Here is a 72,089-nt window from a genome sequence, read left to right on the forward strand (position 1 = left end):
TGAATGTTGCACTAAGCAGAGATAACGCAGAGATGTTTTCGCGCTGAAATTCTGCTCTGTAGCTTGCACACAAGCTCCTCCCAGAGGAGCTGAGAATTACTACAGCATGAGCAAAGCACCTTGTTTTAGATCTGCATTAGAGTTATCACATTTTGCCTATGACAACAGACAGCTCAGAATTCTCTCATCTGAGCTACTCCCACTATTCCTGAACCTTTGTATGGGCACAAAATGTCAAAATATTTGGTGTGATTTTTCACTAATAGCATCATTCATGGAATTATAGAATCATAGAACATTAAGGCTGGAAAAGACCTCCAGGATGATCAGGTTTGACCTTTGACCATTACAAGGAATCTAGCTTTTCATTACTTAAATAATTATTTTACTATTTTAAAATTATTCCTGATTTATAGGAACAAAAAAGGGAAAATCAGACAAATTTCAGTCCCTTAACAAAATTCCAGCTTACTTTATACTTTCCTGTTGGTTCAGTGTGCTCTTACCAGGCTGTGAAGATGCTGCCAAGCACATAAAATTTACAGAACAAAATGAGGGCAACTGTTTTCTGGAAGTCACCCAGAGCCACACCCTTCTACCCAACAGAAACTGAATTTCATGGTACAAAGGGGAGGCTTTTCTTTAGCAACACTGTTTGAGGTATTGATGTCTGGGGGCAGTAGATCTGGAGCATGTCTGACAGCCAGATAAAAATGGATTTTTCTGAGCCTTGGGAATCTTATGGAAAAAAAACTCTTTCAGCTGCAACCCCCTTTATGATATCAAGGGGAGTCTAAAATCAATGTTTCTGCTAATTTATCCACACAGCACACTGCCATGTATGAAAAACAAAATAGATAAAACTGACAGTGTGTGAGAGAATCTGGCATGGGGATGAGTGGGATGGGAGGTATGAGAAGTCCCCAGACTCAGAGAGGAGTGAAGACAGTGCTGGACTGATTTATAAAATTAAATTAAAACCAGAATGTGTGTGTGTGGTGGGGGTTGGGGCATAAGGGAAATTCTGTTCAGTTTTGTAAAATGACCCTGTTAAAATTCATGTGTTTGAGTGCACAAATGCAAGGTCAGGGTGTGACAGGAAGATATTTAATCCATCTGGAATTTTAAATACTGTTACTGTAAGATATATGTTTATTTAAAAAGAACCAATGACATGGAAATCATAATCTATCAAATTTAAATTGAATTTCTAGGATTTTTCCAAGGGAATGATGTTAATTTGTGTTTCCACAGCTATCTACAGAAAGAGAAGTTATGATTAATTTTTTACATACATACTTCTTTCTCTTTGAATTTTAAAATCTGAAATATTTCATAATTGCGCAAGGTGGATTGATTATACTGTAAATTCAAGTCACAATTAACATTTTAGAAAAATTTTTCATTGTTTATTATTGCATGTTGTTGATTAGTCTGAAAACTTTTTTCTGACAAAAATAGTGAAAATGCACATATTAAGAAGATCCTAAAGAAAAAAAATGCTGATTTTACATTTGTCATACTTCTAGAAGGACTATACTGCTTATCTGTTCAGAATAAACAGTACCACATGGCCTGTTACAACACACATGCATAATAAATATTTAAAATACCCAGAAAAAAATAGATAAGAATTCACTGTTAATACTGATGAATGTTAATACTGATAACAGTCATTAGTTTGTAATATATCCCCACACTGCTTTATGCAAGAGGATGAAAGGATGGAAATGCAACATCCAAGAGAGAAAATAATAAACAGAAGAAAATCCCCCACAGCACTTATAATGACACTCAAAGCAGAACTCTGAGTGAAAGTTGCCATGACAGCTGCAACTCAATTTCACTGCAGCTGGTATTGACTTCTCTAAACAGGGATGTAAAGTGTGGGTCTCAGTGCAATGACAATACCACAGTATTCAGGCAAGCCAGAATTTGTTACAGAATTTCATAATATTAGTATTCTCCATTTCTCACTTTCCAAAGCTTTCCCTGCCTTTTACTCAAGAAGGACTGAAAAAGAGAGTTTGTACCTCAAATGTCAGCCTATCATTATCTGTGAGAGAACTTAATGCCAAACATTTTCCTTTGAGTGCAAGTCAGCAGAGGCAGCACTTGGCCATCCTTCTCTTCTGCTTTGAATTTGCAAGTGCCCAAACAGGCAGCCCCTTCGAGGGAGCAGCACTGTGGCTGAATTCATACCACACTGTGCAGATTGCACTGGCAAACACTGTACAGTGCAGATGCACAGTAACAGTTCCCTTGTCATTTCAGGTCTTACCAGCACATTGGTGGGATTTCAAAACTGCCTTCCAGAGGACCAAAAATACCACTTGCTATACAGTAGTTTTATAAATCTATCAATAGGATCACACAGCTGGACTAATTCATATTACAACCCAAGAAGCCAAGTTTTACCCTGTGGTCTATCTCAGCACATACAGGATTGTATGTTTGATAGCTGTCAGATGGCTGTTTGCCTGACTGCTAGACTCCAAAGTCACTTTGGAAACTATTATTCCCAAAGGGAAGCAAACAGACAGCACCATTAAGGGCTGAAGATAAAGATATCACTTCAGTCCCCGTGGAAAGTAAAGCTGTCAAGGGAAAATGGACTTAAACTCCATACCTGCAAGTTCTTGGTCTTAATAAAGAAAGAAGAGTATAAGCATCAGTGCAGTGGGAAAACAAATCCATCTCAAACAGAATGATTGTGAAAAATTTCAGCTCCATAATCCATACTGAAGACAAATTACTCTCTTCCACCTTAGTTATTTTGTATCCTGAAGATAATTTGAGAATGGGAAAGCTGCCAAAGAGTGACAACTGACCTAATAAATGGAATAAATCTGTCACTGCTGTTGTCAGGCTCCTATCTTGTCTGACAATGCATTTAGCTTCCAGATCAGGGGCAAAAGGAAGCTTGCAGAGCATCAATTCCATTTAAATGAGCCCAGGAAACTGCATCTGCAGAAACTCCTCTTGCTGCCAGGAATGTAGCTGTGGTATTTTCAGGAAAGTTGTCTCCATTTTTCAGGAAGTTGTCTCCTTTTATTTATTCAGCCTTATCAATGCTGGAGTGGCCTTTTTTCAGAGTCCCTCCCAAGCCACTTCTCTACCAGCAGACACCCTGAAATACTGGATATATATCAAAATCCAGAAAATTTCTCCCTCTCCATTGATTTTGATTAAGCAAGTACTGACTCTGTACATAAGTAGAACTGTGTTGCCTCCTGCTCTTGTTTTAGAAAGGTGCAATAAAGGACTGAAAGGCTGAGATCTGAATAATTGCATACGAACTAGATTAAAAATATTAAGGGATGAGAACTGAATTATACTTCCTACAGAGCTGGGGAAGAACTTTCTTATCACTGCCAGTATATGTGCAGACTTGTGTAGACCCAAGGGCCAAATGGCTCTCATTTTTTTTTTAAGTAAAAAAGAAAAAAAACCAAGCCTAAAGGGGTTTCTATACTTGTAGAAGCATGAACAACCATCAAAAAATGCAAAAATGCTATGCGTAACAGTGGGCAATGCTTCACAAGAGTAAACATGGCAAGGGTAAATTTTTTGCAAAAATTAGAAGAGTTCTGAATATTAGATTTTTTTATTATTATGATCCAATTTTTAACTAAGTTCCATTACATATTACAGGAGAAAAAGAATATTTAAGTTTTTTTTTAAGGTAACTAAGGTCAATTTGGGAAATCTTCATTACATGGTTATTTGAAAAAAACAGTGGATTTGGTGACATGACTTAGAGCCTTTAAGCCCCGTTTTCTTTTCCTTATAACACAAAAGAGTGAATGTTATTTTCTTCAATACTGTTTCTATATTTTGCCAATTTATACGGCTTTGACCTTCCAAGCTACAATACCTTTGGTGTCATAAATTACCCATGTACTTCTCAACTTGTCTGAATCCTGACATATTACCTGTGAAAGCCACCTGGAACAGAAGAATAAATAATTCCTTTGAGGAGAAATATTCCCTTCTGATACTTACACTGCAGACATTCATTTGTTGTGGGCTTCCAGGATTGCTTGGCTTCACAGTGTTTCCTGCAGAGCACCATTTCCTCAGACATATTGAGAAATTGTGAGCTAGAGCAGCAGTGTCAGCAAATATAGCTTCTTTCCCTCAAGATTGATATGCATAGTGTAGCTTTCCTTCCAAAAATGCAGTATCTTTATATTAAAGAATCAATGTGAATCACATCAGAGCCCACTTTTGCCCTCTTATTTATAAGTAGCAACATATGATATTTTATGTGAAGCTAAGACCATTACTATTGTATTTGATATATTCATATCAAGAATAAGGACACATTTGTAGGGTTCCATGCAAAAACACTGCATTATTTCTGGATATTCCAAACCCAAGTTAAATGAAATACTGCCAATGTTGCTTCAAACTTTTTTTTTTTTTAGAAGCCATATAGGACCAATATTAAAAGCTAGGCTAAACACCTCTGCTTTCAAAAAATAAACTGACAGCTTTCTCCTTTGAAGTGTGAAAAACTGTGATCGAAAAATACATTTTAGTGGGTAAATTATCACAGTTCTGTTGATCTCAGCTGACAGTGTCATATTCTCTCAGCTGAAGGATTATCCCACCTTCCTCCACAACAAAATACATATTTCTTGTCTGAGGCAGTTGAAAGCCTGATGGATGTGAGGTTGCTGTGGCTGTGTCCCAAAGCAGCAAGGCTGAGTGTGCAACCACTGACACACACATGCACAGACACACAAATGCACAGCTGCCTCTCAGAGCAGCACAAACAGCAAGACATTGCCAACATCCACAGAAATGCACTCAGCACTCACACAAACAGGAGCAGTGTGGATGGCCTGATCCTGGTCTTGATTTCTGGCTATTGGGATGGAAATTCAGTGGTGAGGAAAAAAAAATGTACAAAATAATCACTCTAATGGTGAGCCTTGGATACTCAGCCTACCCTGTAGGTGCTTCCCAGCTGTCCTGGTCCCCCCAGCTGCTGGGACCCAGACATACAAGCCTCAGAGATCAGAGTTGTGCTCAGGTAGCTGGTCTCTCTCATCCTGTAACTGGCAATTTCTATCCAACTTGCAGTCCAATTCAGTTTGAATTACACCAGTTTTCACACATATTCAGAATAGAGAGCACACCCATACAGAACTAGAAAGAGGATTTCATGAGAAGACAGTGCAAACTGCAATTATGAAAGGCAGTTTGACAAGTGCAACAACAACAGACAATTAAGACAATTATACCTGATCAGCTTGTTTTATTGCCTTTTCTCTCTATTCTTTCCGGCTGGTTCCCTATAATCCACCTTGACAGCTCCCTTTCTCACTTCCATTCCTTCCCTAAGCATCCTCTAATGTCTCACACATTTCCTTTAAAATACCCCATAATACGTTTTATGTAATCCTCAAGTGTTGCTTCTCCTGGTACCCCATAATGAGAGCTCTACCTGTGCAGGCAGTGACTCCATCAGTCTCAAGATTCTGAGAGGGAGAGGTGAAGAGCTCTGCAAGGTGCTCTGAAGTCCTTGGTTCTTGGTAGGCTTCCCTGGGGAACATTGCTCCCACTGTGCTCCCAGAACAGTCTCAAGCAGCTCATTCAGGGTTCCTCAGTTTGGTAATTGCTATGCTGATCTTCACTGGGCCTTTGTGTTCTTGCTGATTAGTTTTTAATCACATAACATTAATTGGCAGTTAATGATTCCCATGAGATCTCCAGAGTGCCAAGGCAGTGGCTCTGTATCCATGTGCTTCAGTCTTCATCCACTTGTTTTTTGCTTACTCTTGTTACTGATGTGCATGAACAAGACATGAAAGCATGAACTATCACCAGCTGGATGCTCAGTATGGTCTTCCCAGAGGGTCCTGGGGAAATATCTGCCACAGTTCCTTTCCCTGTCTTCTTCCCCTTTCTCATCTCCTCAATTAGTGGTAGCAGCTTTTCTGTCTTTTTTCCCAGTCCTTTCCCCACAGCTCATAACCAACGTTTTCTTCACTGTTTTATCTTTAGAAAGTAGTTGTAAAACATAATGCTCTTTTTTAAACAGTGCTGTAGCAACTTTATTTGCTTCCCTCTGTTTTCTGGATTTGTACACTGAGATATACAATGAAAATTATGGAAAGTGTGAGTTACTCTCTTCAAATGTTTCTTTCCATTTCCACAGCCACCATATTTTAATCACGTTGAGAGACACTCTATTAAAAAAAAAAAAGTGATTTTACTTAATGAATTATGAAGTGTTATTCTAGCTTTTCATAGAAATCATACATGACATATGATGACAAACTTGTCATTTACCAATGACTGATTTGTCACTTTGTGTGGGATTCATTTCAAGACGAAGACACCTACATTTAGATGTCTATATAAACTACATATCTAAGATCTCATAGATCATGGCATTCTAGACAATACAGTCAACAGAACCTGCCAGAGCAAATATATTTGGGATATCAGCACATGGCTGGTAAACACATCACTGGACCTACAGGGGTCAGTTCAGTTGCAAAAACCTAATAACATTTCGGCTACTTTTGGATTTCCTAAACTTTCTTGTGGGTGACAGATATCATGAAGAACCTAGAAAAGGTCACATTTTCTAAATATTAAACAAACAAACAAACAAAAGAAGCACTTTATTGCTAGCAAAAACAGCATAAAATGAGATCCCAACAAGAAATTCTTAGAGCACTATAATTTCTCTGCCCTGGAGGTAAAATGAAACCCTTAGGAAGACAAATTAGGGTGTTTAGGTAACTGAATTAAATCCCAGACACACAGTGATTATCATGGGACTTTGACTCTAGGTGGAGTCTTAAATTCAGGCAAAACTACTTTGAGGTTTGAGATTTTTCTTAAGTAAGAACTTCTACCATTATAACCCATAAAAAGCTGTAAGACCATAACAATACTGGTTTGTCCCCAAAACTACCACAATTGAATTAACTCAAAGGGTTATTCACTTATTGAATGATCCACGATCAAGTACATATCTTCAAAATAAGTACCATTAAACTAGAAGTGAATGTCTTTTAACATCTGAGGATGACAGACACAATGTGATCTGACCTGTGGAAACATTAGAAACATTTTTTTTAAAGTTTCCAAAGCTTTCAGAAGAAAGCCTGAACTGTTTTCTCAGTCTACAGTCTTGCTTCCAATCAGGTGATGGAAATTGAAAATGTTCCGGTAGATTAAAGGACTCTAGGAATGAAATGTTTCTTACTGATTGCTTATTGTTAGCAACACTTTGGTGTTAAAGTAACTCCATACTTTCTATCTCTTTTCCTCTTTGAGAAAGAAAACCATCTTATCCTTTATTTTTATGCAAGATTTTCTTTTTTAATCTGCTGTTAAAAACAGAGATGGAAAAGAAACATTTAGCTTAAGGAAATGGCTTGGAATCAGATCTTCACATCAACACAATCACTGTAAACACTGAATTACTCTGAAGTACATCTCAAAAAGCCACAGCTTAACTAGGGTTGTCAGGTCTCACTCCAGCATCTAGGTGTAGCTATTCCAGAATTATGAAATTAATATCATTTGGAACTTCGTTTTACTTTGGACGAGTCAGTTGCTCTGTCTCATCTCTGTAGCTGCAAATGGTACTTTTTTAGCATGGCAGCTGTGAGATTAGTATTGAAAATATGAAAGAAGAAAAAAGAAGGATGGGTAGTTATTCTAGGAAAAAATATTTATTTTACTGCATCTGTAACCTTTGTTGGAAGAATCCTGCCGTACTTGCAAAAACTTACTCTAAGACAGAGAAGTCATGCTGCAGATATTCACCTGGGATTTAACCTCCAAGCATAATGGGAGCAAAAATCTTTTAATATTGACTTTGGGATCTGGTATTACTGCAGCTATCTTCTAAAAGTCATAAGATAAAATATGCTCTTTCTCTTGAGTACAAAATCACAAACTTCTTAAACACAAATCTCTAAATGAGAAAGCAGATTCAGATACATTTTTTCAGGTTTTTTCCTGTAATCACTTAGGATTTCAGATGAGAAAATAAAAAAATATGTTCAATGCAGACAAGGAAAACAAAACATAAACCCCACCAAAAAAAACCCAAACCCCCATACCAATAAAAACCAACCAAACAAACAAACAAAAAAACCCCAACAAACCAAAAAACAACCAAACCCAAAAAACCCAACAAAAAAGTCACCCCCAAACTTCAACAACAACAACAACAAAAAATCCAAAAACTAAACATAGTTTTAGTGAGTGAGCAGTGAGCAAGGCAGAACCACACAGACATAACTAAAGCAATGCAAATGCACAGAATTTGTTATTTTCCTTTTACTGGATGCCAGTTTGGCACAGTGTGGCTCTTGACAGTGAAAAAGCATCTCCTCACCTAATCTAGAATGGAGTAACTCCAGTAGCTTTAATGGCTCACACCTTCTTCTTCTGCTTTATGACCTTTCCTTCCGCTTCTAATTGTAGCTGTCTGTATCAGAAAGCTGTCTCTCCAAAAGTTCTATTTTGTTTCTCAGCTTATTTATTTATTTTCTATTTCCCAGTGTTTATCTCTGTCTGGAATGTGATAAAATTAAACATCCAGTTTTCACAAGGGTGATATAAATGCAATGGCACAGGGCTCAAAGCAGTGTGAGAGGCTGAACTGGTAAGGGATAAAACTCCAAATATTCCTCCGTGTGTGGAGATGCCAGGGTACTTTGCTGAGATGGAGGAACTGAGCTTTTATCGTGAGATGATCTTGTAAGACAGAGGGGGAATGGTGGGCCTTGAGAGAGAGGGGAGATGAATCCTGTGCAGGTTTTGCCTCTTGTAATGGTGAATTCCCTTCTCTTCGTACAAACTACTGGACTGTGGGCTCCCCTGGCACACTGGCTGTGTCCTGAGGGAGTTCATCTCCAATGGGCCACAATGAGCCATAATTATTTCAGCTGTGGGCTGTAAAGAGCAGCCATGTTGGCTTACATCAAAGGCTGCTGAAGCGGCCTACGATCCACCTCACCCAGCGTGAAACTCCCACCCCAAGGAGGTCCCTGGGCGTTCCCATGAACCTGAGGCACTATAAACTCAATAGATGTTGGCTCCTGAGGATTTTTCAAAGGATTTTGCCTCACGGCTTCTTCAGGGTTTCTCTCACCACCCGACGAGTCCAGTCTGTGACGCCAACTTTGACCAAGGCTGCACAGCGACCAAGTCCCATCGTGGGGCCTGTGGGTGGTGAGAGTCTCACACTCTTGTCCTTTCTCTCTGTCTCTCTCTTTTTTTGGTGTTTCACTCTTGTCTCCTCCCTCCCTTCCTTCCTCCATCCCTTCCTTTTCCTTTCTGCTTGTCCTTGGGTGGTGTTTTTGTGCTTTCGCGTTGCAATGCTTTCATGTTGTTATGTTACCAATAGATAATAATACTCAAAAAGCCTACATATCTGTTTTCTATTGCAACCAAATTGTAGTGCAATCAACCCTGCATGTGTTAGGCAAACACCACACTAAGATTCTCTGATTAAGCAATTTTAAATTTTCCCAGACTGTTGTTCTAGCTGTTTACTCTATTAATCCTTCTACATTTTGCTCATCTGTCCAGGGATTTGTTGATCTCCATTACCTAAACAGATAATCTCCATGAATTAATTAAGGCTGTTAGGATTCCAGATGCCTCATTTTGAAAAGATATCACCAGCTTTTAAGGTCCTCTTCTTTGATGCAAATTATTTTAATGTCTTTATCACATACGACTTTTTGTTTCAGCATGAGATATTCTTTATTTGCTTGCTTTTAATCTATCTGTCTTTATATTATGTATAATCTTTCATGATTAGAACACTTTTGAACACAGGTCGTCTTATTCTAATTATTGAAAATGCACAAAAGCCAAATATTATGTATAATTTTGTGTCAATATAAATTCTTCCATCATCTCTCTCCCATCTGCTAATCAAAGATAGACAAATGGTCTGGTATCTTCGCTTTTACACTCTTGGCGTAAAATCTTGGTGTCTCTTGGTATAATCTCACTTTAAATTGCAGAGATGCATGACAGGTGAATATATTATAGCTGGAAAAATCTTTGCTAAAGAGCATTGTGCTCTCCTTGAATAAATGTTAACTTGGAATCACGAGAGTTTAATCCGGTTGCTTTTGCCAGCTTAATTCCATCAGTTGCTTCTCTGAAAGAATAATTATCATAGTAATTACAAACTAAAGAAAACTAAATATTTGCCTACTATAAATGATCCTGGAACTTCATGAATTTTAAGAGAAAAATTATGAGGAGGAGTAATCTTTCTGGGTAGACCTGATGTTTTTTTTTCAACTGACCAGACTTGTATAAAAAATATTTAAGGGCTTAGACTTCATCAATTTTGGTTTCAGTTTTATGCCTAAGTACGTTTCACATGTTCCCCCTGATCTTACTTCTTTATGCTCTTGACAATAGAAAAACACCATTACTCCTTAGAAATGCTTGAGGCTAAATAAAGACAAATGGATGCTTAAGAATTTTACCCTAGTTTCTGACTATGTGCTTGGAGATGGTAAATCTATGCATCTTACATTCCTTACTTGACAGAATTTGAAGGGTTCAACAGATATGTGTGGATGTTTTGTATCTGAAAAATGTTAGCAAGAACTGGAAATCTTGAATTTTTCTACAACCTGTAATCATCATATTATTCTAGTGATGCTACTCTCATATTATTTGGAGGGAGAAAGTCTCTTTTGTTTTCTTCTCCACCCTGATAATTCAGGTACGAGTCTAAAATAATATCTCTGCCAATGTAAGAGGCAAGCTGTCAGGTGCAGACAGCTTTACCACTTTGGTAACCCTTGCTGGTTGCAGCTTTTTGTGGTTGATGAAGTTTCTGCCATCAGAGTTGTTCTCAGAGCTGAGTTCAGGGCTAAATTCTACAATTCAGGCTTGTATAGCACTTCAGGACTTCTGTAGTGCAGCTTGCTGCAGGAAGCACTGAGTCCAGACCAACTTGCTGAGATGATGGGTTTGTCTACAGGGTGTTTTAGGAGGGGTTTTGTATTTGAACATGGAAATCACACCTGGAACTCACTGCACAGCCAGATCAAAACTGTATCAGTCTTGGAGCTGACGTAGGCCTTCCAAACCCCTACAACCTGGGCTCAAAAAATAATCATTGTCTTGGAAGCCCAAATTAAACACAGGAAATTGGAAAGTGGGATAAATGCAGACTCTGTGAAATTACAGACATGAGTTAAACTAATTCAGGTTTTACAAGCTGAGGTGTAAAGTCCTAATAAGAGGGGGTTTCCATACGTAAAGGAAAAATATTATGTACATGTTCGCTCAAGTTTATATTAGAAATTATAAACTTCCCATAGTTAATATACAGACATATCTATCTATCTTTGTAACATTTAAGTGACCATGCTATGGGTTCACGGGTAAAGATCATCTAATTCCAGTCCCCCTGCCATTGGCAAAGATACCTCTCACTTGACCAGGTCGCTCAAAGTGTGCAATAGTGCACACTTCAAACATTAGCAGAGCTGAAGCTCTCCATGTTTCAGATAGTCCTGTGAGTTTATCAGCTTCTAGATAAGCTGATGTTGCTCTTCCTTGTCTGGTTAGAGACTGGTTGTTGTCAGTTAATAGAAGCAGTGTGGTACCTGTTGGGGATATAGGGCAGGAGGAGCACTGAGCCTGCAAGCTTTGGTGTGGACTTTCTAGCTCAAAACCATTATTCTCTGAACTGTGCTGTGGGATACAATTCCTGGCACAATGAAGCCCCACAATGTCTCTAGTTTTATGATTTCATACGCTGGACATTGCCTCAGGTACTGGCTCAGCAGCAGAGCAGGCAACAGGGAGGCTGAACATGTGCAGGTTGTGCATCTTGGCCTGCCAAGAGTTACAGATGTGATTGATCTTACTTGCATGTTTCCATTTTAATCATTATTTCTAGCCCGTTTTGTCACTCTGAGCCGAAAGCAGTATTCACATAATGTCAAATTTTTAAAACTGTGGAAGAAAAATACTTTAATTCCCACATATTTCTGGAGTATTACTCATTCTGTTTATTAATTGGCTAGGAGTTGTTTCTCCTTCATCCATTCTGGTGGAATTTCTTAATGCACCATTTCTTTTATTTACAATATTTACTTCAGCTCACCTTACCTTTAGGCTAGACTTTTCTCTGAGGTTAGAGCAAGAAGCAAACTCTTCAAGGTCTGGAACACATAAGAAAATAAACACTAACATTTATAATTGTCAGGGATCCCAAAAGACAGTATAAAGTTTTAAATATTTTGGCATCTAGATCACATTGAACATTTAGGATTTACTCTAAAATGAAGAAATCACTTTTGAAACTAGCTGTAGAGTAGTACCATGTGAGATCATGGTGAAGGCAAGGTTGTGGAAATTGCTAATATTGTGCTCCTTGTTGGGCTGAGTCAGAGAATTTCTGTAAAATATTATGTGCCTTGATTTCTCTGATGGAAACCTAGAAATAACTTTAAGTATTTCCAAACGTTGCTCTGGCTTGCTTAGAGAACTTGCTTAAAATTGTTCCTAATCCTTCACTAAGGAAAGCTCCAGTGGGGCTTTAATTATGAGCATCACCTTGAGATACTGCAAAACCACTATTTTGACTTGCCTGGAAAACCTGAGTGAATAAAATTTTCCACACTGCAGATCCTTCTCAAAAATAATACTATTTCCAATATAACTAAGTACTCCCAATGTTCAATTTTAAATGTGGAAATATTAATTCAGAAGACCGAATGGAAAGATTCTATAGTAACTTGAGTTTCTTCCTAGAGTTAACAGAAGCTCCAAGCCTCTCACTAGTCCCGAATTCAACTTTTATTATTTATTTGTATGACTGTCGCTAGATGGCAGTGTCAGTATCAGTAAAAATCAGCAAGTAAAGCTTCTCCCCAGCATGGGATAAAAAATGTATTTGTCCAGGCAAGGGACAATGAGACTGACCATGCAAAAACTAGAAGACTGAAAAGAGATTTTATCAGTGATTAAATAGTTTATTTGTTACATTTTGTTGCTGTCCACTTCAATAACCATATCAGAGTAATTTGCCATGTGTGTCTTTCAAGACCAAGTGAGATCTGCTGGGCTAGTACTTGATTGTCAGTAAAAGCCAACATCAAATGCTTCCCGGTCGTCTCTTTTGACATCAGTAGAGGCCTAAATTTCAATAAAATTATGCAATGTATCTGCATTGTAAAGAAGTCATAGCTTTCTACTCATTGGGGAAAAAAAATACTCACAAAACTCACCATTTTGGTCTTCATTCTTGGCATCAGTTTCTAATTTTCTCACCTGTCATGTTTTTGCTGATGCATATAAGATCTCCAAAAAATTTTCAGGGCAGATACAGTGCTGTAGTGCCCGAATCCCTGTATGGAAAGAAATTAGTGTAAAGATTTATTTAACCACTAGATGGCAGCAAGACTGCATGCTTGGAGGAAAGCAGCCTAAATTTCTGTTCGAGTTTGTACCAAAAATTAGCAGAACTAGTTGGGTGGCAGGTGATCAACAACAGGCAATTCAGCCTTCAGGTGAGTTTTAGTAGCTTTAGTGTTTCACCTCTACATAAAATCACTTTTCATCTCCCGAACCTGCGTGAGCAATCTCTGAAATTCAGACTTTTAGTTCAGATATGTTTATATTATTTTGGATTTGTGCTTTGTTTGTTGTTGAAAAGTAAAAGGAAGGAGAGAGATCAAACTGCTGGATATTAGATGAATCTGAAAGGTTATTAATAAACATGAAAACTAGGACCTTGGAAATACTCACTGTTCTTTTTCCACTGGTTGCCTCCTTCAAATGCATAGATTTCAGACATATAGTGATAAAAGAATAATTGCAAGACAATATGGATTTTCAAGTTATAAACTTTATTATCTTTGAGAGACATAGGTTTTCTCTGGCTAAAGCAAATATCCATGAGCATTATTAAGCCCCTCAGATAGCTTGTTAGGATGTTATCATATGTGTGGCTATTGATAAAGTCTGCTCGTGTTTACGGGACACAAGACTGACTGTTCATGGTGAAGGGAAACATTCTGTATCTTAAGCAGCTAAAAGACTTGCTGTGGTCTGGGTCTCTCATGCAGCTCAGAGCTTGTGTTTAGGGCTGGCTCAGGTATCTGAAACTTCTGCAGTGCATTCTGTGGAAAAAATGAGCCATCCTTGGCTGTGATGATGCAAGGAGCCAGTGATACTATATGAGCTGCAGAAATATTTCACCACTTTTCAGGGACAGGCCTCAAGTGTATCAAGAAGTAGCTGCCATAATTTTCAGGGACCATTTATAAAGTGCTTCAACATCTGTCACATTTTAAGAATTGGCTTGTGAAGACAGGCATGATGTTTCGAGCGGAAGGGAAGGCTGAGGTAAAACTGCGTGCAAATATTTTGGCTTGAAAGAGCACAGCAGAGTGTTGATTGTGCCAGTATCTCTAGATTAAAGTCTTTGGCTGTTCTCTAAATCAATGTTACTATAGCTGAACTCCCAGAAAGCACGGCTTCAGGGTACTAAAATTGTCATTAACTTATCCCCCTCCCAATCTTCTGTCATTAGGACCGTATTTTAAAAATGTGTTTACAGTATAAAGTATTTCAGGAGTTTGTATGTATCTGGATGATATAAAAATAACCACAGCTCTGGATCAAATGAGGGGTTTATCAGTATTCTTGGCACTCCTTAGCTCTATTAGTACACCTCTGAATGGAAGAGATCAGGAGTCCCTTGGTAATGTTTGTGAAAAATATTACCTGATAAACCCAAAACTGAATATATTATGAACAAAACCGGTTAAAATGGCAAAGTATTTTAAGACTGTAAAATAATAGATCTGTCTTGTCCTCCTAAACTTTATTCTGTTCAAAACTTTGCTTGCTAATCTTTTATGCTGTCCCAAAGTTCAGAAGCAAAACAAAGAAAACACACATATAAGAGACTTAAATAAAAGAAAAATTAAGTTTCAGTTTTTAAAGCCTTACACCATCCACAGGAGGATTTTTCAGGGGTAGAGGTGTGGAAACTGAGCAACTATAGGAGTACATTTGCTGAAGGACAAGTTGGCTGACTCTGGAGCAGACAGCCCAGGTCTGATAAGAAAACAGAGTCCCCCGGACTAGCAACAAGCTTGCCAAGCCTTCTATTTAGAGACTGAAGCCAGCCTCAGATCAGAAGTGAACATGTGGAACCCACATGTGTTTACAAGTTAGCTGGGGCCTAGGAGAGCCTCTGGCTATTTATCCATGTGTCTGTCAGTACCCTGCCTTCCTGCATGCTGGATGTCAGGGTGCAGTCCTTCCCTTGTGCTTCTGAGTGCTCAGATTTTTCTTTTGGTGTGTGTTTTCACAGAGAGAAAGTTAAAAAAAAACCTAACCAAACCAACTACCTCTCAACACTATCTTACTGCAGTTAATGTATGTGCTATGGTTGTTGGTATCACTTCATTTTTATCACTCTTAGTGCTTTTGCTGTCACATGGAGTCACATAAGCAAGAACACTCCTGTCACATAGAGCTACTTTCTTCTAAACTTTAGCTATTATCATACCAGGAGTCACAGACAGGGCCAGTAGCCTCTGCTGATGAAAGGAAATCAAAGATGTTGATGTTGATAAGCTATTCTTCATTTGGGGTTGAAAATTCTCCCCTCTTGGCACTGTAACATGCTGTGAAGACATTTTCAGGCAATTTCACCTTTTTATAAATGCAGTGATAACTGTGCTCTGAGTGACTGAACAGTCCTCGGTTCTGTAGAGACAGACAACCCATGCCAGGGAGAGCTCTGTGTAGGAGAGGTGTCAGTGGGGCACAGGCAAAGGCTTGGGCTCAGGAATATGGCTGTGATTGGAATGGATCATCAAGGTAATCCTCACATATTCAGTGCACTGATTTGAAAGTGATGATATCAGCTGATATCTGTGGCTCAGTGAGTAGCTTTAACACCCTGTCTGTAAATGCCTGCATGAGGAGTGATGCTGACTGAAGTACAGCCTGAAGGAGCAGGGAATGAGTCTTGTGACAGCTTTTGGATAATGGGGTTGATCACTGATTTGAAAAAGTCCTTTAAAAGTGCTGTAGTTCTGGTGCCTTTAAAAAAACTAAGATTACATCGGGCTTGTTAGCTTTGGCATTCAAGCTGCAGGATTCTAGTCTGATTCCTCACACTATGGAGTAAGACCAGACTTCTACAGAATTACTCCCACTTGAGATTTGTGTGATCCCTCTTCCAGATTCAATGATTCTTTCACTCCTTCATCAAGAACCTCACAAAGTATCTTCATTATTTAGACTTTCACGTTAAAGAATATCAGAGATTAAAACTGGGAAAGGCAAGACAAATAGCTTGCTCTCCTTGTACTGCTTTATTCCTCTGAGGGACTGCTCTATCTGAGCCCTGTATGTTGGTAGAAGAAAGAGTGTATCTTTAAATTTCATGTCCCAATTCCCTAATTGCCAAAAGTTAATATAATTAGGGAATATTCAAAATGAAAGAACTGACAGAATCCGTGGTGTTTTCTTCTCATGAAACTGTGAGCTTAGGATCTTTTATGCAGGATAGGAGAACAGAAGAATTAACACTGGGGTGGCTGTTTGACATTAATCTCCATTTCAAGTAAGTAATGCCTTGAAGGAGGAAGGAAAATAAAATTGTGGTCAACTACATTGAGGCCTCATCACTCTTGTATATCCTTTTATTTCTTTTTACTTCAATTTATACTGGCTTTTTTCTTCTTTCAGCAACTGTTGTGGCACTTTTTCAACTCTAAATTCACAAGTAGAATCATTTATTTTAATAATGTCTTTGCTTTAGCGTCTAGTTGAACACCATTTCCAGTGCTCCCAAGCCTTGCTAACTACAACAGCATTACAGCAATGATTTAATTATTTCCTTTTCAGTATTTATTTGAGACAAAAGTTCCCTGACAAATCTCAGATCCTCTACATTTATTTTAGAAAAGGAGCATATGTCACGAATACTAAGCAGTCAGGTACTCCTACTGAAGTAGTCCCTAACCACTATTTAATCATGTAAGCAAACTGTGAACATTTCTGGGCAGACTTATTGCACTGCCAGCAAAAAAGATCTTTGATGTTCCTTCTTTGTAGACTTCCCAGTCCCTGTTCTTCATAATGAAATAGAAACAGCCATCATACACTACAGATGTACTTGCAAAGGACTTCTACAAAGTTTTGTCCTATAGCACACAATAATCCTTATCTGAGGACAGATAGGAGATCTGGAATGTACAGTTTTTATGAGACTCTTTAATATGGAAAAATAATTGGTAAAATGTGCTTTGCTGGAACACTTAAATAAAGCTTTTCAGGGATAAGATTTTTGTTCCTAAACGTAACAGGTCTCTTCTGGGTGACTGAGTTTCCTGATGGTGTCTTCTGCAGATGGTATAACGGTCATTTAAATTCACAGGATATTCACCTCATTCACCCTGAGCACTGGGGGAGGGGGAAGACCCTTTCCTGCCAAACATTGCTTTCTAGTAAGTTGGAAACCCATGCTTTTCAAGTTATTGGGCTGGAGAGGGGTGAACCAAAGCAGTCACACACTACAAAACCCTCCAACTTTTAGGAGTTGGTCACAGAAAAAACAGTCTGAAATCTCCCTATGTTACTGTTATTTCTTAGCAACTCACAGAATTTTTAAGGTATTTCTCTTGAGGACACCCTGATAACCACAGAAGCGACTGAAACATAAAAATCTGAGCATGAAAGCAGGAGAAATCATAGCAGGGAAGGAAACCAAACCCAGGATTTTGGTCTCTGCACTTCCTGTCCTCATTAACTACACCATTTTTCCCTGCTTGGGGAATGAAACACAAAACATGGAAAGATTGCCTGTGAGGAAAGAGAATAAGTTTCTCTTTATCGAAAAAGGTACCACCATGATGATGGAGGAATACACTGATCAAACTAGATAGATGGATAGATAGTTCTTCCATAAATTGTAAGACTGAAAATAGTGGAGTGGCAGAGCTGCAGCTGTCTTTGCGGCACAAGAGATTGCCTCATCGCTCAAAACCCTCCAGCCAAGCTTCCATAAGAAGCAGAAGTCCATATTAGGTGGTTAAACAATGAAAATGCTCATAGCAGAAGATGAGACAATGAACCACAGCAATACTGATGTGTTTTGTGATGGAAGGACACCACCCTTCATACCCTTGAAGGGTATATTAATAGTTCTCAGCATCTGTTACACATCTTCTTGATGGTAGGATATAAAAGGACTAGTTTTAGCTTCTTTTTGTACTGGCTAGACCTACATCTCAAGGGCCACTGTGAACTGTGCTCTTGCACTACTTTCACCATAATTATTTTTAGGTATCTGTAATTAAAACCATCTGAGAAAGCTACAGAGTTGAGACATCTCTGAAACACAGGCAGTTAAAATAGTGATTACATAAGGTGAGTCACAGTGATGGCTGTGAAATTTTGGCAAACAAATCTGTACCTTTAAATTTTAGCCACTCTTCCCCTTTTTTGCTAGTAGTTCTCCAATGGACATCCAATGAGTTAATAATAAACAAAAGAAATATCTTCCTGTGGTTTCTTCTTGCCATTCATACAAATACATCCCAGAACATTAGAGTAACTTTCCCATGTCTGCCTTCATGTAATTTTAGAGGGTGCTGACAGTGCTCAGACTTCAAGGTTTGTTAGGAACCAGCAGGATGCATGGGACTGGATTTGGCACCTGAAGATGCAGATGGATATTCATTAGAATCCCCATAAGTAACTGTGTGCTTGACTCCCACAGTTTCACATGAATTAATTATCTAATTATCAAAGAAAATCTCAGTTGTTGCTCACCCTTAAGGCATTCCTAAGGCTGCCATTCCAGACATAAGTCTTGATGTCAGAAGGTCTACAGTTGCCATGTATTGTGGAAAAAAAAGAGGTTTTCTACTTGAGAAATGTAATGTTCTGCTGCCAATTATATACCCAGTCTGAGTTGTTGACAGTTTCCTTTTCCTTTCACACTTAGGCAACATCTCTGGTCACAGAAAATGAAGCAAAGGCCTCAGGGAAGAAACAGAGAAATTTATTTTGGGGGAGAAAAAAGTGAAGCTCTGAGCCAACTCTTTGATGGCTGGTCTTTTGAGATTTACACAAGATCTCTTGGGTCTGATTTATGAGGGAATTTTCTGGGCCAGAATGAATTTCTGAAGAACATCATCTACACAAAGTAAAACAAACAAAAGAAAGCAGGAATCATGAGGATAAATTACTACATTTACTTTCCTCTGTTTCTGAAACTACTCTCCAGTCTGGTCATGGTGATCCTTTATCATGCAGGAGAGCCATAGCAGTGCTAGTAGGAATAACTGGAGACAACATGGAGAAAAAGGAGGCAGAGATCTGAAACCACAATAAAAACTGGAGCTATAAAATTAGGGTCGAAAGAAAAACACTGGAAGGCAGAAGAAGACTAAGACACATAATTAATTAATAATGCACCATGACATGAAAAGACCTTGTGTTTTTAAAGACAGTGGTAGGTCCATGAAGTTGGGTTTGTGTGCTTACTAAGCAGATATTGGAGCGAGAAAGAACTCGCTTATAGGATATTTGTGGGGGGATGTGGGGTGTTTCTTGGGGTAGGGAAATTTCCTTCAAAATATTTTGCTCCTTCAGTCTTGCATCTAATGAGAACCAAATGGTTCCTGGATGTAATTATTTCATGAGATCTGTTGAGCAGACATTAGAACTTTCACCTGCTGTAATCCTAGCTCAAAGACGGTTTGCAAGGAGGAGGAAGAGTGTGGCGTCCTAGAGCCTTCTCAACTAAAATCTTTCAATTTATAGATAATAAATCACTTAAAGCTGAAAACCACATTTAAGTAACACCTCATTGAGCCTTTTTAAAAACATTTTCTCTTGGTCTACCACATGTATAAATAGAGTTGAATAAAAATGATTTGTCTTGTTGATAATGAGACTAAAAGCACCAGTAGCAGAGTAATAATATATGCTTTCAGAAAAATCTTGTTAATGTTCTTTAAAATACTTGCCATCATTCAGACAATGGAAAGCTGTGTCTTTTGTTTGTTATACTGGAGGAAGGAAATATTAAAGCAGAAAGCCTTCTATATTTTTAAAGGACAGATTTATTTGCTAATAGGGGAAAAGGAATGTGTGTTTGAAGGAGCATGGAGAAATACTTTGAGGAAAGTGCAGCCATGATGGTGAAAGGTGCTAGTGTCCTACTCACTGGGGGGTACTGATTTAGATATTTTAAGATGAAGCCCTTAATGCTGTAATCTAACATAGAGGGCCATGACAGATATGCCAGGGGAGAGAGAGTCCTCTCTTTTTATTTTCTTCCTATTTTTTTGTTTATTTTATTTTTTAAATTTATTTTTTATGTCTAGGGACTATTCTGCTCTTAATCTTTCTTTCATCATAGCTTTTCAGAAGTGTTCACAGATGTGTTCACAGCCAGTCTCATCTTTCCAGAAAAGGTTGGGACTAGGGATTTTTAAATTACAAAACTGTGAGTGCCAAGGAAAAGGAGAGAGATGGTAAGTCAGTTACAACTCTGAGACAGACACAAAGGAAAAGGCTGCCTCTTCCAAGAATGACACAAATTACTTTGATGGAAGCGTCTGCAACAGTAAAAGGTTCTTATCTATACCTGGTTACCCTATAAAAGCACTTTCATTTGAAATAAAAAGCCTCTGAAAAGTAAACAAAACATTAGAGAAAAGAGAAAGCATCATATTATGAGAGAGAAAAAATGGGAAGAATGTTAAGAATCATCTCTGGGGAAAACCTTCTTTCTGCTATCTCATACTGCAGCTAATTTACTTGATAGTATTTTGGTTGCTTTCTTATACAGAAACCCCAAAGTTTATTTGCATGAATCCTTAATTAGAACTCATGCCTCAGAGATGCCCTTATGTCTTGTGAATATATTGACAAAAAAGTCAAATTATGCTGTCAAATTATCTTGCACAGATTTCTGGTCTTCACAATGAAGAGACCATATTGCAAACCAAAAAAAGTACCACAACACATCTTTCAGCAAGGATATCTTGCTGCATATGCCTCTAGGGTAAACTGTGGGATGTTGTGGTATCCTAGCAGAGCTGAAGAGCCAAAGTATTGCTCAGGCATTTCTCAGATCGTACGTCTCCCACAGAACTTGCTTCAGAAATTTAAGAAACAGTCATGGTTATTTTTCCATGTCAGGGCATAATGAGGTATGTCACTCAGCCAAGACTTTTAGGAAATGAGACTGAAAAGCAATGAGCCATGCTTAGGACACCAGGCACATTGGCAATGCTCATTAGAAGGAAGTCAGACCTTTTCCTGGTAGATTCAAGGTATGCAAGAGATCAAACCAACATCCTTGCCCAGCTGCCTGCCTTCTGACAGTTCTCAAGCTGCTTCATCGTGCACTAAATCTAACATTAATTGAGTGTAAGTCCATGCAAGAGTGCTAATTAAAACAATGTACCTATCACATACTCTTATGCCTTCAGGCAGCAAAAACACAAGAGACAGCTGCTGTTCCACGTCAGTGTATGGGAGGATAAGAGGTAATTGACCCTGCAGTTGTTAGGTTAATTCACAAAGGGAAATCTCTTGCACAACTGGTGTTTCATCTGCTGTTGCATAGAAAACAACTGTACCAGAAGCATTCTCTTTATATAAGCTATTAGTGTATAGTCATAAAGACTAATTGCTTAAACAAGGACTTCCACAGGCACAGGAAATAAAGAAGTCATGTGCTCCATATATTTCTGCTGCATGCCTGACTGACTTCAGAGTCAAAGAAAGCACAGGCTCCATTTGAAACTTTTCCTCTGTCTGGGGCTGTCTTAGAAGTGGTCCCATGTGGGAGATGCATGAACATGAGCATCTCCTTTTTACCTCCATTAGGCATTACATATAGTTTTCCTTGCTGTAGCTGGTCATCCATTTTCACAAAAAAGTTAGAAGCTTTATTATATTTGGTACTTCTACTCCCCTGCTGAATTCCTTTAATAAAGTATTGGTTTCACTGGGAGGAAAAAGGAAGTGCAAAATTAGGAATCCACATGGACAGGCACACTGTCAGCAAAAGCCTCGTGTTGTCCTTGTGAAGTTAAAACAGCCACCTGCAGTGCCAGATAAGATAGTTTTCTTTCAATACATGAGACTGTTGACTTTACTTCAAGGCTTCCAAAAAAATTATTTTTTTCTGTAATAAGGAAACCCACAAAATCCTGCAAGAATCCACAAAAACTAAGTTGTATTCAGTGTGCAGAAGAAAACATGTAGGTTTCAATATGCTGGTTGAGTGGCTTTTAACATCCGTTATTCCTTGACAGAGGAAGATATGATGTTATCCTCAAAGGTTCCCTCCAAGAAGCACAAGGTGATTTTCAATTAATTGATGTGTTTCTGTTGAAGAGGGTCTAATCCACACCATTTGGATTCAAGCATGAATCTGAACTCCCTAAAGGTGCTCATGCCTGAGGTTTTGGGTTGATTTTTATAGAGATATAATGACCACCTACATATATTGATCTAGATCCCAGTCTAAAGTTTATGCTTAAAAAGTGGGCTGAGTTTTCACTTAAGATTTAAAAAAAAAAAGTCTTGATCAAATCAAAGTTACATTTTTCAAATACTTTGCAATTTGCTTAGGGGAAAATTCAGAGGAGTTTCTGGAATGTAGACAGGACTGTTTAACAAAATTAATAGAAGAGTTGAGCCCAGCCCTTTGGATGAAAATCTCAATCAATGCCTGCTAAAAAAAAAAAGATTAAATTTTCTCCTAATTGAAAAAAGTCCCCAGAACCTCCTCATAATATTAAAGGGCTACCTGCCAAAGGAGCTTCTCATCTAACCCTGCCCACCAGCATCTCTTGCTTCTACTCCACCCTGATTTTCACCAAAAAAATTTAAAGAAACTCAGGCTTAGGTATGCAAATATTCACAGCTGATAAGTAGTGTATTTTGTCTGAACACTGGACACATTCTGGAATACCTGAAGTTAATTTGCTTTACTAATCAAGTAATTGGCAGGGAACATAAATTAATTCTGTTCAGACATTTCCAGAAGGGATGCTCAGTAATACAAACTCATGCAATGATTACCAACTTTAATCTGTTGTTTCCCCAAAGGCAGTTCATGCCTCTGTGTTGGAGCATGAAGGGAGGAGAATATCAGTTAAATCATCTGTGTATCAATAATGCTCTCTGCAGCTGCTCCTCCTTCAGCTGCTGTTACAGCCCTTTACTCCCAATTGCTCAGTTGCCTCTCCTGACTGAGTGATCTCCCTGTTGTGAGTAAGAGCTCAGTATCTTCCATGTTAGCCCAAAGGCTGGCAATTTAGACAGGAAAGAAAAAAGGATTAGGTACTGCATTTTTTAACTTCTGTGGCTCCCATAATTTAACTGGCATTAAGTGGTGTTCCCCCCACCCTTTTTTTGAAGCACTGGATCTCAGATTTACAAGAAATTTTAGCTTCCATTTTCCTAAAATTATGTTTTACTTCTAATTCATTTAAAATTTTGGATTTCTAGTGTAAAGGCAGGGTTGTTACAATCCACTACATGCTAGAATATTTTTTCCTTGTTTCATGCTCTAAAAATAAAGTCAAAATAAATAAGTCACTATAAAAACATTATTATTTAGTGCTTGGTTGTGTTGATACAGTAATATACAAAGGAGGAGCAGAGTAGCTTAACAGGATATGACTGAATTGCTGTTAGATTAAACTTCTTTAATTTAGGCATCCGGAAGCTCTTGAGCCTGAACCCTTGTGTTTTTATGACAGAATTGAGATATTCTGTCTCCTTCTTGAGTGCCACATGATAGAAACACAAAGGAATAAAAAGATTTCTGGTAAACAAAGGGAGGAAAGGAATCAATCCACTTTGGGCAGATTTTCAGCCTCATTACTGCTAAATAGTGGAGTATTTCTTGTATCTTGAACCTAGATAATGTCAAAGGCTGCATTAACATGTGCATTACTTTTTCCTGATTTTCAAAACAGCTGCAGCAAGTGAAAACAATTTTAGGTGTCTGTAACCTTACTTAGGAAACTAGTCTGGCTTATAGATACTGAGATTAGGAAAGCTAAAGCCACCTAGTTTCCACTGTTTTGCAATTGCATTAATTGCTTCTTAGATAGAGCAGGGAGAGGGGTTTGGATCTGCATTTTAAAGGAAAAGAAAACAGTGAAAGAGGAGATTCAGTCTTGGCATGACTCTATCAGCCCATAAAGTGATATGAAACAGGATAATATGTCAATACAGCTTTGAAGTACAAGCAAAAAATAAGCAATCCAAATATTTAGATATTCAGACAGTAAGCGGGAGGAGGCAGGAAAGACATTCTGCTCACAAGAAGAGAAAGACTGTAGAGATCTATGCCTTTGAGAAACAGCTGTGTGGTCTGATTTCATCTCTCGTTCAAAATAGAAATGGAAGTTTTCCTAAGTGCATGGAGGAAAAGTCATCCAGAGAACTACGTTTTATGACATCCCAAAATGAGCTAGCACGTTATATGCTACAGAAATGCTTAAAGAACTGTCATGGAATTCTCTGCCCCTTTGAAGTAACCACATGAATTGCTCTTTACTCTGTGGACAGTTTTCCAGTTGTCCTTTATGACTTAATATTAAAAAATTTGATGGAAAACACAATATCTGCAGCTGAGGGAAGCCTTTTTCAATGAAGGACTGCTCTGCTCTTCTTTTTGGAGAATATCTCTGTGTGAAACAGAGTTGGTTACTCTCTCCCGTTGTTGGTATTGGGAGATTAATCTGTTAGGACCATAAAATCTGCTGACAATCGCTACTCAGCCTAAGCTACATGAATTTCTCATTCACATCTGCCTTATGCCTCAGAGCCTGTATCAAAGCAGTGAAACACATAAAACAAAAAGATTCCCTGGATGAGATCTGTGAGCCAAAAGAAACTTCTAGGCAAAACTGAATCTATGTTTGGAAAAAGTAAAAGACAAGGCAGCCTGAAGCTAGGGTTATTAAATCTGAGCAAATCCTGGCATTGCCATAACTAGTTAAACCTTTTAACAAGAAGAATACCCAAACAAACCAATAAAACAGACAAGAAAAGAAGCAAAAGTAGTCTGGCCAATTATGAATATAGGTTTTTCTTCCCAGTTAATTCACAGGAAAGTGTTTCATGTGACTTAAAACTCTTCAAATGACTGCCTGGGTTGTGACAATAGCAAAAAAAAAACCAAAATTTGCTGGAAAGGAGAGGGACTGTGGAATAACTCACCAAACTGGTGGCAGTAGTTCTCACATACACATACTCAGTCTCTAGAGAACCTTCCTGGGGTATGGTGGACACAGGTTCAGAGCCCCTTTCCTCCCAGTGCAATGAATTTATGTCTTTTACATTTCAGATTTATGTCCAAGACACTTCTTTATATAGAACTTCTTATTAATTATTTGAATAGTAAATAACCCGGAAAGAGGAAGTAGATTCTACTACTTAAGAGATGATGAGGATTGGGGTAGTTGTAGCTCTGATTAGATAGAGGGATGTTTGCATCTGGCTAGCATCCTGGTTGAATACATGTAAATCTGCTCAAGGTGTTATTTTTATATAAAATGGCTGGAAAAGAACATAAAATAGTTCGGCAGTATTTTTATTTCTGGGTGACTTAAACCAATTTTACAGTGTTTATTCGTGGTTTTACCACCAAACAGAAATATCAGCTACTTGTAATCCTTGGTCTTTGCTGATAGTTTAACCATAATTGCTGCTCTTAAGAAAATAACTTTTCTCTTTGTAAGGCCATACCTCTGTGCATGAAAGAATTTGCCTTTAGTTATTTACCTGTCAGCAGCCTACATAAATTATATAACTGCCAAGGCTGGTGTGAACGACACCTAAGTGTTTTTGCTTGGCTGCAGGTATCAGAAATGTTCTTCAATTAGTTAAACTGAGCACATTATAAATAATAATAAAAAAGGATTTTTTTTTAAAATTTTAGTTCCTATTAAAGATGGCCCATGTTTTCCAGACTGTTGTTTTTTACCACGGACTTAGATTTTGGGAAATATTTGGAATATGACATGATTTGTGAAATTCATAGTTCTTAAAAGCTCATTTGCCACAAGGTGGCAAACTATGTCTGCAGGTCCAAATTCAAAACAAGATTGTAGAGGTGTCAAGACAGCTCAGAAAATCTTTTATTTCCTGTGTTGAAATAGAGAACAGTATCATATCAGTACCTGGTATATTGGTATCATGACTGGGGAGGAGGAAATTTTGTTGCTAAGAAGCAAAACAGCATCCAGAGGGGAGAAGAGGGTTCATCGTGCTGATGCTTTTAACTCGCCACTTAACTCACAGAAAGGGCATTTAAACAAACCTTCCAGGCCTTCCTGAGATAATATTCTAAATTTCATCAGAAAAAAATATGAGTCAGTGGAAGCAGCTGCTATACTCATGAACTTGTCAACAATTGACAAGTTAAAGGGCTTGGTTTGGTGGAACTAAGTTCTACACTGAGGTCAAAATCTTTTTTTCTTAAGAGGACATTTTGAATGATTTTCCATGGAGCCTGGACTTTCATGACATACCAAAGCACAGAAAGAATATTTTTTAAAATCTCTTTTAAAAGAAACAAATGAAAGAACAAAAAAGAATTCCATAGCTAGATAATCCTAAGTATGCATGTTGCAAAGATAACTATAAAGGTAGAAATTAATTTTGTTTCTGTATGTGCATTAAATAGAACAGGAAGAAGGTAGCTGGTAGTATTATTAGAATATCAAGGAGGAAAAAAACCAACAATAAAAAGCAACTTTTTTGTCCTTAACAAAAGCTTTTTACAATAACAACGAATATGTCATAAGCATGGAGAAATCTGTAAAAAAGAAGAATTCTGGACATCTCTGACTTTTATGGCTTCATTGCAGGTACATTAAGTAGTTGTCTTGTGCTGATGAGCTTCTGATTGTAGCCATTTAGATTAACTCCTGCATCTTTAAATAGCAATGCAGATAAGCCACTGTTCTGAAGCAAACAAGTGCAGTTTGAAAAATTTTTTTTTAATTTTATTTTATTAAAGTGATCTGTGTGGTGTTTAAAGAGAACAAGAAGAAATTGGCTCTTTGAGCCCAAATTGTAGGTGAGGGTCTTACAGTACTTCTGAAGAGGTGGTGAAGGAGAAGACTGAGATGATTATTCCTTCCCCTCCAGAGATTCTGCATTTAGCTTTTTCCTATCAGATCCAGTCCCATAGTGAGCAAATGCTTTTTGGGCAATCCAGAGTGAACACTTAGGGGAACAGACCCTGAGCTAGCAGGAGTTATGTTCGGCTGCCCTCTCAATATGGAGCTAAGTGACAGACCTGCTCTAATGGCTCTACAAATGATCCATGCAGAAGGAGTCTTTAAATAGTTGTTGACAGTTAGTGGATCTTTCCTTCTCATTTTTGAGGTATTCTAATGCTAATGGAGAAAACAGGAGAAAGAAAAATAATGCTCATCTGTATCTATTCCACAGAGACTCTTTCTTTATGTACCATGTCACAGTTCCATAAAATGTACAGAACCTCACTGACAGTAAGGAGTTAATGTCTAGGATGAAATCCAGCTTTGGGTCTCCCAGACTTGCCTCTTAAGACTGAAAACTTAAAAATAATGAGCTCACCAGTGGATTAGTGTCATCATGCTTTGATAAAGGCTCCCAGTCCTCCATGGAAAGACAAGTTGGATTTACTACATGAATGTACTTTTTGTGAGGAAGACTTTACCCTGTGGCACATTTTCAGATTAAAATACCTAAAACTTTCACCTCTGCATCTGGAGTTTGGTGGCTAAAGAAAAAATTTGTGTCATAGTAAGTGACAGATTCTGAATTACTGTTCTAAACATCTGTGTGACACATCTGCCAGCAAGGACAGCTGAGTACAGGAATCCTTCCCTACTGATGAGTAACTCAGTGGTGCCAGCAGGCACAGGTTGCTGTGACTGACTGTAATTACAATAACATTGGTAAAGTTTGAAAACCAGGACAGAAACTCTGCTCAGAGAGATCAGTAAGGCATAAATGCAGAGCATGGAGCACACGGCTGGAATGTGATTTCATCTGTAAATATGAATTACAGAAATCGAGTTGTCAGTTAACAAATATCTGTGTTAGAGGGAATGCAGTGTCCTGGTCAACTGCAGATTGAAGTTTTCCACTTGCATGTGCATTGGACTTCCATCACCAGTGGTGTGATCTGGCTCTGGATTCGGGAGGATCATCTTGTGATGCAGGTGCAGCGAGCACTGAGCAGCAGCTGTTGCCATTAACCTGTGAGAGAGCACATGTGCAGTGAGTTCTGCTTAATAAGTAGGTGGAAACAGAGAAGTGGGATTGCTGTGCTAGTAATGAGTTAATAATCAATTATTCAGAAGAAAAACACCAGCAGGAAAAGGTATAAAATCTAATCCAAAGGGGATTAGATCTGTAGGTTCAGATGATGATCAGCAACACTGAGGATCAGTTTATTTCAAAGAACAGCAGAACTTAACACTTCTGCACTTCCTTGGTGCCAGTATGGCCAGCAGACACTCCTCAGGTGACTGTACTGCTGTGTGTGAATATACTTTATGCTGTATCCTGCCACATATCATCACCTATCCCAAGGAAAGCCATAGCTTTTCCTCACAACCTACTTGTTCTAGCCCGTGCACATATGCACTAGCTAGTAAATAATCGTGGTGTGTCTCTAAGTGCTGTGCCTGATTCTGCCCTCAAATCTCCACTCTTGACAAAAGAAGCCAAAATGAAAGGGATCCAAATATTTGGGATCTCTAAAAGAGATTTGGAAGTTAAAACATATACAAAAAATGACTGTGATCTTGATTGAATTAAACAGACAGACATGTTTTGAGCCCTTGCTACTTCTAAATCTTCAGCTTTGCTTTTCTTTAGTTTTAGCTACTTTATATTTATTTCTTTTTGCTGCATATATCTATATTTATAGATATAAAGTTACAGCTTTTCAATTCTGTTTTTCCCTGATTACTGTCAGAGAGATTTTGTTGGACAGCCTGTGAAGTTTCACTTTTTGTGCAAATATGAATTAGTGTTTAAATATACCACTGCTTAATGCATTGTTTTAATGAAATTTGTTTAATTAAGAACCTTTTCCTACACCTCCTAGTCACACCACAATAATTAGTTTGCTCTGGATTTACCCAATCAGGGTAAAAAGGTTAATGTGGACCAACATCCATGTGACTGACAGTGAGTTTCAAATTGCAGTTATAAAATGCTTGATGCTCCACCTTGCTCCAACTGGTTTTGTCATCTTCAAATGTTATTGTTACCAAAAAGCATTAAGCTGAGACTTCAAAATTTTTACAAGTTATTCTTTCATTTCAGCTGACTTATGCCAAGTAACTGTCCCAGAGCAAGCACATGTTGAAAGAGGAGAATGTGTGCTGGGAAGAAGATCTGCCTCATGTTCAGTTCATTGTGGGCAGAGACCCATCAGTCAGACACAGCCCTTGAAAAACCCTTCAGAGTAGATAAACTAAGTACCAGACACACCCAAGACCTGCACTTCCAGCACAGAATTTCTTTTCCTACATAATGTGAAATAATGTACATATCTGTTTTAAAAAAAAAAAAAGTTCATAGTTGCATGGTAAGATTCTGACATTGAGAGAAATGAGAGATGTGATTTTGATCTTGTGTTGATTTGTAAGCAAGAATTTCCTATGGAACATTGCTAAATTCAAGTGCAAAGGTCAAACAGCAGAATGAATTCATCTTTTCTGTTTATAGCTGCAATTTAGCCAAGAAATACATCTATTAGTGTGTATAGTGTATAATTTCTAGCATAAAGAAACCCATTTGAGCCCAGTTACTAGAGTCTTTTTTTCTATTTCTATGATTTGTTTTTCTGTACTGTAATTTTCCCTGTTTTTTCTATAACATGGGTGTGCTATTAGCTCTGCATCCATAATAATAATAATACCCTGTTCTCACAGACTGTTTTCCCTTGTTAAAACTACACAGAGAAACTTAAAGAATGTACCACTCTTGATGTCCTTTTAGCCTGGATGATGAACTTTGCCTTTACATACCTAGAAATATTTCATTAGAAATATATCTTACACATATGAGCTCATTTTCTTCTCTGCTCTTCCCAGCTGGTGTGCCCAGTGTGTTGTTCAATAGAATGTAACACCTTCTATTACAGCAGCTGGTCCAACTGGGGGAAAAACAGTCAATGGTTTAGAGAAATCTTTTTTTAGATTGACAGTAAATAACCTGAGTGAATAAATCTGATGTTTGTTTAGACGAGTTTGTTTTGCATTTAGCAGAATTTACATAACAAGAGTATAATTTACTGTAAACTCCTATACTCACAACTCTAGAAAGAATCAGAGCCTGGAATAAAGTATAACTTAATGTACTAGTAGTCAACTTCTAAAATATCTTCAGGCCTTTGGGTCCTGAATATTTAATGTCTGTAAAATATGGGTACCCAATTCCCATTTTCAGAACTGGCTGAGATCACTTGTTATTTTGCTGGGTAATATATAGTAAAACATGGAGTTATTTCCATATGCTCTAGGATTGAATTTGATCCTTCACCTCAAAACTACTTGAAAATTCTTTCTTGGGGATGATTTTAAGGGAATAAGTGATTAATAAATCAAGATGCTAAGTACTACCAGCTCCTACAAAGGTTAGAAGTGCCTCAGTTCTGTACCTCCTAGCCGAGGGTGTCAATTATTCCACTTCTAAGCTTCTGCTTTATTTCTGTGTTTTAAACAATACTGGACTTTTATTGCTTTTGGCTAGCAGTGAACATGTCTTTGATATAACACAGTCCATAATTTTGCTCACAGAAGGGATTTTGACACGAAAATTGTAATAGCTTTGGATCAGTCCTCAGGAAAACCAGAGGAGTATTAGACTTTTATTTTTGTTTTCTCTACCAATTATATATCCAAATTCTTCTGTGAAGAATGTCTTGACAGAATAGATAAGAAAGATTCATTCTTTGTACAGTGGGACAAGATTATAAAATACCTTAGTAATAGAGTTTAAAACCACAAAAATATTTTCTTTGTTAACAGTTGATTCTCTTGTTTTCCCTTTCATTCACAAACTGATGATCCTCAAGAAAAATGTGGAAAGAAATATAAAATCCTCTTAATTCTTCAGAGCAAACTCCTAACAAAGTTCAAGCACTGGTGGGTAGTATTTTCTGATCTGTGGTCTGGAGCTCGTGATCCCATTAGTGTTTAGGAGCATTTTAAAGAATATTTTCACTTAAGGAATCTGATAAGATAATGTGATGATGCATAGGAAAAAAAGCTTTGGTTGAAAACCCATTGATTTAACATTCAGTTGATTGATATTTTGAAGCATGTCTTAGTCTTTATCTAATCTATTAGATTACAAGAGTTTTATTTTATTACAATAGGGCCTCTAATTAAATTCTGCTGCTCTGGAGTTAGTCTTATAAGTAAAATCAGAAGCCTATTATTTTTATTATTATATAATCAATATAAATAGAAAGAACTCTTGTCCATTAAAAGTTTAAAATTGGAGATTAAAAACTATTTTGGTGCAATATTGAAGAATATATGTTCAGACAAACCATGTACAACTACCTTGCATTTACTGAGGGCTAAAGTTGTATTCATGATTGAGCACTGCACCTAAATAATCTTTTAAGTGTCCATATCAGGGAGCATTGGTTGGTGACTTTAGGTAGGGACATATCTGTCCTTCAGCATATTTGTGATTCCAAATGAAACCAAAAGACATCATAGTGTAGAGAGAAATTGTGAAGCCTCTACTATTTAATACAGTTCAGAAAATTTTGTTCCTATGCATTCCCCCAAACTAGATGAGTGAAGTAAGAGCAAAGAGAAAAACTAAACTGCAGAACAGGAAACCCTGCTTCTGAAAAAAAGAAACTGGTTATCCCTCAGAATGTTGGAGATCATGCTTTGTGGAATAAATCTCATGTTGATCCTTGCTGTAGAAAGAAGCCTGTTGCTGCATCCTTCCCTTCAAACCAAGCTGATGCCTAAAGAGATCCTCACCTGAGAAGGGACTGATCAACGGCAGAAAGGCAGGGGACAGATGGCTGAGAAATAGAAACATGGTGAAGAGTAGTATGCAGGTTTCTCCTCCCCCAAGCAATCTGAAGACATGTTCTACTAGGTCTGCCACTCGTTCAGACATCTTTGGTAGCAGAACAATGAGCAGATATTGTATCAGGTCAGAATTCCAATGGGGATCTTGAATGTGTACCCACAGGGATCAGAGAGGTGTAGTTGGGCAGAGGGAGAAAGGATGCAAACCTGAAATGGGGTCAGCATGGAACAGCAGTCAGAGCAATGAACACATATTCCAGGATTATTCCTGTTTCACTTACATGTGTTTAAAAGGGAAATGAATATATTTTTTAAAATAGTTTATCTCAAGTGGTTTGGGGAGGGAAGTGGGAGAAAAAGGGCAGCCAATATTTTATCCTTCAGATTTATATCAGATACGTCAATTTAGGAACAAGCATAGTCACATACCTTTATTGGTTTCATATCTATTGAAGTATGTGTCTCAGGACTTCTCTGCTTGAAGGAATTACACCCTTGTTTTGAAGTCACACAGTCATTTACATCTTCTTTATGATTCGAGCCTGCAAATATTATGTTGCCATGGATGCTGGCCTCAGATACTCCAGGAGTTTTTCAGTACAATTTCAATAAAATCATGAAAGATAAGTGTTTCTTTTATTTATTATTTTTTCTAAAAGTAGAGTCTGTCTGTGGCAGGTATGAACCTGGTCACTCAGCTGTGTTCTCCAGCAGCAGGAGCAGTGCTGTACTGTTGATAGGAGGTGTAAATTCCACAGAGGTGTGGCTCAGGACTAACATCTGGTTTTCAAAAGCTCAGGTCAGTAAAGGGAAACAAATTAGGTATGCTAAGCCTCTGTTTAAAAGATTTAATATATCAGTAAAACAACAACAAAAAAAGAAGATGGAAAGAGAAACAGCCACCAGTGAGCCACCCAGCTCTGTGTAAACAGAGGTACTAGGCTTAGATGCTGAAATGATATGCAGAGCCACAAAGGACTTCTCAAAATCTTCATCTCTATTTCAAAGACAGAAGAAGGTGAAGGGCCATATCCAAATTCCACTGAGGTCATTGGAAAGTCTTGTGTTTACTTTGATGAGGTTGGATCTGGCCTGAAAAACCAAGCTGGTTTCCTCATATTACATGACAAATGTTGCTCAAGAGAAAGGAAAAGTACAGATAGACTGAGGTGTGTAGGCTGTGCTTGGCCAGCTGGCACGGAATACATTGCTGATGATCATCCTGTGCAGATGGTTGGTTTGGATGTCTGAAAGTTATTAGATTTCCACTAGGCCACAAAAAATCAAAAGATATCCGAGGTGCAGTTTGGAGCCAGTCAGACTGATGCTCCTGGATCATTGTGGTTCTTGTCTAAGGCGTTTTGAGAATTTGTCTTTTGAAATATTGTGGAAAATATTCTGTTCCTTCAGAGAGCATCCAAAACAAGAGCAATTTTTCTAACCTGCTGCATTTTCCCCAGAGGTACTCTGACCTAAAGCTCATCCTCTGGCTCAGGGCTTAGCTAAGATGCTTAGTGAGACTTCTGGAAAGCACTTACAGCTTCTCTGCCTATATTGATTATGCAAGTGTCCCAAAAAGTTTTTGCTGGGTTCTGGAGGCTTCGTGTGCCAGCTGTTGCTGATGTTTGGCCCTCCCAAGTCTGGAATGACCTGCCTCACTCTCCCTCTGCTGGAAAACTGCTTCCCCTCTCATCCAGGTTTCTGACTCAACTCCACTCACTTCTGCACAGCCTTTCTTTTCCATGAGCAAAGCAATCCACCTAACCCTTCTTGTGTTGAACAATAGAGTCAATTTGCCACAGTAATTAAAGAGTGATTTAAAAGGAAAAAAAAATACAATTTCTTAAACATATCTGCCCAATATAATAGTAAGTTACCTAATGTCTTTCCTATTGCTGAGCCAAGCATGGAAGGAGATTGACATTCTTTCACAGTTGAAAGATGCAATGAAAAATACATATTTTTCTCTTTATTTAGGGTTGCATTTTCCCTAGGTAATCTCCAGTTCATGGAAACGGGGTGTTTCTGTTTTCTAATATGAGCCATCTGATGACTAGAATGACCATGACCATGGTTAGGACTAATTGACAGAAAACTAGATAGTTTTAGAGACAGTTATAAAATGGAAGAAGAGTCTCAGGTTAATAGGCAAGAGGAGCTCTAGCAGAGGAAATGGAGAAAATGTAATGAACAATGAGTACAAAATAGTTGAAAAATATGTTTAAGAGCTGACAAGAAGGGTGGGGTTGGGTGAACTGGTGGGAGAAAAATCTTGTGTTATCGGCCAAAAAGAAAACTTTGAAGTTACCTTCAAAAGCTGTTTTCAATATTTCCTTTTTCTTACTATCAGCAAGTCTTGATGGAAAAGAAACATGAACTTTTTAATTGGGAGAGAGTAAAATAGATAGCCTGATATCATTTGTACAAAGGATGACTGCAGTGTAATACTGTTACAGGCAAAAGCAAGGCTAATGTCTTTAAGCCAGCTAAATCATGAAATGTTTATCTAACTTCAAGACCCCCACAACTATCATCATTTCTTTTTGTGATTTCTCTCTTACCATTCCTTTTCCTTGGATGTCCTGTTGATGTTTCAGGGTTGACTTTAATGTCCTCCCAAAGGAAATAGCTGAAAAATCCAATATGGTTTCTTCTTTAGGAGCCAAGAATGTTTTAGCTCTTTCAACATTTTTTGCATGGAAATAGGAATAAATGACACATGGAGACTGCTTCATATCACTGTTAACAATTTGACATTACTTTCCTGAAATACTTTATTTATATAAGAATGAAGTTTTAAATAAAGATACATCTCTTATAAAGGGTATTTATATGTGATATTCACTATTTGCCAACAGCTGTAGATAGTGAACCATGGAAAATATTTAGATCGTTCTACTACAGCTGTAGGTATTATTTAGTTTTTCTAAGCTTGCTTTGCATCTGATTGGCAAATTTCCAGTCTGTTTTTGAAAGCAGAAGCCTAATAAAAAACCTTAAAGAACGCTGGTTTAACTGCACTTCTTTCTGATGTTCTAGGAGCAGTTGCACACACTGGTGTTAAGAAACAGAGGAGCAGATACACAAGGCTGTGTTGGGGACAAAACAGGTAAGAAGTTTGCTTTCCTGATCAATCCCTCAGCAGTCAGTAATACACCCAGGGGACAGGTTCATTACATGTGAATTTGATCAAGCTGCTGTTAAAGTTGGATTCTGGACAAACTGAACTGCCTGTTGAGTGAACTGCCCGACATCAAAGAGAACCTTACACATTATGCTGTTTTCTCAGCTCTACCCAATCTCTTTGTTCTGAGCCATGGACTTATTTACATGTATTCAAAACCAAATGGGAAAATAAAATTGCCAGCAACAAAACTGAAGTGTTTTTCCCTATTAAAATGTATAAAAATAGCTGATATATTTCTTTTCTGAAATCTTCTGTCCATTATATTACATCTTGAAGTGCTAATTTATTTTTACTTTTTTATTGCTGTTTTCTTTTCCTCTGATTTTACCAGCAGAATATCTGCCTGCTTGGACTTGGATAAAGACTGTTCCAAGACAGCCTAGATCCCTGTCATGGTGCCATGTTTCACTAATAACTAGTTCCTAACATTAACAGATGTGCTGGTCAGAGCACAGCATGCTGCAAACTATCTTCAAGAAGCAGAGCAAATCACTGCACCCTGAATTTCATATATGTAAAAGTAAACATTTGCAAAGATCTGAGATGGTTATTTTAGTCATATTGCTCTCACTGTGGTGAGGGTAAAGCAGATGAATTCTGAAAGGTCAGTGTTTTTATTGGCGTTATAAAGATCCACCTTTGTAGGGCCCTACTGTAAAAGTTCCTTGTGTTGTACTAAATTTAGCCCTTGCTTGACATTTTGTCAAATCTGGGGAGAACTTCTTGTCATGGTTTAGGAACTGTGGGAGGGCACAAGACGCTTTCAATAATTACCTGCTTCAGCCCTTCTCTTTGCTTGCACATGTCCTCAACGTACCCAACATCCATGTTTAGGTTTCAGAGTCAGCCAAGGCAGCAGCAACCTGCTTTTGTCTCTCCAAACCTTCAAGGTTGTGCTAGGCTGATTCTTACCCTCTTACTGTCTGTGAGCAAAAGGACTTCTGTCTGTGGATAGGAAAGCTGGATTTTTATAATAACATTGAAGTTAACTCTGAATGGAATTTGTATGGCTTTTGTGGCGATTTGTCAAGCTAAAGGCTCTTTTCTGGTGGGAAATGTGCTTCACAGTCTGCTTTAAGATGTTGTGGTTATTTTAGTTATGCAGCACCACAGCCCTCTATTATAACAAAGTGCTGAGTTTTAACAGTGGTTGTGCTGATGCCTAACAGCTTTGCACTGTCCATCCAGCTCACTGTTGTAGATGATAAAGAAAAGAAAGTGAATATATGTTACAAACCTTTTGAAACATTGTGCTGGAATGACTTCTTGCACCTCAGATACTCAAAATAATTTTCATTTATAAATACACCTGTGTGGTACCCCACTATACCCATCCTCTGTTGTGTTTTGGGAGGGAACAAAATTCAGTGACCTAGGAGTGAAATGATCAGAAGCAAAATGCAGAGTCAGGCTCAGCTGTGAGAAAAAGTAAAGGAATATGACTTTGTCACTGAGCACACTGAAAGGACCTGGGTGCTTTAATTCATTTCAGTTCCCCCATTTCAGGGAAACCAGAAGCAACAGAAATGTATGTGAAATACACAGGAATATACTTTTACTTTAAGCATTGATTCCTTGAGAATTCAGGTAAGGATTTTGAAGGCATTCAACATAATAATGAAAAAATTATATTATTTTTATATGACTACACATTTGTTTTTGAAATCTCACTGGGTGATTGGTCATACAAATGTCTTTTGAAGTTCAGTGAGTTCCTAATAGGTGAGTCCAAGTTTACATGGGACTAAAGCTTGAAAGAAATGTCAAATTTTGAAACTGTTTTCTATCTTTTGAGGGAACATCTTTTCTTTTCTTTTTCTGTTGGAACCACATACAACTGCTCTAAAATGAATTAGCTAAAAGGAATGCAATAATGCACTTTAATAAGTTGAAATTCTCTTGCTTATTAACAGGAAAATTACTAAAATTCCCGTGTGCCATTCTAGAGTAGTTATTAGATTTCAAAGCTAGGAGACCAATGGTTAAGGTAATAAAACCTAGCTAAATTAATAAATCCTTCTGCTTCTATCATGATGATGATAAAACCCTATTTTATGTACATTTTCAGGACAGCTTGGCATAGGGTGACTCTACCTCCCTGCTTGCATCTTTGAAATGGCTCTGTCTGACTTAACTGTGTACTTTACTGCTCTTAGGAAATCAACCAGCAGATGATGAAGTAGTTACTGTCACAGCCTGAAAATTAAATAGAGACAGAAATCAAGGAAAAAGCCTTGCTTAAGCTGAAGGCTTTTAATATAATTGAACATTCTGGTATTCACAAGATATTTTATTGTCTTGCAATATATTGGGTTATTACTGGTAAGCCACAGTGCTCAGTCCTTCATTTGGAAATACTGAAAATCAAGTGCTTAATTGACTCAGTCCAAAGACTGGATTTATAGCTGAGGTGAAAATGACTTCTTAAGTTTCCTAAGGCTAAATTCAGTGCAGCCAGATTTTGGTGTTTAGCAGCTGGTGCAGTGTGAGTAGCTCTGGGTTTCTTCAGCACATAAGAGAGAGAAATGCCTGGAGGCTTAGAGCTGATCTTTGGTGAGCTGTTTCAACACTCAGGTCTGGACAAAGATCCCAACAGGACCACACTCCTAAGACTGCTTCTTGAAAATAAGTAAAAAGAAATTTATTCTTTTCCGCTCTTACTTACAAGTAAATCCTTCAGAAGTTTTTCAGAGCAGTTTTAAATAGTTCAAGTCATTGTCCATCCATCACATTCCTTCAGATGACTTTTTACAGTTTGGATCAGGATTTTCCTAGATGTGGAAATCATTGCTAGAAATACTTTTCTGTATACATTCTCTTTTATGGAGAGGTGTCTGTAACCATGTCACCATTCAATTCCTATAGTTAATTCCACATGTAGAAATGAGTATATAGGAACCACTGTTTGGTCTTAGAACAGCTTGAGAACAACTTCTACAGTTTCAGAATAGCTTTCCCTTTTAGCAGTTTTTACTGTTCATACCTGTGTATGTGCATAAACACACACACACATGCACATGTTCATGTGTAGACAGAATTCAGTGCAGAATACCTATTTTCTCTGTGTTTCCTCTACATTGTACAGTTCAAGCCTTACAATTCAGTTTAGCAACTGCTTCTGAGAGTCCTGTGATTATACAAAACAGTGAAAACATTCACTGAACTCTTTTTAAGGAAAAATAACTGAATTGTTCGTCATGAAATGGAAAATGAATTTAAACTTTAAAATTGCAGCTTGCTGAGATGTACCTGATGTTGTCTAAAGAGCTTGGATTGAAATTATATATTCCTGTAGTTAATTAAAACCATAGATGGGACTTCTGCTATATTTAGTAATACATAAGGTTTTATTTTTTATGCTTGCACGCTGGGGTTCAGCTAAATAAGTGAAATGGCAGAATTATGAACTTAGGCTACAAGCCTAAGTGACAGAAGAAATGGTGTCTAAATAGGTTCAGTTCAACAACAGGCTTAAAAGCTTTGGCCTCCATCTGGCAACTTTCCATTCTCAGAGCTGTGTGTTGGCCTCTTACAGTGTTTGGGTATAAAGCCAAATTGCTTCCCACCTGGGCTTTGGCAGGGTTACATCTTCATCTGGTGCTCAAGATGAGTTATTCTTAGTGGTGTTAAGGAAGCCCATGAAAAACACAAAGGTATGTTCAAGTTCAGGATTCAAATCAATATGGGTAAAATATGAAGTTATTCTTGGTGGTGAAAAATTGAAGTATTTGATGATGTTTCCGTGTTGAACAATGATATAATGGATTTTGTCCAGAGAACATGTACTCCCAAGATGGCAGGACTTGCTTGCTGTTTATGTTTTATTAATCATCATTCTTATCATCAATGTATGTGTTTTCAATTTATCTGTGCAAGTGCAAGTACATGATTCTACTTATCTTATTTAAGGAAGACTTTGCTCTTTCTACTTTACTGATTAGTTTGGATAAAAATTTCAGGTTTTTGCAAATACATTCAAACAAACATTTTTCTGACTTAATGTTCTACAATAAGAAATAGTTTACATGACAATAATTGAAATAACATAGGAGTTGTTGGATGTTTTATGTTGCTTATTTCAAGATTGTTTGAATTGGATCTTCCACATGTGCCAGACTCTGCCTTTGTACATTCAGTGTGATTGAGTTACAATTAATAGGAAAGTGACACCATTTTGGGCACTGCAGGACAATTTACCAACCTGCATGTGCTGTTCCAGAAGGCTGCATATCTGTCAAAACTTCTGTTCTACACCCATTCATCCTGCAGAAATAAATATCTCCAGTACCATGGGATACTCCATTGGTGTTGGGCAACTGACTGGAGACTTGCTCCAAATGCACAACACACTAATTAATTCCTCTTGCGTGTTTCAATCATGAAGAAGATCACAGGATCTCAGAATAAGAACATAGAGACATTTTTCTTAAGCCCAAAACATGATTTAAGAAGTCCAGCTTTGGCAAAAAAAGGATTTGCCTGAGTTGATCTATTTATACCTTCCTGCCCTCCTATGACAAAGTTTTTAGAGAGGCGTTCCTCAGTCTAACAATAAATCAGCATAAAGAATTTCAGTAGATCCATTTTGGGGAATGAACAGAAGTTATGTGGCAGTTAAATTACCTGAATATGCCCCAAGCAGAGGGAAGCAGATTTGACCCTATTTTGTTAGTGTTTCCTGTCCACAGTGAGTGTATGGAAGGCTGCTTCCTTCAAATGTCCAAACTGGTGTCTGGATCCTAAACATTGTGTGTCGCATTTTGGTACCTCAGTGTCCACAGCCAACACCTTTAGCCTCCCTAAAGACTTCTGCTGAACACATCTTCAGTGCCTGAAGTATGAAGATTTTATCCTCCAATCGAGATTCTGTCCTGACTCTCAAGTGAGAAAGTGGAGCACATCTTGTTCTCTGGTTGCATTGAGGCTTCTCCTCAGAGTACACTCAGCCTCTTTTTCTCTCCCCTACCTGCATGAGTGACCAGGGTAAGGAAGAGGAGCTCTGATTTTCCTCAGGAGCCTTGAACTGAAGCACACCCTGCTTGACTTCAAAGACCTTCACTGCCCCATATTTACTACATTCCAGAAAAGTGTCAGAATTTTCTGGGCTGGAAGCCCTCTAAATCCTTCCTGGATTTCATATTTTACATAAAAAGATTAAATATGCATTGGAGCAGAGCCTGGAGTCAGAGTTTTGGGCTTGTTTTACCTGTGTGGTGCAGAATTCTGGGCACGTTCCTCTTTGATTTTCCCTCTTCCTTCTCCTTCATACAAAATTAGGCTGTGCAAATTGAAGCTGTAAAACATCAGTACCAAAATATATCTTCCAAATAGGATCCCATTAAACATGTGGACTTGAGTCCCTGCAAAGAAAGGATACCTCTGAACAAACATTAAAAGAATAAGTTGTCCTTATGTAAAAAATAAATGACAAAAAAATTTCTGATACAATGAAATCTCTCTTACTAATGGGAGGCTACAATGTCTAGATAATAGAAAGTTGGGATAACATCATTTTCAAGAGCATATCAGGCATAAATCCAGGGGAAGACATAGCTGAAATGTGGGATATCAAGTGCAGACACCTGCATGGTTTGTGAAGAGATGCTGGAGTAAAGCTGGGCTTAGTTATACTCATTTTAAAGCTGGCAGTGCCATTGGGTGACTCCTTCCAGAACCAAGAAGCTTCTGCACTGTCCTTGATACATTTTGGGAGAGCTGAGGTTCCTTCACATGTCCAGTTTGTGCCTTATAGGGCTTTTTACTCAGACACAGCACAAGTCATTCACTTGTGTACTGAGTGGGGTCAGCATTTCTGGAGCAGAATAGTTACTGTGGAGAAGTTGTCCACGAAGCAGTAAAGCTTATTCATGATGACCTAATCTGGCTTTCTGTTGAGACAACCTCTGTCTCTGCAGCCAGGACAGGGTTAATCCAGCACCCACCCAGGCAGACTACAGAGAACTGAAAGCTGACTGCAGGCAAGCTGAGAAATGAGACACAGGGTAAAGGGATGCAGTGAATCACTGGAGAGGAAAAGTTGTATGTGGGGAGTGGTGGAGAGGATGGTGATGTTCACATTCTACAGTCAGGGTCATGTGAAATGCTGCATAAAATTCTAGCTGTAGATTCTATCACTACTTATTTAGGGTGCAATCTGTCCTGTTCAAAAGACAGATTCCCTGAAACAGTGAACAATGAGCAGACTTCACATCATGAGAGAATGGACTAGAGACAAAGGAGCTGTTCTATCTACCTCTTTAATTTTGGGAGTCAATGTAAAGCAAAGAAAAGGAGTTCTAAATAATGCCCTGCTCTAAATCACAGCTCTCTCTTTTGAGTTGTATTGTCATGCTTTTCATACCAAGTTTTTTTTTTGGTGCAACTAAGTCTTTTGTCTGATTATTCTTTCTTATAATGTTGGGTTTTTTTTTTTTTTTTTGCAGTGCAAGAAAAATAACTGTAGACATTAAGACAGTGATGATGTTGTGTAGCAGCAATTTAGCAGTAATGCATAAATTTAAAAGCCCTAATTCCTGCTTAGTAATTTCCAGCTCAGGATGTGTGTGGTAGTATTCCCAGGCACAAAGTTCATCTGTGGTTTCCTTAATAAAAATATGAACTGCTGTTTATGAAGAGAAACTTCAGGGAACTCCTAGGTTGTGAGGCTGCAAGAGCCCAATCCCCTTTAAAATGCAGGGGGTTGGGTGCCTAAGTCCCTCAGAGTCTCTTGATCTAAGAGGCACCCATATCCCATGGATTAATCCTCTCTCCACGTCCTGGCAGTGCAGACCTCGCCTGAGCAGAGTGTGATGGTCATATATCCCTGCTTGAAAGAACGTTTATTGCAGCCAGATAAGGAATATTCTTTTGGCCCTGGTTCAGATGGAATTGAAAAGTATGATTTTTCTTGGAAGAAAACTGAATCCCTTAACTGTTTTCTCCTGCCACCACAGCACAGCTACTGATTTACAGCAGCATGAGGTCTACTTTTCCATCTACATAATATTTGGAGAAAGCTTATGGCAACATAATGTGTAAATGAGTATAAGCAGAGTGTGTTTGCTTTTCCTTCCTGCTTGTCTGTACAAAGATGATCTTGACAGAATCTGTTTTGTGTTGAATGCTGCACACCAGGGGTTCTTTACACTGATGTTTGCACTGCAGGTGACAGCTCCTATTTGCCTACTGGGAATAAATCTTACAGTTTGCACCATCTGGGAACAAGAAAACACAGCAAACCCAATCTGCCCTGGAGTAAAGCAGGGACCAGTATTGGTACCATCAGCACACTGGATGTTTACCAGGGGAAGCCAGCTATAAAACCTGGATGACTCTCCTGAAAAATGGTGCTGGGGAGATGCTGTGAATCAATGTATTTGGGAAGTCTAACCTTACCTCTTCCCTAGCTGGCACAGGACTCCTTTTCCTGGGCTGCTCTCAAGATTTCTCTGCCTTCCCAGTAATGTGCCTGGGCTTCCCTGAGCAGTATCTTGTCAAGCCAATTCTCTTATTCTTTATTTTCCCCAATCCACTGCTCATTTCCGTAATTACATGTGTAGCCCCAGGGATCAAAGAGATAAAGGATGTAGCAACACCAGCAACAGAAAAAAATATTAATGAGCCTCAATATTAATAACTAGTTGGTTATTCTCTCGTGGGCTTTGTTTGCTTCCCTCCAAAAGGTCTGCTGCCTTTCTGGTATTTACTCATTTCTTTTCCTTTCCATGCCAGTGGTCAGGGACTGACATGTTCTGCTGATCAGAGCAAACAACTTTTGAATTTTTACATGTTTCCAATTTGAAGCATTCCTAACTTTCACAGGGCGAGAATTATAAGGCTCCCTTTCAACTACTTGTAATTTATTTCTGTTTTCATGAAAGGATTAAATGCATTAGCTACAAGCCCAGTCTTGCATTCAATATAGCCCCAAAACCTCTATCAGTTGTAATGTGCATTTTTGCAAAGATAGTTTTCATGCAATGTATCACAGAATATTCTGGGTGTGAAAGGACCCACAAGGATCATCAAGTCTGACTCTTAGCCCTGCACAGGACATCCTCAAGAGTCACATCATGTGCCTGAGAGCATTGTCCAAACCCTGCTTGAGCTCTGTCACGCTTGGTGCTGTGACCATTCCCTGGGGAGCTGTTCCAGTGCCCAACCATCCTCCGGGTGAAGAATCTTTTCCTGATACACAACCTAAACCTCCCCTGACAGAACACAATGTAGTTTTATGGGTCTTTGGAACAGCACTTAGATATTTCACCAGAATTCAATTTAACCATACACTTAGAGAATAAACATGGCCATGCACAAGAATGTTATTCTTCACAGATACATTGAAATCTGTTGCAGCATATGTTGGTCTCCAGTGAAAGCCCTTCTGCAACAAGCAAAAGCATGCAGTGATCTGCTGCTAACATTATAGATGTTAAACCCTTTATCCCAACAAATCATATCATTACATAAGCACATATCATTAATTAAGTACATTTTAATAATGGAGAAGATTATTATTATTCTAGGTAGATTGTATCTGGATAATTTCTCTCACTCTTTTATGGTAAAAGTTTTCCACATGGAGTCTGTGTTCCCTCAGTATCCCCTCATCTGTACAGAACTTTGTCTGCTAGATTAAAAGACAAAACAAAACAAAACAAAACAAACAAATAAGCCCCAAACCACAGCAAACAAACAAATAAGTCCTGTAAAATCATAATCACATTTCTCTGTTTTTTCTCAGTGTTCCAATCTGCAGACAATTTATCTTTTCTTTTTCCTCAGACAAGGCAAGTCCCTTCAGTGGTTTGATTGTCACTCTCGGTCATATTTCTCATATTTCAACTTTCAGTTGCATTTCTGACTTTTTTTCTGAACCATTTCTAGTTGTTTAAACTTTTCTTCTTAGAGCAGAGGCACTCTAAGAAGACACAATAACCCCAGAGCAGTAAACACGACAAATAGAGAGGTAATGCAAGCCTCCTACTCACTTCCTTTGGCTTTCATTATACCCTTTCTTGACAGGCATGGATCAGATTGAGATCATGATCAGCTACATATCCACAGTGCCAACTCTCCATTTTCATGGTCACTGCATCCCAAGAAGCATTAATATATTTTAAATTCATTGCCTGCATTTTTATTATTGGGTATATACATTTTTATTGTTGGTAATAAAGACCCTGTTAATCAGTTCTTTTCATTACTCTTTATTTTCATATGATTTACTATGTGAAGGTATTTAGGAATTGGGTGTTTTCAAGACTGTTGATAAAAATATTGGATGGTAATTTAGTCAGAACCATAAAAAAATTATCTGGAAACACACCCACTTGATAAACCTCTCATTGAGGAATGTATCTGGAGATTTAACCACTAGCAAGGTTTTAATCCTCATACTACATCATATGTTGACTTTATAATGTGCCCTTTTCATAAAATGTTGTGTGATAACAGTCAAATACCTTGTACCATGTATATTGCATCATTTACCTTTATCAGTGGGAATGTATAATCTCATTGAAAGGTACTTTGACAAGAATTGTTTTTATAAACCCGTGTTGACTGACTTTAATGACATTACCCTACTTTAGATTTGAGTAGTAAAGCCCTATATCAGCCATTCTATTATTTTTCCCTATATCAGTGTCAAACTGTCAGGAATATAATTACCAGATTGTCCCACTAACCCGTTTAAAATATTGGCACAACATTAATTTTTTCCAGTTCTCTGGAATACTCCAATATGCCAAGACTCATGCAAGCAAAATATTGTTATTCACAAATTAGATTACATTGAGGATGTCTCTTTCTGTGGCTTCAGCAACGTTTTCTGAGAGGAAGAAGGAGCCACACAAATTATATCAGAAAATCCAGTGCTTACATTTTCTGAGTATTTACTTTAGAGTCACCTCCATTCCTTCTTCAGTTTGCATCATTCTCTGAGGGCTCTTCATCTGCAGTATAGAACAAGATCCTCTGGGTTTTATTTTCATATTTAACAGCAGAGCAGTCAAAAATTAAATGCAGTTATGGACCAACAGGTATCAAATTCAGATTTGCCCCATATTCTTCAAAAGAGAAGAGAATAGCTCTGATGTATCCAGTGACTTCTCAGAATAAAATTTTTATGATTTAGGGCTTTGTTGTTTTATTCAAAAGATTTTTAAACATCTAATGAACTTGAGATGGTATTATTTCCTTAAGTGATACTGTGAAAATTAAAGTTTGCAAATATTTTCAGCCTCCATGTTTCTTAAATGACATCAGTCTTACTTTAAAAAGAAACAGGTCTGCAAATGATCTCAAGTGTAAAATTAAATCAATGATTAAACTTTTCAAGTGAGTCTTATTCATTCAAAAAATATTTGTTCAGTTCTTATTCATAAGCTTGCTTTGTTATTTTTTAAGCTATCTAAAATCATGTTTGATTCCTGGTATGTTTATTTAATATAACAGACATATTTCTAGCCTCACCTGCCTGCACAGGGTTTTTCTTTCTATTCACTTCAGACCTTGCTGTGAAGAAAAGCTAAAGACTTGTCTGTCTTCATTCATGTAAAGAATTTGTGTTAGTCAGCTCTGCGGAGGAAGGAAGTGTTTTCTAGTAATTGAGGACCGGATCCAAATCTAGCTAAAATGAAGAGTAGAGTTAGTTCAGGAATTTTTTGATGGAATGTTTTCATCAGGAAATTCCAGTTCATTAATGCTTTTCAAAGGATCATGCTGGTTTTGATAAAAACTTCATTAGAAAAGTCTTCTCATATGCAGTTCACAATTGTTGGTCAAAACCAGAAACAGACATGCTTGGATCCAAACTACCAAGATGCCAGTGGCAAGAGCAAACACTGGTTTGCAAGAATCAGATTGGAATTCCTCCTTTGCAGCAGACAGGGCAGACATTAAAAGTTGAATTTCTCTCATCCTTCAGGAGGGCACCTGGATCAGCAGCTCTTTCCTGCTCCTAACTTTCCTTCTAGTGTGAAGAAGATTAGAGCCAACATTTGTAATCCCTTGTGAGAAAGAACCACACCTTTTCCTTGCTCCAGAAGAGATGCTCCTTCCTCTGTATCTGGCTCACATTTTAGTTTCAGTACTCGTGGGCAAATCCATGATCTACCAGATCCAGGTCTAGGTTCTGTCTAGATCTAGAGCTCCTGCTGTGACTGACTTTGTGTATTTATTTTTATTTTAAAATAATTTTAATTTCATCATTTTCAGCATATAAAATCACATCAAAAGGAAGCAGCTTCCCTTAGAATATTCCCTCTGGTGCATTGTCATTTGGTCTATCCATCAATAGCTCATCATTTTTACAGAGAGATTTGAAGGATGAGATTTCAAAAAAACAGAAGTTCACTGAGAGCAACTCAGCAATGGAAAAGCAATAGGTCATAGGAAGGAAATGTGAGAGAAGCAGCCAGTGTGGGAGGAAAAGAGCACAGAAAAGGAGTGTTTGTATCAGAACTCACAGGTGAATGGGTTAACAGGAACACTTACACAATATAGGAAACAAGTCTGAATATTACGAAAGGTGCCAGAACAGGCAGGGATTTTTCATGACATAAAAGTAGATTATTTTCCTGTGATTATCCTCATATAAGTTTTAATTTCTAAATAAATTGGGTCATCAAACAAGTCAATTTCTAGTAAAGATTTCATGGTACCTTTCCTCGGTCCTTCTCTAGTTCCCTCTTACAAAACTATTGTCTTCACCCTCTAAATTTGCAGGTTTAGAAGGCATGTTTAAACATGCTCTCCACCATGTCACAAGGTTGCCTATCAAAGGCTCCATTTTGCAGTTGACATCTGCCAGAAACTTCAGTTGTCCCCTGTGACTGATTTTATGGAAGTGCAGATAAGGAGGATTTGCTCACAAAGGCTGGACACAGACCTTGGCATAACTCGGTGCTCGCTGGGAACACTGGGGCTTTGTTCAGAAGTTAAGCCTTGCCTCTTTAAAACAGGGCTGTTGACTTTTGCTTTTCTTACATACATCTTTTCTCAAGTTCCTTCAAAGCAGCACAGAGACAGGAATTTGTATTTCTTTTTTGTATTTGCTTCAAAGGTCTCATTAACCTTATGAAGTTACAATGTTGAGTCTACAACATAATGGTGTGATGCCTTGTAATTCTTCCTTAGAATTAAGCTCTCACTCAACAGATTCTCCCAAGCCCCAAGGGCTGTGCTCAGGGAAATCTTTACAATCAGGAGAGTGAAGCAGGTCTCTGTGTGACATTAAAGTGGAGTGAAGGAGCTTAACACAAAGCCAAGGTAAAGCAAAGTAGATGAGACTGGCGGATGAATGAAGGGCTGAACCACTGGTTTTGGGAACCCTTAGGGCTTTCTTTGTTTTGAATCTCTGCAGATCATCATTTTTCTGGCTTCTGTCTTTTGTGCTGTCTGATAGGTGGCAGACAGTTTCAGATGAAGCAAGCCTGCAGTGTTTAGATTAGGTTTAGATTCAATGTATTTACACCAAATTGCATCAGTCCAGCACAACAGTCCTACTGACCTTTCAGAAAACAAACCCAAAATGTAGAGAAAGCATTGTATAAAACTTGCCAATTCTTTTACATGGAAGTTAAAATGCAGTTTTCCTATTAAGTTACTGAGCTTGAATTCCCTTAAGATGAAGTACTGGATGTTTTGATTATTACAACATCCTTCAGCCTCCAGTCATGCAACTCGCTATGCTCAGACCCATTCAGAGCATTGCTCATCACTCCTGTGCTTTTACAATGTAACATTTCCTTTTGCCCCATTGCTGGCTCTTCCTTCCCTACAAATCTAACAGAAGCCACTTGTCTTCAATTTGAAGGTCTTCTAGAGGTTTCCAGATTTATTGCTCTGTCATTACCTAAATGGTAACTCTGGGCCCATCCAGTATTGTTTCTTACTTACTTATTTGCTTTTTTTTTGTTTCTACTTACTCACTTTCAACAAGGACCTTTGTGTTTCTTCTGATTTTCCATGAACCTAAACTGATGGCCAAGCTTAATTTATAATTTATGACATTAGAACGATTTTTGGTACATTTACTTGCCTGAGAATCAAATGTCCAAATCCCTTTCCTGCCACATGACTGAAGGTTCAGCTCTTGTGACAGCTGACTTCCGAACAATTTGTTTGTCCTGCAGCATTTTCTTTATCTCAGAAGGGATAAGAAAAAAGGAAAATGGACCAGGCTGGTGACTGAATGGTTCAGGTGGCCCACAGAGATTCTGTAAGCCTTAGGTCATGGACTGTCACTTTATTTTCTGCCTGTAGAGTGAAAATTACAGTGGAGATGTGTTTTGTGATGGCAATGGAATATTATGAAAATAAAAACCATCATACTACAAAACGTTTGCATGTCAAAAATACTTCCTTTCTTACAATATTGTATTTCCAAACCTTGTGCCAGAGCTCTCCAGAAGTAACAGCAATACTAATTTTTACCTTTGCAGGTGAAATTGCCTATTAAAGGTGCAAAAAGCTCTCTTTATACAGTTACTGGGCCATGTGAGCTCAGCTGTCCCAGTTTTTTAAAGAAAACCCTCCCTTTTAAGAACTACAGGCTTTAATGTTATCTAATACTATCTGCTTAAAATTTAGAAGTCCTTTGTGTGCATTTCATTACACCCCTACCATAGTAAATGGAGGGTGTTGCTCATCTCTAAAGAGCAATTGTTCACATTCCAGCATTGGTGAGATAAATGTCTCTAAACATGGCAGTACTACTCTATAATCTTTTACCGATTAACTTAAGCAAAGTTCTGAGATGGAGTCTGGTGGAACAGTGTCCTTTATAGTGTGACCAATACAAGTACCTTTACAGTAGGAGCACCCCAAGAACCAGAGTTAAAGGCAGTTGTAGATGCTCCAAATTGTGTTACCTGAGCAAGTCTGAGCTTCCCCATTTTTATAATAATTATATGATTTGTTAACCCACATTTTCATTTTTACTGTGACTAGAAATGTGTATAAAACATTCACCAGTAACAAAAATGTACACTTAATACTTTTACATACTTATCCTACTGAAGGTACAATGTATAAATGTCTGCAAAGAGCAGAGAAAATTTGAAATACTAGCTCTGACTAGACTGCTTAAACTAAAGAATTGTGCCAAATCCAACAGCAAAATATAAACTTAGTATATCCCACCAAGGAAGAACCATTATGGTAAAAGTAATCATAGACCCTTGGAATATCATGTTGATCTGTAAAAAACACACGAAGATGAATAAAGCAATTTCCACTGACTTATAATTAAAACCACTGATGCAGTCAACCTATCCAGACTTTGGGAAACATGAGAGGAGTTCTCTGGCTAAACCATACTGTTTTAGTGCATTAATTTATTATCTCACACACAAATTTTGCTGTAGTGATGCACATCAGTTAGTCTTGGATTAGTAGTGCTCTCTACACAGTTCCTATACCTGGCATAGGTAACAGGGAGCCTTTCCAAAAGATAGTATGTCAAGACAAATCTGCCACTTAAATTATCTGAAAAGGAAATGTACAGTCAGTAGCACTTGGCCTTTCATATGCTAAATCCTTGACATAATCCCAAATACAATAAAACTGTCAGAGTATTTCTTCTACTCACTTCTAATAGGACATATATTAATTAAAACAAGCAATGTGTAATGGGATGCAGAACTTGGTCCAGTGTGCTCATGTATTGAATTTCAGAGATGAGAATTCCTCCAGATTTCTGCTTTGCAGTCAAACATTGGTTTCTAAGTCTTAGATTTTAAGAGGGTGCATAGACTGATGACTTCTCCCTGCACTTCAGAAAGGACTAGCTATACACCAAAGTCAGGTTCAGATCTTCATTCCACTTTAAATATTTTTCAAAACTCAGACTGTCAATCATCTATTTCTCCCTGGCTGGAGCTATGCCACTGAACCTTCCCAGCTCTTCAGAAGTGCCTCCTCTGTGAACCGTTTGGTTAATGGTCACAAACTCTCAATCCTGGTAGAAAAGGTAACTTGTGTCATGTAGCTGCCCCTCCCCAGATGAGTTCTTTAGATCATTGTAGGAATTAGAGAGGATTTTATAAATAGGATACTGGTACTGGATGATATTTAGAACATATTTTCCATCATCTAAAGAGAAGGGCAAGAAACTGTTTGGCTCAAAAAACCTGAAATCTTTCCACCTCCTCTCTCTTTCCTTCCTCCTCTGAAAGAAGCTGTTGCCTCTGTCATCCACACTGTCATGAGTAATAGCATTTCTACTGCAGATGTAGAAGTTCTTCCCTTTTGATTGCACAAGCCAGGAGGGCTGTAAGTTCAAGTGTTGGTTTCCTGAAGATCCTTTGTCCAGTATTTTTTGGCTTAGAGTGCAAAACTGTGATATTAAAAAAGTTGATTGTTTCCTTTTGTCCTGTTTTTGTGTCTCCCTCAGTGAAACAGATCTAAATTTACATTCACAGTTCCTCTTTTAATGTAGACTGATTCACAGTGCTTATTATTTGTCATTATTGGTCATGATACATTCAAGCTGTTCTCTGTCTGAATTTCATTGAACAAAAAAAGGTATCTAACAGTAGAAGAACTTACTTTCTTCATCTATAAAGCAATGTACAGTATCCTTAGTGCTGAAACTCCTAAATCAAATATTTAGTTCCATAATTTAGGTAGCTCCATTTTTCTGTTGGTGAAATGCAGATGGTTAAATTTTTTTTTTTTTTTAATATGGACCATAATGTTTCACCATACAATGACTCAATGGTCAAGCAGATAATTATCACAGCTTTAGCAAAGTTTATTTGTTACCAGAGGTGTTTCAAGGAATTAGATTCTGTTAAATCCTGAAGGAAAAACCTCACAAGAGCTAATGACCTCAGTATAGTGAAAAGGCATCTATGATTTTTTTTCCTTTTTTTTCCCCCAAATGAATGTATCTGCAGACTTGGACAGTCTAAACTCATACAGACTATTGCCACAGTAGGCAAAGAAAGACCTAAACTCAAATCCATTCCCCCACGGAAGTCTAAACTAGTTAATCTTTGTATTTGTATTTTCAAATATCTTTTAAACTAAAGACGAAATTATTCTACCTGAGATTAAAGCTACAGTGGAAGCATTTCACATTTTAACATATTTTCTCACCATCTTCACCCGGGGTAAAGGAAAACCTATATATTTTCATTTTTTTCCCTTGATTCTTCACAAAGCATCACTGAACATAACTGAGGTTTAGGATGGCTTTATCTTTGTTCTTGTTTTTGAGCTTGAGCTTTTGTGTCTTTCCTGAGCTTGAGCTTGTATGAAAAAGGCAACACTGGAGGTATATAAAGTGAAACATACTATGCTCTCTAATCTGTTGGTTTTCCCTGCTGTACCACGGCATCCTCCCTGTTTCTCTTCTTCTTTGGTGTTATAGTAAGGCTAGATCCAAAAAGAGTTTAGATTTGCTCTTGGAATGGAATCCAGATTGCTGTGCTAGGTGCCAAGGTTTTCTTTGCAACAGTAAGAAAAAAGAGAAAGATTATGCTAAGCTTCAGAAAAGTAACCCAGCCAGTCCCCTGAGCAAACCTAGTTGATTGGGAGATCTAGGCAACAGGAAATATATTAGAAATACAAGCAGTATGTTGTCTGAAATATTACCTCTCTCTGGAGTTTAAGTGCATTACTCCCAACATTTGTGGTTGCATATTTAGTAGTAAGCAAAATAAGCCACAAACCATTCAGTGATCCCAGGATTAGCTGGCATATGACATTTCAGCTAAACCCTCTTCCCCACCACAAAAGAGTAGCCACAACAATACGATCTATTCGCCTCTGCCGACTCCTGAGTCAGATCTGGGCATTGCTTTCAAGAGTGTTCCTTGGCCTGGGCCAAGAGTTCTGCTGCTCCTGCCAGGGCTTGGCTGTGTGAATTATTGTGTGACAGCTCATAGACACATGCCTTGGCTTTATCACCTTCACTGACATAGCTGCAAGTTGTAAGGTGTCTTCATCACTTCGAAATAAAGGAGGAACAAACCTCATGTCGTCTCTATCAAATAATTTTTCTAATTGTTGTGCTAGTTTTTAAGGGGAGTGAGACCTCAGTTTGTCTCATACCCTTTTTTTGAACTCCAGATCTTTAAAGTATGATTATTAAACTTTTTGCTTTGTAGTTCCTATTCTCTACATACATTATAAGTACGGCATGTCAGCTCGTGTTCTCTACTTTTCTGTGATGAGACCTTTAAAAATACCAGCTCAAATCAGCCTGATTTTTCACAGGCTGAGCTGCAGCATTCTCATCTTCAAAGCCTAAGGTAATTGATCATCTCTCTTTCCTTCGATCTGAACTTTTCTGGGACAGATCCAAGTAACTATCTCATGTGTTTAGCTTTTTGATTATTCTAGGAAATTTCTGTCACAGAGTTATTTGCTCCCTAATGTTCTTTGACTGTATGATTGCTTTGACACTGAAGTTGAAAGAAGGAGGTTAAACAAACATTAATTACTGTTATTATTACCATCCCCAAGGTAGCAATACGGAATGTTTAGTATTTATATGTAACATTTGACTTAAGTAGGGAAAAGGTGAGCAACTACAGGATGATAGCTGTGAATAAAGTAATCCCACATGAGGCTGGAAAAGGCCACAGATCATCTGCACCTGCTGCTTTGCTCTCTGTTGATAATCCTAAATTTAGGGATGTTTTATTACAAGCATGCAAATTAAAGGGATGAAGGTTCTTTTAGGATTTGAAATCCTGAGGCTATACAGCCATTATCTAATTCTTCATAAGTTGCACAAACTTATCATCAAGGAATTTGCTTAAGCAGAGATTCACAACAGCAATTAAACAGCAATACAGGACTCTTGGCACTGTTTGACTCTTGTATCAGCATTCACAACTGTGACAACCCAGGCTCCCTATAAACATATGGGGGAAATTTCACCAGTGACTGCATAATATCAAATAGCTGAGCAAGGAGATAAAATAACCAAAGTTATATAAAATTGTGAATAGCATGGACAGGGCAACAATGACTTGTTATTCACTGTTATCCAGCACAAAAATATGGGCACATCAAATAAAACTAGATATTTGAGAGAAACAAAAGGAGATGGTTTTCTGGCAGTGGGTAGTAGTTCTGCAAAATTCCTTGCCAAAGGATGTTGTGTACACAAAGAGTTTATGTGGATTCAATAAAAAATGAGTCGTATACTTAGAAGAGACATCTGTTGGGGGTTACCAAACAAAATCCACACCAGGCTTAGGAATTCTTATACTGAAAAGAGCTGGAAGATTTTAAAAGATGATGAGGGGAGGATCCTATATTTTGGCTGCCTGCTTCCTCTTCCCTGGCATCTGCTTACATACTCTGGGCTTTGGGTTTGGCTGTTGAGAGGTGCACCAGCCCACTGGTGATGAAAGACCTTATTGAATGTTCTTCATTTTAAGGGCTTCAGAGAAATTCAGGTGAGAAAGGAGCCCTCTCTGCAGGTGCTGAATTGGCACACTGCAGCTGGGAGGCCTTGGGACTACGCAGAGCCCTTGATCCCTGCTGCATGAGATTGTACTGAGGGTTGGTCTGGGTGCTGTAGTTCAGAGATGGCCTGGAACTGGTGGGGTTTTGAGCAATTTGAGGGATGCTGCTTTCGTGAGATCATACACACCTCTCTGTAGGTGCAGGGGCTCCGAGAGCCATTCTGGTCATGGCATAGCGATGGTTTTCTTCTTTCTTTGAGGTGGAGTACAGGGGAAATTTGTGCAGGAAGAGATCTAGAGAAAATGATCTGCCGCAAGCATACCCCATCCATCGAGCAGCAGGGTGTGGGATCCATTCTCCTGATTGAACATGCATCATACTGCTCAATTTAATTCATTTTCATGCCAGTTTTATTACTCTCTTCCTTGAAATTAACCAGAATAAAGTCTGAGGCTTACTCATCAGGCAAACAAAGTCTGTGCACATTGTGTACACAATACTTTACTGTTTATAGTAGTGAAGGTGATGTTAAAACCTCCAGCACAGCCTGTACTGAGCATTTCAAGAGCACATCAGAGGAGGGGTGGCTCCTGCCCACTCTGGCCAACAAAAGTAACTGTTCACATAAAGAGAAGAACAATATCTTAGTCATCTCTCTTAAACTTGTTGCTGATGTAGGTAATACAGGCAAGGATCAGCTTCCAATATATGGACTATGCCAAGGCTGGATCTGCAGTTCTAGTTGATGAAAGCAGGGAGGGGATACAGCTCTGTAAGGGCTGAACATGACATAACCCTAAACCCTTGCTTTACATCCTGCTCTTGGCCCCTCAGACTCCTGAAGTGCACTGCTGGAAATGGGAAAATTTGGGAGATGGACCTCTCGTTTGAACTAGTGCAGCTGTACATGTGTTTCTTGATAGAACTTGGCCTAGATACTGAAATTTAGACCTCCTATTCCCAGTCCTTTCTGCAAGGCTAGAGACTTCTTTGCACTTTCCCTCCTTCTCCCTGATTCTAAACTGAATGGCTCAGATGAGGGAGGCAAAGCAATGCCTGCTTTGTCCCCCCAGAGTAGTATTTGCATGCGAGGGTCAAGTTGCTTGGTGATGTCATTCATAAAACACTTTCAAGCAGAAGTTTCAAAGCCTGGAAATTTTAATATATTAAATTTAGTTGCCACATGTCTTCTGGCATCTTCAGAAGGAGTTGGTAACTGCACATGAGTTTTAAGGAAATGCTGATTTTAGCCCAGTGGTTTGCATTGCAGCAGATGAGAGCATTCAGGGCTGTGCTTGACCTTCAGGATGACCTATTCCTCTGTACTGCAGGAAATCCCCTGACAAGCTGTACCAGCAAAGGGCTGGGAATGACAACGGCAGCCAGAAGGGAGGAGAGCTATAGAAAGGTGAGGCAGGGAGCACACTGCAACAGCCTGAAGGGTCACTGAACGTGAAGTGTGCTTTATGTCACAGTGTCAAAATTATCTCCCCATGGAATGGCTGTCTCCTGACATGCAGATATTATTGCTGTGGAGGGGACAGCCTACTCTAAATCCTCAAGTGGGGGAGGTTAAAAGAGAATAGATCATATTGTAAGACTGAGGTTAATATAGAATAGATCATATTGTAAGACTTCCTGTCCCAAGGGCAGCTTAGCATATGTCTGGGGAATAAAAAATTTTTAAAATAATTTATTTTCAAAGGTTTGTCCTTGTCTATCCAGCAGATTGTAGATGTATGTTTGCCTTGAACTACAGCTTCCCTGATTTTCCTGTGAATTGCATTTATATGTACTTCTAACACAGAGAACTTTTCTTGAGGATGAAGTCCCACCCTTGTCAGACCATCACTCTGGTAGAACTCTTTTAGTCAATTTGCAGTCTTCGAAATTGACCCAAGAAGGAATAAGAACACAAAAAAGCAGCCTCAATCTCTGATATCACAGTTGCTCTGATATGTACATACTGCTCCTTCTGTCTTGGAAATCCGTAGGAATTTTCTAGTGTTTTATAAGAGCAGCATAATTCAGAATACAATATCTGTATCTCAGTGTAGCTATTTAGACTGCTGGGCTCTTGTCTTACAGTATATTATAGTTTACTTATGTATCAATAATCCTGAAATATAGTGCAATAAATGTTTGTGCTCACATTGTTACCTAGAACATAGTGAAACTGAAATTGCATTCATTGGGATGAGCAGTGTTCATTTCTATTGTTAAAGACCTGGCATAGTCTGTATTTTGCAAGTAATTGTGCTAATATGCATTGAGATTTTCTTTTTATTTTGGTCATCAGTTCTTCTTACATTATATACAGTTGTTTAATTAGGTCAAGAGCACATATAGTGGATGACAATTTAAGAATACTTTCCTGATAAGCAGTTGGAACAAAATTCTGCAAAATCTGCTGGGATTATAACATTTAAATCTCTTGTGATGGCTTAGAGTTCAACCAGAGTAAGACTCATAAAATAGACTATAATTCAAATCATCCTTACTGATGGACAAAGATTTGAAGCCAACACTTGATAAACTACAAAAATCTTGAGGTTGTTACTTACTTTATAGGATTGTACGTAATGTACATAATAGGTGAGATGTTGCTTGTTTGTACCTGTTTAAAAGCTATGAGAACATTTATAGTGCCAAAAAAGATCTTTTTTTTTTTTTTTTTAAGTTACAAGCACAACAAAATGGAAGCAAAATAATTGCAGACCATAGCAAAAAAATCTAAAGAAATAAGATGAAGCAATTAGATCTATTATGCCCTGGCCAAACAGGGAGAGGAAAAGTACCTTTAGAGGTCATTTAAGTCCAAGTTCTCCACTGGTAGCAAAAAGTACACAACATTCAGAGAAGTCTGTGGGGCTCTAGACGATACTCCAGCAAATAATTTTTGTTTGTGTATCTGCAAAAGCCATCAGCAGCAGAACAACATCAGGCAGTCTGGAGGAGATTTACAGTCGTGGCTGCTCTTGGAAAGGAGCAGGGCTGCTGGTGCATCCTGGCGTGGCTGCACAGAGCTGCAGCCTTCTGATCCTCCAAGGCACAGCAGGTTGTGTATCTGTGCAGGGACTGTGAAAATGGAGAGAAAAGGCACTGCCTGATTTATTAAACTCACAGCTCACAGTCAGGATGGACTTGTTATGACAGTTATATGTGACTTAAGAACTTCGGTTAATCTAGCCAGTCTGAATGTTGTAGCAATGTGGATTGTGGTTTAAAATCAAAGGTAATTTTTGGCTTGCTTAGGTCCTAAACATTACTAAGAAAAAGGTCTTGTTGTGCCCCTGGTTTTTGTAGTGTATATCAGAATATCAATCTACTAGTATCCTCAGTAATCTCATGTGGTTTGTCCCCAGTTAATGCTAAGCTAACTTCACACCGGTTGGGAAGTTTGTCCATTGATTTTGCTCAAGGAGGACATAAAACAGACATGAGCTAACAGATCAAGGCAGTCCTTTAGACTGACATTGAAATAATGCTTAATCAGAGAAAGAAAACTTGTTCCAATTACTGCCTTCTTTCCACTTCATCCTTATGAACATCCCTGTGATATTTAAATATACGTTGATTTTATTAATTTGTGAGTAAAGACAGTCTCTTCCCAGATTTTTCATTAATGTTGATCCTTACAGTGTTCCCACATCAACAGCTCTTTATCAGAGTTTTATAGTACCCACGTCCCACTTTCTGTTCAGTATTTATTCTTTGTGATTATCTTTTCACTCAGAGTGACTCTGTTCCTGGTTTATGACTTGTTTACAAGGATCTCCTTGGTTACACACATGTTGATGTAAGCTTTTGGATGAACTTTTCAGGCAATCCTCCTGGGGCTAGAATTCACCCCACCTTTTTGCTGAATGGTGTCCTCCTTTGCAATCACTGCCAGCTCCTCACATGTTTTAGACTTGTCATGGGTCATGTTACATCAGCTAAGAAGTCAGTCCCAGAAATGATTCCTACACCACTACTTGTGATGTAACCTATTGCTCTTGTATAAAAATGGCAATCATATCTTTGCTGTTGAGAGAAGCAGTAAAGTTAGAACAGCATGCACCACTAAATTATTAAAAGTAGCTTAATCGTGACTTTAGATCGGGTAAGGATTGAATGTTGCACTGTTTTGTGATAAAATGGAAGAGGGAATAAGAAATCACTTTTATAAGCTGCAGACACACAGCTTTCACTGCAGATAAGGAAGGAAATTATTTTGCTTTGGCTGCACCCACTAAAGAAATGTTTCATTGAATCACAAATTGTCCCTACATTTTTGTTGGGAAGACATGAAAAACAGGATGACAACATCTTGTTGCTGAGACACTGAAGCACTCAGAGCTCTATAATGGATTTCTGAGAACACAGCAACCTGCAGAGAAATGCACAGACTCGCCTTGAATTCAGAATTACTTGGATTTTACTTTGGGTGCCTGGGTGTACAACCACTGAAAGGCCCTGAGGTAACCTTCCTGATTTCCAAATGCTTCTCCAGGAATACAAAGTCCTATGGCATGTCCACTCTGTGAAGTCTCTGACAACTGAAACAGAGCCTCTGATTTTCACAAGCAGTATGGTATAAAACACATTGCAATCTAGGGTCAGGAGTAAATAAAACATCACACCTGGAGTGGTGTGAATTTAGACTCTCAATAGCACTCTGACTCAAGAACAGACAATATTAAGGTGAGTCAGTATCAACATCTCCCTTAGAGTGCTTTCTCTTAGCTGTACAGATGTAAACCAGAGGACACTGAAGTTCAATGCTGAAAGCTCTACTGGCAAAGCTTTTAGACTCAGAATTTGACAGATCTTTTGTTTTTGAAACCTGTTTGCAAAATCCAAGGGTTTTCTAAAAGGTTTATTTTCCCCTGAAGGAGTCTAAGCAACCGGTGCCAACAGGCCAGCTGTCAAGTCCCAGCATTATATATCTGTGTAGAGGGAAGTTGGATTAATGGAAAAATTCATAAGAAAGCTTTTCAGTGTTGAGATTTCCAAATGGTGTGTGTTAATAATAAGGGGGTGGGGAAAAATAATTTGAAATTATTAATATCTGGTTCTGTTTTCTCAAATCTGGCTTAACTGGAGAAATTCTAAGACATGCCACACACCTATGGCTTTGTGATAAAGGAGATTATTAACTCATGGACTCCAGAATAGGTAATGAATTGACTGTATGCCATTGTCAGTCTTTAATAATACAAAAAATAACAAACTATTTTAAAATCAAGATGAATACATAGCATTCATTAATATGGATCTCATTAACCCCATATAAAAAAGGGCAAATGGAATTTTGGATGCTAATGATTCACTGGACTATAGGGAATTTGAATAAGATGGATTAAAAGGACAAACTATCTGGAACATCTGCTAATTTCCCACTCTTAAAATAAACTTATGACAACAGCAGCATGTGCAGTCAAATCTGCCAAGTATCAGTTATTTATTAAGTGTAGTTGAAGATTTTGTATAATTGCTTTACAAGAAATACTTATTTTCCAGAAAGATATCTGATTGAAGAATCAGACAATTTTCGCTAATACTCCAGTCCTTCACTCATTGGTATCTCAAACAGGGTGGTGTTAATTGGATAATCACTTATGCAGTTGAAATTGTTTTTCATTGTTCTAAAGTAAAACAGTTTTTTCACTCAGTCTACTCTATAACCTCCTCCTCTGTGAACCAGAACTTTGGCTTTGTTCAGTGTATTGTCTTCAGAAACTTCCTGAGGACTGGCTTTCACATGCCCTGGGCATCCAAAAATAAAAAAAATCCCCAACCTTTTTCTTTGAGAGTGGTTGAACACTTGAACCAAATGTTCAGAGACACCATGGAGTGTCCATCCTTGGAGAGCAACTTGCTTTGAGCAGGTAAGTGGGCAAGACACCCTCCAGAATTCTCCTCCAATCTCAGTTCTCTCTTTTATTTTCACTAGCAACAGATACATGTATCCGTTAAAGGCTGTAAGGGAGAAACATTCTTCTCTTTGCTTCCAATATGACAGCAAAATGTTTTCCCAGTGACAAATGAGAATCACCAGTTTACACAGGAATGCCAGATTTTTTTAAAAATGGGGGCTACAGATATTTAGGCAGCTAAATAGCTACATTTTTAAAAGTGCTGAACTGGTCTCCCCAAGGGGCTGTGAAAATCAGGCCAGTATTGGGTTTGCACCCAGCAATCCCAGGTGCATTAGGTGGTTCCTTCACTGTTGAACTCTTGTGCAGTTTTACATAAACAGCTTTACTAGTCCTGTGTCCCTGAGACTCAGGCAATCATCTGCATCACTGAAGTGAAACACTTTCTCGGCTTTCTTCAGGCAAGAAGAAAATGGGTAAAAATTAATCAGACTTTGAAGGCAGAAGAAGAAAAACGGAGGTCTGGATAAAGAATTAACATTCTGAAGTGGAATTTGGACTCTGAAAAACATGTTTGTTAACTAGGGCCAGGTGACAAAATCCTTACTGGCTCTTCCTTCCAAGGTGTCTTTATTATATTGCTATAAATTTAAAATGCATTCTCCTATTTGTTCGTTTTGGCAGAACTGAGCAGATCTGTTAATTAATTGTGATCCAGAAAAATGGAAGTTCCTACAAATACGTTTTCTGAGATGAGCCATGGGTGTTTGGATCCTGATCAAATTATCTTTTTGCCACCACTTTCTTTTGAAAAAAAATGTGAACACCAGAAAGATATCAATCAGTGTTTATGCTATACCTTAATGGTGAGAGCACTGTCTGTAGAATTTGCAGAGCTGAGTTTCATTTCCTGTTCAGTCTGAAAGGGTCCAAATTCAGAAATTCACCATCCCAGGAAAGTTCCTTGACTCTGTGGCTGAGCTGGGAGCAGTCAGAGACTTTTGCATCCCTCCTTTTAGTATTATGCTATTAAGCAAAGGAATGAAAGATTTATGAGCTCAGCAAGCAAAACACTAAAAGAAGTTTAGTCTTTCAGCTGAAAATGAAGAATTTTATTTTGTTTCCTGCCTTGGTCCCTGTTTAAACATTTTTCATTAAGCAGTTGTTAAATGCAATACAGAAATGGGAGCCCAAAGCATCCTGATGTTTTCCATTCAGCAGGGATGGATCCTTTTAAAGCACTGAGGAGGAGGAGGCCACAATTCCAAAGGTTAGTTTGCTTCCCAGCAAGCATGAAACCTGGGTGCCAGGTCTGTTTTAACATTAGGGATTCAAAATTCCTTTCCAGAAGGCTGCCCTACCCACAAAGACATATTAGGTATTTTAGAAGGGAATAAGCATTGTTTTCCAGTTGGCCCAACATGAAATTCACCAGCCAAAACCAAGCACGAGCAAAATGGAAGTTACTTTGTAGTACATGTTTGGGGCACCTAGAAGACCTAGTTTCTAAACTCTTTTTTTTTTCCTATTCCAGTGACTGTTTAATGTAAACTGCATAAACAGCTAACAGAGCAGGAAATTGAACTCAGATGTAAGTTGAAATTGTCTGAGATGAAAGAAACTGTGAATCCATAAGGTTCTCCCTTTTGTTGGAGAGTTGCATGAATGCTCATCTGTTATGAAAATGCTGGCACAAAGCTGGCATGGTACAATTTAAAAGAGGTGGGACTGAGTTTTTATTTACCCCAAAAAATTTTCGTGGAACTGAGATTTCAAGTGAATACAAGCAACTCCACCCTAGCTCTGCAGACCACAGGTTGGATGGTGGCAGAGCACTCAGGTCCACACCTGTGATTGATGTTTTTGATAGGTTATTCCTGCGTATCTTTCTATTTCTTGTGTAGGTACTGGGTTGCTCTAATGACACCTCATTCTCCCACCCAGTTCAGGGTGCAGTGGTTTAGCTCCTTGAGGGAGACACCCAGTAGTGAGAGACAATGTGGTGCCCAATTTTGAGGTGTCTCCTCCCTTCACCAGGCTCCAAATTCTGCATTTGTTTTCTTGCCTGGAGGATGGCTCTAATCATACTTATTTGTGTATTCTTAATACATATGCACAATTCTTTGAAGATTTCTAAATGTTGACTTACAGCAAACCCATTTTTTAATCTCATAGTAAATCTCTTGGTCCTCATTAAAATGAATAACATACGTTTATATGGATACAATTCATTTTGCATTAAATAATACAGCTATGGCAAGAGCTACAGCTGTAATACATCTTACAAGGTAAAGATCAACAAAAATGAATCTTATGTGTTGTACCATTAGCAAATCACTGATTCTTTCTCCAGGTGGAGGCAGGCATCTCAAGAGGGGAAAAATATTTCTAGAATGACAGTGAATTAGTTCAACAGTAAACATGCAGTAATGAATTCCTGGCTTAGAAGAACATGGCTATTCTGCTGCAGAAATTAGCCAAGTTAGCTGAGAAAATTATTTGAATGCAGTCAGAAAATATCCCAGATGGCACCGGAATCTAATAAATGCAGACACAGTTTTCAATCCTTTCTTCATTCCTCTGTGTATGAAGCAGAAAAGGATTTAAAAGGAAATTGATGTCAACAGAAGTGAGGGTGCCTTGAAAGTCCAGCCCCTCATGAACCTGACTGCATTCTCATGGTTACCAGATGGTTATCTGCTCGCCCAGCTCAAAGCAGCCCATCTAAGGCATATCGATGTATCGCATGGAGTAATTAAAGCAAGCACTGCTTAAGGGAGATAAACTGAAAACCCTGGCAGATCCTCAGCTGGTTTAAATCAGTGTAGATCCACTGATGAGAATGGGCTTTCGCCAATTTACACAAGCTGAGAACTGTGTCCTGTGTGTTTGCATTTCATCCAAGCCCAGTTTGGACTCACTGCAGCTAAGGTGTGAGATGGAGAAGATGTTTCTGAGTGGCTCCTTGCCTAATTTAGGGAGCAGCCCTGGCTGCTTGGGTATCTCTTGTGGCTGCTGCAGTGCAGCAGCTTTCAGGTCAGTAGCACAGGAAGAGCATCACTGGGAGGAAACAGAGAAAGGAGGTGGAAAAGGTGAAAAGAAAGAATAATCAGGCAGTTACAAGAGGAAAACAGCTTTGCCACTAAGGTTCCTGGATAAATCTGGTTGGCTTTAAAATATCACCCAATGTTTTTCCAAGTCACTGACTAACCTCTGAATCTTGGTGTTTGACATTCCATCTGAGTCACCACAGAATTTTGTACCCATCTGTTCATCCATTCATTCTCCTGGTCTGTTGCCTCTTCAACAGCACCAGAACAGCTCTACGATTTATTGCAGTGCATTTTGCATCACAATTTTTTTCATCCTTGAGAAAAGAACCAAACCCCAATTTCTCAGCTCTTCCTTCCTTAATGGTGTCTGATGCCTGGATTCACTGAATGTTTTTAATTAGTGATCACAATCTCCTGATGTCAGAACAAACTGTCTGATGCTTGTCAATTATTTTCCACATTTACAAGGAGCCTTTGTGACAGATCTATTTATTTCATAACCTTTTCTTTCCAAACAATTCCCATTTTTCTACAGATCTTTCTCCATCTTTCATTCATTTCATTTTTTTCTTTCAGTTGCCAGTATTAGTGTGATTTGATTAGCTCACTATTGTTCTGTACCACCTTCATTTTTGTTCCCCACAGCAAATGAGGTAACACAAATGGACCCAGAAACTAGTGTAGACAATGAAAGTTTATTTTTGCTTTTTAAATCAGGCATATTTCTTTTCCAAGATTCATGACAACAAACAAGGGACTTAATCCATGACCCATTTAAACTTGTTTCAACGTTTCCTGTGAGAAACTTTTAAAGAAAAAAGAATAATCAACTGTCGGCTTCCCTCAGGAGAATTCTAAAAGAAAATAAGTAATTATTTAAATTTTCTCCTTTATCAGAAATCAGTCTAGTTATGCTATTTTTTCTTGAATTTTATTTCAAAAAGTTGAATGAAATTCTATATGTGCAATAGACTCTCAATTTATCCCACATATACAAATTCATGACAACTTTTTATGTTCTTCTGGTAGTTGTCATTATTTTGTGAAAATTTATATTAGCTTCCTATTTTTACCTTAGTTGTTTTATTATCAGAAACATTCATCTGTGCGACTGTTTTGAGTGACCAAAGACTGTCCATTGTACATTAGCCAGGAATATTTGAGATTAACTCTGCCCGCAATAGATGGAAACAATGCAAGGATTTACACCAAGTGGCACTGCAGTGTGACACTTTTCTGCTGTGTTTACTGCCAGCAGTGCAACATGCAGCTCTCACACAGAGTTTGCATTAAATTGATGGGAGATGTTTCAGTGCAGACAGCCTTGAGGGACACGTTACCCAATGTGTGTGACACATGCACAGCCTTGCGCCAGCCATGGCAAACACTCTCACACGACATCTCTCCAGGTTGCCTCTCAGTACTCAGAGAAGGACCATGCAAATGGATATCTCTATTGACAGAGAATTTGCGTGATTTTGTCTTGGCTGAAAACCCTGTCCTCAGATTGCTATGAGGGGCACACTTGCCTTCAAAACAGCTCCTTTTTTTTTTTTTCAGTGGTTATGATACTCCTGGGAAAAAGAGACACAGACAATTAAACCAAACACCTTCAGACTTAAAAGCTAAATTTAGATTTTGACTCTGTAAATGTGACTCAAGGTTATAAATTTTCAAGATTATTCAGGTTTCTACTGCAGAAAGTTTGTCTTATGTAAAACTCTTGATTCTGTTTTCTGTAGACTCACACATATCCTACAGAGCGCACCTTTTTTTTCAAAAGGGATTTCAGTAGAGGAAAAAATCTGTCTTTTACACATACCTGCTACTATGCTTATGGTATTCCAACATTTCATACACTAAATCATGCTTGCTGTTGAGTGTGCCTCCTTCAAGTCAGTGGAGTTTGCCCTGGATAAATATTAACAGAATATGACCGTGAATTTACCCCTGTATTTATTTCCTGAAAACATGCAATTAGAGAAGAAAGAGACACTAAAGATACAGCAAATGAAAATACGTGGGACCCACTTTTTTCCCAATGGCTACATATTACATATTGAAATATGCTTGAACTATTTTACTGCTTTGCTCAGAGATGATATGCAGTGATAGTTTGCAAGGGGATAGAAGGTAGAAGGAAAGACATGCCAGAGATATGCAGAAATAAAAACATTTCCAGTCTGGAGCTTCCTTATTTTTTTAGCATCAGTCCTAGAAAAATATGTATTTTGGCTAGCAGGTTTTGCATCAACCTACTTTAAAGGCAACCTTTAGTATGATCACAAGCAGCCAAATACAAGCTGCTACAATGCTACTGATGACACTGGTTTACATCTCTGTTGAATTTGGCCTATGATTGTGCAATTAATGAAAGGATAAATTAAACAATTAAGTCACTAAACTAAATATCATGTTAAGCCAGAAGAAGAAATGTTAAAAATTTAACACTGGATTGAAAGTCTTAAATTAGAGACAGTTTTCCACTTTTAACAAATGGAAAGAAGATGTATTTCTCAATTCTTGGAAACACAGTGGATTTTTTTACTTCATTTCATACATTGTTAATATATATAAGCCATGCTAAGTACTTAATTCTGCAATGTATATAACAGCACACAGGCATAATTTCCTTGTGAATTGCTAGTATTAAAAGGTTATTTTTAAAATTGATTTAATGAATTTGTATATATATATATATATATACATGTTTTTATATGAGACAATTATCAGGCACATATTACTTTGAAAATCCTGCAGTATATCTTTTGTTCCTTAATAGATGTTTGCAAATAATCTCTCATGGTTTAACCCTGTCAACTTCTACTTTCCAGTATGTGCACTCAGTGCTGAGCTTTCTGTGGCATTGCCTGGTTACTCATCTGAGTACTTTTCTGAGAAATACACTACAGGGGAAATGCAAGCATTTGGAGAAATGGGTGTCTTGTTTTGTCTGTCAGGTGACAGATCCTATTGTCAGGCATCCAGGTGTGTTATACTGTGTAGGGCTGAGCAAGAGTTACTGTGCTGCTCTGTAAATGTCACAAATCATATCCAAGACTAAGCCTGGTCCCAAACTGTTAAGCTGTGCTAACACCCTATACTCCATTCTTTCTATCTGTCTATTTTGAGTTTTAGTGGTAATAAATTTTTCCAAAAGACCAGATGGAATTTATTATCATTTGAACTATTATAGCATTACAAAAATATGACCTTTTTTTAGATGATGCAGCATTCTTAACTCTCAGCATGATGAATTCTGTATTTCTTTTAACTGTACAATTAAAACTAAAAGTTTGAGTCTCAAAGAAAAAGGGAAAAAAATTAAGGATACATTCAAGTAGCTGAGGTTTGCACAAGCCTTAGACCTAATTTTGGCTCTCAGTGCCGTGCCTCTGTATCTTGGATAAAGCTGTTTGGTCACTTGATGGTTAGATTGCAACAGTTAAAAATTTACCACCTGAAACAGAAGTGATATGTTTGTTGACTTGATAAAATAGCACAAAAATAGAATCATGTTGGAGACACAGAATCACAGAATCATTAGGGCTGGAAAACACCTCTAAGATCATCAAGTCCAATCATTAACCCAGCACTGCCAAGTCCACCACTCAGCCATGTCTCTAAGCACCACAGCTACATATTTTTTAAACATTACCAGGAATTACATGGATGATTCCAGCACTACCATGGGCAGCCTTTGCCTGACCAATCTTTCAGTGGAGAAGGTTTTTCTCAGTATCCAATCTAAACATCCCCTGGTCCAACCTCAGACCATTTCCTCTTGTGTTACCTCTTGTTTCCTGGGAGCTAAGGCTGACCCTATCTGGCTACACCTCCATTCAGGGAGTTGTAGAGAGCAATAAGGTCTCCCCGAGCCTCTTTTTCTCCAGGCTAAACAGCCCCGGTACCTTCAGCCACTCCACATAAAACTAAATAAAACCTAAATGCTTTATACAGTTGGCTTAGTTCTTCACTCATTTAGGATCTTTCTACTAAGGGTTAGCTAAAGAGTATGTGACATGCAAATGCAAATTCACTGAGGTAGCACTGGAACTATCAGCTTTCCCTGGGCAAAATTAGGATAAATTAATAAAGTAGTAAGTGAACCCCCTGTGTCGTCCATAATCCCAAACCCAACAGCAAAGTATCCAAAGGGTTAGCATTGCAAGCAGGGAAGAATTTCCAGCTGTTCCAGAGAAATAAAATTATGTCATACTTGCAATTGTTCAGAAGACATGGGACATGGAAGTATTTAGAGTGAGTGAAGGAGAATGAGTCAGATCCTCAGCTACTGTGAGTCAGTGCCATTGCACAGGAGTGATTAGATTAGCTAATTAACAACACTGTTACACTCAAGAGAATGATCATCAGAATTGATTAAGGAACAGGGAGCTTTACAGTCAAAATTGGTTTTCATCTCATGTAAATTTGATATAGAGGTCCATAGACAAGCAAGTCAGCTTAGGAGTAGCTCACTTAGAATGGGTAACAGTTTTACAATATCTTTTTATCTTCCTTTGATTATCTGAAGTGTCTGGGGGCTTAACTTATATCATATTTGTCTTTTAGACCTCTGCAGCAAAGCGAAACAAGTTTTCACCCAAAACCTTTAAATCTGTAAGAGGCCCATGAAATAGACTGGTAGCCTAAATTTAGTGCCTATGAAAAACTTTCAATACTAGAAAAAAACAAGCCTGCAAGTCAACAGAATTGGAAAAAGGAGGGAAACAACTGATGGTCTTTCCAAAAAAGGCATTTTCCAAAAATTATATCATGACAATTAAGGACAGTCTGAAATTTTAGGTCAAACTTTTGCAATTGTTTGAAGTAAGAGTAATATTTTTAGTTTCATTTAAAATGTTTTTCATGTTTAAGTTATTTTAAAAGCTTTTTTACTCAATTTTCTTTGTTTCCAAGCAAAATATTTTGTTATCTTGAAGTGGCATGGTTTCATTGAGAGAACCTTGTAAAGAAGAATTCTGATATTTTAAAAATTTCCCCCAATTGCCTCCAACTTCCGTTTCTTTTCCAGCTTTCTCAGTTCCCTATGCCTTTTCCTTTTTTCTTATTGTTGCTAAGGTGCAGAAAATAAGCTTCTATTTTAACAAATCTATGTATTTGAATTCAGCAGAAGCTCCACATTTGGGGTGATTTTAATATCTTATTTTTAAAAAAAAGGTAATAATAATCCAGGTTAAATTATAACCATGGAAAGCACTGTAGAAATAACAGAGGAATCATCAATACATGCACACACAGAATATAGACTTAATATTGTTGTCATCACACAACGTTTTACTCTAATTTTTAATAGGAAATGGAAAACCTGTGCAGAGAAGCTGTTTTGCCTGAGAGGTCTGGGCTGGTTAGAAGGGTCCCATCTCTGGCACCCCTCAGCACAGGTTAGTGGCTGCTGCAATGACCTGAAACAGACAATTAGGAAGGGTTTTCTGAGTCTCTGCGCTGCTATCCTTTACCCAGGCCTGCCTCAAAATACATTTATCATGTGTGCATTGCAAGCAGATTTCCAAATTAGATTACTTTTTTTTCCTCTAAGTAACTTGGAACAACTTGCCAGTTAAAGGAGTGTTTGTTAATTGCCTTAAAAAGTGTATTTCCTCTTACCACCCTGCTCCTTCTGGAAGAAATATATTTAGTCCATTTTTGTCAGTGTCGTACATGTTGGATCTTTTTAAAAACCTGATAACCAGATTACTTGAGAAACTGGAACTCTTCCAAGACATCCGTTTCAAGTTTCTTGGTAAATAGTCTGTACATTGTATATATTTGCAAAATGTACATTATTTACTTTATAAAGTCTTCTGATCTTCCATAAATCTCTGCTCACAGAGTAAATTTTAAGGCACTGTTTCCCACTTCTTAGGAGCTGGCCTCTTCATCTCTGTAATACCACACATGAAGTCACATGGAAAAAGGTTCATGGGGGATGTCTTTGAAGTGTAGCCATCAGACATCAGATGGACTGGCTTTCCAAAGTGAGAAATACAAATCATGTCTGTGTATTTTCTCCATGAAAGAAATTCAGTGCTTTGTTTAGAGTCTATTCTGATGTGAGCACGTGCTTGTCTGTTGTCTGTTGAATGACACCTTTTCAATAACAGGAAAAATAATTGTGAAATCCTATTCTTTATATGATTTGATTCTTAAATGATTTGAAGCTTGCGGGAAGATTTTTTGTCATTTTTGGTGGCGGTGGCTTTGGTTTTTTTTTTTTTTTTTGTTTGGGTTGTGTTTTTTTAACTGTGCTGTTTGACTGAACCACGGTAAAGAGAAATGATCCTGCACTTCTGTCACTCTTGGTGCTCACGGAAAGCAGGCTGGGAGGTGCAGACAAACCAAGCCTGCTGTTCCTGCCTTCAGCCTGAGCAGAACGGACAGATTGCAAACCAGCCTGTGTCTGAAAGCTGCCAAGCTGTGTGCAGGCAACACCAGCCTGAGCTAGTGAGCCCTGGACATAAAGATTTGCCTGTTACTGCGGCTGATTTCACAGTGTAGAAATGCTCACGATACAGTCCTGTTCTGTAGTGCTTGTCTCTGCAGGCAAGGGTGACTTTAGACACCCAAATGCCTGTCCTCACCAACCTGTATGAAGCTAGAATAAAATTATTTCTCTTCCATCAAGAGACTAGACACAATGATGTAGCTTGACAGAGTCTCCGTGACAGAAACAGAAGCTGAAGCCAAATCTCCCACAGAGTCCTCAACTCTTGTCACACTATGGGGTATCAAGAAAAATTTCACTGAAGTCAAAGAAATTGTTTTTTTCTAAATACATAGAACAGGCTGAAAAATGAGGTATTATATCCTAAGAATTCCCACTGTTCAGCATGTATTTGCTCACTCTGCAATGTCATTTGGACTTTAAAACCAGCATCCTTTAAATAGAGCACCCCTGTTCTGGAAGAACCATGTTCTAAGCTTCTGATGCAAAACACCTCAAGGTTGGCATAAATTCAAAATCACACTTAGGTCCAGATCCAAATTTTGTACTGTTCCTCAATAAGCTAAGCCAAGGACCCCTCTCCTAACATATGTGGATATTGGGGTATTTGAAATCCAACTCCAAATTCCAACTTAAGCCATGGTCTAATGTAAACAAAGTTAATGGCTTGTCAGCATGGGGCTGTAAAACAATGTGGGTACTGTCATAATATTGATGTAAGGAAACTTTAAATATATAGTCATTTTTCTGAATATAACAGTGGCTTTTGCTCTTAGGGAAAAGTCATTAAATCAGTATGTCCAGGTTATGTAGCAGCCAGAGAAAATATACAATTGTGGCAGCCAAGAAATTACATGGAAAAGAAATTGTGCCTTGACCCATTGACCGCAGTGCCAAACAGTGACTGCCATTTAGTGCTGTATCACCTGGGTTTTATACCCACATGTTGCAGCTCACAGGCAACTCTGGTTGTGTGGAAACAGGAGAAACACGTGTCTGACCTGCAATTCCCAAGGGATGACTGAAGTATGAGCCAGGCAGAGAGTCTGAAAGAGCAAAGAAAACAAAAAAGAGATACTGTACTGGAATATATCATCTATTTTTGGGTTGTACCAACAAGGAGTTGTTATCAGCAGTTTATCATTAACTGATGTTGGATCAAGGTCAGTTTTAAAGACTCAGGTGACATACTACAGACTCACAGTGTGGTTATTGTTGTTCATCTGAAATCTCTGCAAATAAATATGGAAATTCCCTAAGGATTAACTTCTAATACAACACAAAAATTTTATTTGAACTGACTCAGTATTCCACAACTGTTGGAAAGTAAGCTTAATTTACTTTGCAGTGATCTGTAGAAGCTGTGCATATTTACCTATTTCAGACCATCTCTGTAATCAATTCTTTTAGCTCCTGAATTAATTTATGTCAGTATTCTTTTACTTTCTCACAATTAACCATCAGTTTATAATACTGAAGTATCAAACATGTATTTTATATTTAATAATCCTTATGCATCTTTATTTTGCATTTTTAATCTACAGGAATCACTGTACAATATATTTTTAGTGTGAAACTGTGGCCAAAGAGCTCTTTTCATGCACAGCAACAGCTACTCAGTATAAAACGTGTGCTTGGACACATAATAACTTCACTGAGTTTTCGTGAGGTGTGCTCTGAGACCATATTCTCTCTGTACTGCTATTTTGATTTATACCAGTAAATAATCTCACTATCCTTGTCTGTGTTACATTAAACTTGAAGTTGTACATGAAGGGATGAGCTCAGATAAAGATTTGGACTGATTTTGGAGCTTTGGAGAGATAAAGCATTAATACTTTCCAAAACTTCAGCAATGATTTGGATTTGGGTAAAGGCCCATGTCTGATTATGTTTAAATATTTTGACATGTGTGGTATTCTATTTTATAAGATAGAGAGATCATAAGAACTTCATTTGTGTTGTTAGTCTATACAGTGGAAACAAATTACGTTCCATATTGAAGAAATTCAGGATGAAAGATCACAGAGCAAATCATGTTAATATATAACCCATACAAGAAATATTACAATTAAGAATTTACAGATGTGACTCAGGGATAGGCACTAATTACATGAGAAATAAGTTTTATTTAAAACCAAGCTTCCAAATTAGTCACCAAGATGAGCTTTCAGCTTTCTAGGCTTGTGTGAGCAAACATTGTGGTAACATATCACCATGGTAGAAAATTATATTCTTGGTAAGGTTGAAAGGAGTGGTGGTAAAGGTTGAGCATCTTTTCTCCATCTCTCAAATTTGAGGCTGGACAGTCTATACTGACCCTATTTCTGCTGAACTGGAATTCCCTGAAGACTCAGGGCTTGTTCAACGTCACCAGCTGTGTTTCTCTTTAGATACTCACTTGTGACATCTGTCCTGATGTGCAGCTTGATTTGTGTCCTGACACTGATTGAGCAAAGCAGGCTTCTACCCTGCCCTTTGGTTGCAGCCAGTTTTAAAGAAAATTCACAATACTTAAAGTCCCTTGCAAAATTGTACCATAGTGCTCCAAACCAAGCAAGTAGAAGTTCTGCAAGGTGAGGGAAAAGAAGGATTTAGCTGATACCACTGATTTACCAGCACACCAGAGGACACTGTGAGCAAAATCTGACAAAATGAAAGTTGATTTCAATCATTTGTCATTGCTTTCGTTAAGAAGCTTGATATATTTTTATCATGTTTACACATGGTCCTTTACCAGCAGATAGAGGAGCACCTAATCAAGGTCTTGGACCGTAAGTGCAGTGTCTTACAACATTTGACATTTAGCTTTCTTGCAACTCACTTGAATATTGACTGAAGTGCTCAGTCTTTAAATTTTGCACTCCATCTGGTTTATTTCTCTGAAGATGGCCACAGAGAAAATTCACTAAATATGAGGTGATATTAAAAGTAATATTTCAGTTATTATGTGAACCTCAAGTTGATTTTTAAAAA

This window comes from Lichenostomus cassidix, chromosome 1Aa (assembly GCF_008360975.1).
Source record: "Lichenostomus cassidix isolate B80296 chromosome 1Aa, HeHo_3.0, whole genome shotgun sequence".
Classification (NCBI taxonomy): domain Eukaryota; kingdom Metazoa; phylum Chordata; class Aves; order Passeriformes; family Meliphagidae; genus Lichenostomus; species Lichenostomus cassidix.